Source organism: Pagrus major, chromosome 12 (genome assembly GCF_040436345.1).
Source record: "Pagrus major chromosome 12, Pma_NU_1.0".
Classification (NCBI taxonomy): Eukaryota; Metazoa; Chordata; class Actinopteri; order Spariformes; family Sparidae; genus Pagrus; species Pagrus major.
This window is the reverse complement of record NC_133226.1, coordinates 26,788,184-26,845,919: the sequence shown is the minus strand read 5'-3', so window position 1 is coordinate 26,845,919 and position 57,736 is coordinate 26,788,184. Positions and strand designations below refer to the sequence as shown.

The 57,736-nt window shown below is 43.9% G+C and overlaps 1 protein-coding gene across 1 annotated transcript; it reads right to left on the bottom strand.

Moving 5' to 3' along the window:
* Positions 1 to 2,066: 2,066 nt before the first annotated feature.
* Positions 2,067 to 57,057, bottom strand: adamts6 (ADAM metallopeptidase with thrombospondin type 1 motif, 6). Its single transcript, XM_073478240.1, has 24 exons — positions 56,958 to 57,057; positions 56,184 to 56,566; positions 52,925 to 53,099; positions 52,062 to 52,285; positions 51,800 to 51,883; positions 48,954 to 49,099; positions 45,685 to 45,728; positions 42,936 to 43,041; positions 39,990 to 40,136; positions 34,962 to 35,103; positions 29,686 to 29,793; positions 26,459 to 26,604; positions 25,157 to 25,220; positions 21,213 to 21,315; positions 19,977 to 20,110; positions 16,269 to 16,392; positions 15,444 to 15,524; positions 13,469 to 13,632; positions 12,044 to 12,182; positions 9,175 to 9,304; positions 7,363 to 7,567; positions 7,104 to 7,280; positions 3,415 to 3,571; positions 2,067 to 2,176 (listed from the first exon to the last, which is right to left on the bottom strand). Exons 1-24 carry the CDS (start codon positions 57,055 to 57,057, stop codon positions 2,067 to 2,069), a joined length of 3,393 nt encoding a protein of 1,130 aa, XP_073334341.1.
* Between the last annotated feature and the right edge of the window lie 679 nt (positions 57,058 to 57,736).

The window sequence follows — 57,736 nt, the reverse complement described above, 5'->3', positions numbered from 1 at the left end:
ATACGAGGTCTGGCAACGATGTGTGTGTGCTTAAAGGAATAGTTAGACAGTTTGGGAAATACGTCTATTTACCGAAGATTGATACCACTCTCATGCCTCATGACGTTAGCTTAGCTTAGCATAAAGACTGGAAACAAGAGGGAAACTCCTAACCTGGCAGCAACTCCGAATCTTACTTATTAACAGTTTATGTTGGTTGTGTGTGATTTAAAAATGAAATGGTGATAACGTGGTGATGACACACATTTGAAAATATGTCAAGTTAATTTAAATTTGCAACATAATTAGGCACCGTCAACTGCTTTGGAGCGACTAAACGAGGTTACGCAAAGAGTATTGTCGCGGTAGAAGTTAGAGGTGGTAGAAGCAGTGGCCGGAAACAAAACCTTTTACTTTCGTACTGCTAATAAACCTCAAGAAGAAGAAGAAGAAGAGAAATAAACAGTCGGCCCGGACATTTCGGAGGGAAACCACCTCGAGGGAGCGAAATAAACGTTTTTGCAAAATCGAGGATTTTTTTTATTCTGTCGTTTCCATGAACCTTTTTCAGTGCGACACTTCAAAATGCACATAAAGATACATTCAAGGAAAAAACGGCTGCTGAAAGTCACAACATTACGAGCACCTGCGTGCTAAAAAGTTATTAAATGACGCAAAGACAAAAAGTCACCAAACTGCAGTCAGTGACTACAAATCTTCAGACTGAACGATCAGAGACAAAAGAAATAAGATGACGTGTTTCATGTTTATCAGTGAGGTTGAGTTGTCTTCCAGTCTTTTCTGGTCTCTAACATCTCCTGGCTAAAGCTTCATAACTACAGCACAGACATGAAAGTGGTATCGATCAAATAAACACATCTCCCCAAAAAACGTCAAACTAATCCTTTAACTCTTGATCAACACAGAAATTACAACCATCGTCTGATTAGATAATCATCCGGCTTAAAGAAATAGTGACTGCAGTGTGATTCTGATGAACAAGCTGCTTCATAGAAAATGCTCCTTCAAAACGAATCCTTCAAAAGTGAACTGAAAGCTCCTCACTGGATGTTTCGTGAAAAAGGCCAGTTTGGTGACAGTGTTTTTTAAAAGTGGCCCAGGCACCGTCTGACGATATCTTCATACTACGTTTGGACTAATAACTGACGCCGGGTCGTCTTTGATTTGTTAGGAACTAAGGCACCCGTCTGGGGGGAAAAAGGAAAAAGTGATTTAAAAGATCCTCCTCTAACCACGTGGTATTTTCTGGTCCTGGATTAACATCATATATAATATACAAATCCTTACAGTATATAAGGGTTTAACGTATGTTACAGTATGTAATATTCTCATTCCAGCACAGAGACATTGAATATGAATTCAATCACATTACATTCCCTTCCATGACAGTAGGCTACTATCTGACACAAACATGATCAGAGGACAATATCTCAGCTCTGTTTGGAATCGTACAATAAATATACAGTACACTGATGGGGTTTCTCTGTCGTATTTGAGCGGTAAATTGGCAAAGTATTTACACGGAAAAGTGCACCGAAGCCAAAAAAAGTCTGCCTGCCAATAGCACCATCACAGTCGTCCCACAGACGGGAGGAGTCCCGACACCGTCACCGAGCGAGGAGTCCTCCCCTCCGTCCGTCTCCGTCTCCGGGGTCCATCCTCTGCGAGCGATGTGTGTCCAGCACTTTGGATTCATAAAACAACAAACACGAAGGAAGACTAACAATGATATTAATAATTATTATTATAATAAAAATAACATCACCAACAAATAATCTTCCGAGTTCCACTTCACAGAAGTGAAAAATTAAAAAAAAACAAAAAAAAGAAAGTTTGTGTCAGCGTTTCGGGCTGAGCAGTGGTTTGGGTTCCACCACGATGGAGGGTCGGAGGATCAACGGGGGGAAATCTGCTTCTCACCAGCGCTGATCCAGAGGTTTGTTTGTCAGTCCGCCCTGTTTTTCTTCTTCTCTCCCTTTCAGTGCCGTGTCAGCCTCCCTCCATCTTTTTCTTTCTGGCCTTTTCTCTTTGTCTCGCTGCGTCTCGCTCTTCTTCTTCTCCCGGGGTCAGTGGCCCTGGCAGGTCTTGCAGCACATCTGTCTGAAGTACGCACGGCTGCAGAACTTGAACTTCAGTACCAGCGGGCAGTAGGCCACTTTGTTTACATCTTTGCATTCTGGTGAGAGAAAGAAGAGCGAAGAAGGTCAGTTTATTTAAAGCAGCTGCAAAGAACGATCACTTTGTGTTGATTCTGGCGGCCCCTGCGGACAAAAGCAGTACGAGCAGCACCGCCGACTGACGCAAAGATCTTCTGCTACATGTTTCACGTTTGTAAATTTAAAAAATGCTAACAACATTGTTTTTTATCAGTTATTGGTTGCAAGAGGCAGGTAATTATCAGTTATTGGTACTGCTTGAAAAAAAATCCATATCGTGCACCCCTAGTTTTAATTTTCTGACTTATTACCGGATGACTATGTCTTGTGTGCACAAGAGAAGATGAAGACTTGTGCGGTACGAGGTATTCTTCGTGTATTTGTTACAAAATCAGCCGCTTCTCGCTGTGACTGCAGTGTGACAGTGATACATGAGAGGCTCAGACTGGGGCTAACCTGCTACATGAGGCTGGTGCATCTCCCTCAACAGAATCAAACTCTGCAACTATACTTGGACGCAGAGGCTGAGACAGATCCTGGCCTCGTTCACTAACTGGGCTATCTGCCATCCCTACTGCACACACACACACACACACACACACACACACACACATACACACACACACACACACACACACACACACACACACACACAAACTGCTTGCTGGATGCCGGACAGGCAGCGCTCTAAATGCCTTATCACGATCAGAGTGTCTTCCCTTATTAGGCTTTGGCCCCTGCCTCCGCAGAGCCAAATGAAACGAGACGTTGCCTCACTGCTGTCCGTAAAGGAACAATTAGCCTACAGCTAATCCCATTAGCCGGCCTGTAAACGCTGCTCACGTTTTCCATTCAGGCTAATCGAAAGGGCCTTTCTCGATGCATCTGAATAGCCATCCATCATGTGTAAGTGTATATGGAGGGCTGAGCTGTTTCGCTCTGACCAGGAGCCAACCTCACTGGAAAGATTAATGTAGCTGGCAAAGTGTGGAGGAGTGTGTCATCCAAGCGTGTTTAGGTCAAAGTAGAACAGTGAGGATGAAGATGGAGACAGTTTATAACCTTTTCAACTGGAGCTCGGCGTGAAAGCAGCGCACATACAGTACGACACGCTCACACAAAACCATCTGTCTTTGCATTTGGGAGGAAGCTGCGGTTCGTCCGTCTGGTGACCGGCGTGACGAGAACTGTCGAGCAGACGACTCGTCGAGCCAGCGCTCTTAAAAACGTGATGGCAGACTCAGATGTGTCATCTTACCGTCGCCGTTGGAGATGGGGGTGGCGTCGCACTTGCTCTCGCACTGCTGCATGGTGGTGGGTCGGAGGGACTCTGCGCACTCGTTAGACGGCTGCCCGGTGTAGGACAGACACTGCACCGTCCTCATCTGCTGGCCCAGGCCGCACTGGGCCGAACACTGCAACACAAAAACACCAGAGTCAAACTGTGCAGGAGCGAGTTTAGACAACTGGACTGGGTAAATAAGGGCCGTGTTTCCCTGTGTGACCCTGACAGACACACACTCAGCCGTTCAGAGTAATCCCTGCACACACACACACACACACACACACACACACACACACACACACACACACACACACACACACACACACACACACACACACACACACACACGCAGCACGACTTGATCCAATCAACCAATCATCAGGGCACGGAGGCAGCGGGCAGACAGTCACCTTCTCCTCTGTCTGATTCAGCCGGCTGCCTCTCAGTGACTCTGTTTCCTAACTCGGAGGAACCGGGTCAACTGTTGCTCACGAGGTTTTTCTCGTGCAGATAGAGACGGAAACAGAAAAGTGTCTCTTGTTAGTCTGAGCCGAGCTACGAGCTGAAAGAGACGCAGGTGAATCGTTTCAGATGCATTTCTAAGGCTTCATCCACGGAGAGAGAGCACAGAGACACTTTTAACTGATGATTGGATCGACATCATTTATGATTTCTTAAGGTTTGAAAGACTTTTTCCACAAGACGTCAGAAGTTACTTTAAACCTGCCATAACTGATCTGATTGGACACTTGTATTAAAACCTACCCAAATATAATTTGCTCATAATATTTTTCCATTTTCCAACAAGCAGCAACACGTTTAATGATGTGAAACTAGTCGGAAGTTAAAACGTCAGCAGAAGTTAAGTAGAAACCAGTTGGACATTTCCTGGAAATGTAATAAATAAATAACCAGCTGTTTATTAACTGTTATTCAATAATATTTTCAAGACATTATGAGGTAATTATTGTGGTTATTTGGGGGTTATTTCTAATATATTGCTTCATAATTAATTAATTAGTGTTACTGAAACTTTGATGAATGTGACTCTTCTTTTAGCTCTAGTTTTGGGCTCCACCAACTCCCCGAGGAAATATCCGGCTCTTCAGCTGCTCTTCAGCTGCTAAACGCTCCACTATGTTCACTTTCTCAGGCAGGTTCTGTGTTTCTTTATCTTTGATTTCTCAGCTGATGGATGGATTTATGTTCCTGATGGTCGCTGAAGTTAATCATGTCCGTGTGAATCACAGCAAATTGATCATTTACATTTTCAAGAAGCTCAAACTTAATGAGAAATGACTCGATCGATGGACTCGCCTCAACCACAGAACAAAAGGAGGAAACATTTGTTAATGTGCACCTGCATTTCTTCTTCTATGGATGTGCCAGCTGTTATAATAAACTCGGTTCTGTGGGCGACCATAAAAACTTCTTCGCAGAATTTAAAGAAAGAAAGAAAGAAAGAAAGAAAGAGCACAAAAACAATCGGAGTCACTGCCAACACACTTTTGGCAAAACACGCTCCTCAGAGTGGTGAAACAACACACCTGTCAGCCACCACCGTGAGTGTGTGTCCGACGTACGAGTGTGTGATGTGAACCCAGCCTTCAACAAATGGCCGCCTCGCCCCCCCGCTGACGACAGAGCTACCAGGCTTTCTGTCACCTTCACTGATCCTCTGTGGCCGCCTCAGATCAGTGCGCCTGCATGTCATCCCTTCCCAATTAGAGAGTCTTTATTAGGACCCGCTGCTGGCCATGACAGATGGCGTACGTCAATGGTGCGACTTAAGTGGGATTTGAACCGGTGACCTTTTGGCCTGGGAGAGCAGGAGCTCGGTAGCTGGCAACAATCTCGCCTTTCTGACGCATCGAAGGGCCGGCCGGCCGGCGAGGGACCGGAGCAGCGAGGGCGAAGCTTGTAATTACAGCCAAGAAAAAAAAAACAGAGGGAGAGGGCTGCACACACATAAACTCACACACACACACTCACACACACACACACACACTCTCACACACACACACACACACTCACACACACTCAGACATCTGCAGCGCATGAGAAAGTGCTGTGTAAGAGCAGACTCCAGCTGTTGCTCAACGAGGTATTAACCTCGGCTCGGCGTGACGAGGAGTCGCTCTTTGATGGCCCACGCTGAGGTTATCAGTCGGGTCTGCTTTGTTTACGGCTGTTATTGGCACTGATTGAATTGTAAAGGTGTGTTACTGATGTTTGTGTGTGTGTGTGTGTGTGTGTGTGAACGCACATGTGGCCGTTACGAGGAGAAGCCGAGGGAGAGCCGTGACCTAGACTGCCTGACTCTTGACCTTTGACCTCTGACCCAGAGCTAAAACCATGACATCAGCTCCACCGGAGCGACGAGTGACCCGGAGACACCGTCTTCTAAACACCAGAGCGCACTGTTTGAAATTCCACTTTACACTGAATTATTAACAAACCCAACAAAATAACAAGCCATACTTTTTGTAGATACAGCTCCTCTCTGACGCACGTTTTTTGGCGTCCGCTCACCAACATGAGTCAGCTGTGTTGTAAAGTGTTCAACAGCTCTGCTGAGCGCACTAAGTCATGTCAGGGTGAGCCCAAGAATGCTACTCCTCGGCCTTCGTCTGAATCGTGTTCCTGGAAGTGATCGAGAGGCCTGGACCGAGGCAGAGATAAACTTCAAACATTCAGGGGGATATTACTGCCACTGATCACACACTCCAGGCCCCCGCACACACACACACACACGCACACACACGCACACGCACACACGCACACACCACAGTCCTGTGTGTCATCCAGGTGTAAATTATATTAACCATTCACCAACACATGGAATCTATCTGTGCATCTTTTGTCTTTTAAACATTCAAGATGTCCTTTTAAAGGATTAACCAGCAGACTGTTGTTCAGGAAGCTTAAAGGAAGAGTTCGCAAAATATATTGAAAATCCAGTCATCATCTCCTCCCTCCGTGCTGATATAAAGTCAGATGAAGTTTCGTCGTCCACAGAACATTTCTGGAGCTTCATAGTAAAAGAGAGTTGCAGCATTCTGCTAAACAACTGAAGCAGCTGGAGACTTGATTTAAAATATAAATTAAAACAGCGTAGTCCAAGTCTCTGAATCCCTGAGACCCCAAATGGATTTGCAAGTATGTTATTTACACCCTTTTTGAAACCGAAATCTTCACTGTAGCTGCTAAGCTAAAAGCGTTAGCACGCACCAGTCCCTCGTGACATTATTTACACATTTGCAGCGAGGGACAGGGTGCACATTAACGCTTTTAGCTTAGCTGCTACAGTGAAGATCTTAAAAAGGGGACTAAAAATCATATTTCTAAATCAATTTGGGATGGTGTGGCTTCCAGAGACTTGGGTAATGCTAGATGAGCTGTATGGAGCCATTTTATGTTTTTTCAGACGTGTTTTTTTCCATTTTAAATCGAGTCTCCAGCTGCTTCAGTTGTTTAGCAGAATGCTGCAACTCTGTTTTACTGTGAAGCTCCAGAAATGTTTTGTTGGACGACGAGACTTCACCTGACTTTCCATATACTGACTGAATTATCATTTTTGGCTGAACTGTTCCTTTAAGTTGAAAGAAAAAGGTTCTTCGATGTGATGTAGGAGTAGGAGTATGAAGGAGGTGCTGTCCTACCTGTCCCCATTCACCGGGGATCCAGCGAGGAGGCGGACAGCGTCCTAAACTGCAGCGGATTCGGACCGGAGGTTTGTTGTGGCTCGGGCAGTGGGCGGGCGGGAAGGTCTTGGTCAGGTCGCTGCTCTTACACAAGGCGATGCGGTGTTTGAAGCCGGGGCCACATTTAGGTGTGCACTGAAGAGACAGGAAGAGGTGTTCAGGGGAACATCTCCACAGCAGCACAATGAGCTGAAGCAAGTTCAGGATCTCGTCTCACCTCTGACCAATCCAGGGTGACCCACTTGGGCGGGCAGGACTGGTTGTTGCAGGACTCTCGTTCGATTGGGCGGTGAGTCAGACAGTGGGTGTCCTCCAGCGTCTCCTCCTCAGCGGGGCCGATCTTCCTGATGCACAGGACCGTCCTCGTCCTCATCCCGCCGTCACAAGTCTTCCCACACTCAGACCAGTCGCCAATGAACCACCTGGAGGAGGGAAAACAAAAAGCCAACAGTGAGCGATGACCTCCAACTCTCCTGTTCTCTCTGTGTACCAGAGTGTTTTACTCCCTGTGGTTTCTTCATTACAAACAGGCTTTGGAAATTAGCTGGAGTGTAAAATCACATTATGGCTCCGTACATCTGAGTGACTTCATCAAGGTTGGATTAACAAAAAGGGCAGAGCGGGAAAAACCCCAGGACATCGAAGCCAGCCGAAATATGTCCATAGTAGCCAAAGTTGGCACTGATTCATTTCATACTTTAAATGTCCTGCGCCGTGCCGTGCCGTGCCGTGCCGTGCCGTGCCGTGCCGTGCCGTGCCGTGCCGTGCCGTGCCGTGCCGTGCCGTGCCGTGCCGTGCCGTGCCACTGAGCTTCTGACCTCCATAAAATTAGATTGACCTTATTCAACTCTTTGTCTACAGACTTCAGGACTGAATATCATAAAACTGCCGAGACAACAGCCCTCCAAACACGTCCAGCCTGAGAGATATTACATCATCTGAAGGAATGTATACAGAATTAACAACGTGTTCAAACATCTGTGTTAGCTTTCATTACCCGAGCTCATAAAACCCGGCCGATTCTAAAACAATCGTGTTTACACGGCCGGCGTTACTCGGCCTTTTCCTGAGGCTGCTGAAGGGGTGTTTGCCTGCGTAACAGACACAAATGTCATGTGTGCACTGTAACTCAATACACACACACACACACACACACACACACACACACACTGCAACAGCCTTCAAGTACTAATCAAAACAAATGAGATACCACAAGTCTGCGTCCACTGGATACAGATGTGAAAATAAATAACCCCGGACTGAAGTCTGACTGTATGAAAACAAATGACCCCTCACGCAGCACATCTATGATACTGTCATTGTTTTTGGCTGAAAAGACGCCGACACTCGCTCTCGCACACGAGTAATCGTCAGATCGTCTGAATCTAATTAATGCATTTAATCCCACTTTTTTCCAGACGTGATTGAAGCGAGTCTGGCCAAACGCTTCCAGCTACGGTGTGTGTGGCTCGCAGACATTTGGCCACCGAACACAAGTTCATATTGCACCTGTGTACGTGTATATTACCCCTCGAGGATCGGCCAAGAAGCCAAAACAATCAAAACACAGGTGGTCATTTTCAAGGGGCTCTAATTTTTGGCACGAGGCAAACACTGAAAATAGTTAACATATGAAGTTATAAATCACCGCCTTTTTTTATTTTATTATTTTCTTCCAAACACAAGCTCACAAACCAGTTCGGCTCGTTGCAGGAGGATTAATATCGTGAGTCAGGCTCTTTAACTTAAAGCTGCTTTACTCAATATTTATATACGATCAGGTGTCTGTGTGTGATGTGAAAGGTGACACAGTCGTTCCTCAGCTTGACCATGAATGTATTATGTAGACCTGGATACTGCGGAGCTGCTCGGCCTTGTCTCGATTTTTCCCCGTGGCCACCTGCGAAAAGTTCCCCAACAGCCAAGAAAGTATTTTCCCCAAAGAAAACTTTTGTCACGTCAATTATGACTCTGAAAACTAATCCATCAGTTGATTACAAGACAAATAATCGATAAAACCATGACGTACTCTGGAGGACAGGGCTCAGTGTTGCAGTCTCTCTGGTTCTCGGGATGTTTGCTGTCCGGGTCACAGTAGCTGTTCTGGACCACCGAGTTGTCATCCAGCCTCTTACACACCACTTCCTGCTTCTGGGAACCTGCAGAGAGGGGGAAGAGAGAGAGTGATCAATAAGGGGCAGCACGGATCTCTCTCGCCCAGCTGATTAAAGCCCCCCCCCCCACACCCACCCCAAGAAACATGGAAGCCGGCGGGCGTCGTGTTGAGCGCTCGCTGTGTTTGAGCGGCGGTGGTATCGCTTTCAGCCTGTAGTAAATCCAGACATGTAAATTCCTGATTCTTTGCAGGATATCTTGGCAAATCACTTTTACAGAGCAGAGAGCTCTTTACTTTGGCTTCTAATGGAGAGAGCGAGGGCTACCGTATCAGTGTCACACCTCCCACTGGGTGTGTGTGTGTGTGTGTGTGTGTGTGTGTGTGTGTGTGTGTGTGTGTGTGCCATACCAACTCAGAAAGGGGCTGTTTGGGCCCTCGTGGGACGTATCCCACAGCAGACTTGTCTGGCAGTTGTAATGAGATATGGATGTGTGTGTTTGTGTGTGTGTGTGTGTGTGTGTGTGTGTGTGTGCGTGTGCGTGTGTGTGTGAAATATAGAAAATCTGCCCATCTGTGCTCGAAATGTGAAATACAGTTTGGAGGAGCAGTGCGAGGCATGGGGTAAAAGAGTTTGGGTTGTAAGGCTGTCAGAAGGTGTTTTTCATGGGTTTTATTGCTGCAGTGAAATATTCAACAACACTCCGTGATGAGCTGAGCTCTGATGGGACGATGATTAAATAACATTTCACTGATTTAAAGCTCAGCGGAGTCACAGGCACAAATTAGATCATTTGGATCAACAATGCAACGGCATGTTTACAACACTGGAAGGCCGTGTGTGTGCTGTGTGTGTGTGTGTGTGTTGTGTGTGTGTGCTGTGTGTGTGCTGTGTGTGTGTGTGTGTGTGTGTGTGTGTGTGTGTGCTGTGTGTGTGTGCTGTATGTGTGTGCTGTGTGTGTGTGTGTGTGTGTGCGTGCGTGTGTGTGCTTCCCCATCTAAGGAATAGATTCAAACTGCTGCTCAGGACTTGGAAATCCTTCCTTTAGAGAAACCCACATGCTTATTCAGTCATGCTTTTACAAAATATTACAAACCCGTCCAGGCCACACTTGACAACTGGGAAGAAACACTATTTATTGTTACATGAAACCCATTGCTTTTGGGCTAAAAGGTTTGGTTTAGTCATTCTTGAGGCCTTGGTCAACATTTCAGTGCGGTTTCAGATTCTGAATGTTTGACTGTGTAGGACGGGAAGAAGAAGAGCGGCCCACGAATCTGTGCGCAAGCTCTGGTAAACCAGAAGCTATGCAGAGCAGCTCATTCACAGAAATTACACCATATTCATTACGCCGGCTAAAATATGGAAAATATACATATTGAATTTATTAGAGGGCTCAATCTCCAGCTATAAAGTAATGATTTTGGATCGCAAATTATGATACTGGGTTTCCACACACTGCTCCTCAGCGTTCGTGTAATTACTGGTTGGGGGGAAGATTTACAGAATGACACACGCACACACAAGATATGAAGCATTAAATATTTGAGACTGTTAGAAATATTCAGAAGGAATTTAAACACCCGCAGTGTGTTTTGGTACTCAACACCAAAATGCTTGGGGGTGCTTTTTCTTTTTCTAAAAGGCGACCGGAGCTCAGCAGAAGGTCGACACGGAGAAGACGGCTCTTCTCTCGTAGAAAAATAAAGTTTAATAAGTTGTACAGACGCTTTAGAAAGTCATCGTTCTGAGGCAAAACAAAGAGAGAAGAAGATGAGAGCTGAACCCACGCTCCGCTTGAAATAATCCATGAAGTTTTTCTGCATTTAACAACTGACAGGAAGAAATGTAATGAGGAGTAAATAAATGTATGAAGGTTTTTTTTGTAAATCCATCAGGGTTGTTTAGACACCAGCATCAGAAATGCCTCCAATACTTCCTGAAATGCTGGACTCAGTGTCAGCGAGTTTATGCACCGATCTGATACCACGTAATGAATTTATTACAAACAGGACGCTGCTACTTCCCAGCAGCATCTCATGGCTGCAGCGAGTAAGTCTCAAGGTATCACATGGTCATAAACTGACAGTTTTCATGTCGTTTACATTTGCTTATGAATTCTTTGCAGAGTTTAATGTCTGTCAGATCATAATAATTAGTAAAATTGCAAGAAAGCATTCATTCAACCCAAAAATACCCTTGTTTTCATTCTTTTAAGGGTCATTGTAACTGATAATTATAGTTGTGTAAAACATGAATTGTGTTATTTTATGAAAATCTCATCCATTGCATCTGTTAATGCAACTTGTGTGACTTGTGTGACTGAGCACATCCATAATATAACATCCACACAGGGTGTTAAGAAATAATAACTATATATATTTTAACGCACTGATATCGGATCGGTGCTCAGTATCGGCTGATACATAAAGTTCAGGTGTCGGTACTGGGATATTATCAGTACATCTCTAGTTTCCATCCACCTACACTTGGCTGAAGTGGAAGAGATGTTTTTTTCTGTAAAAACCAAAATGCACTGGAAACAGGCTCGGCAGATAACAATGACACACACGAAGCACTTTGTGGAAATTCTGTTCGACTTGATGCTAAATTTGGTTCCCAGCTGGAGAAAGCACGACTGAATAAACATTAAAAATGAAAGTGGACACCCCTCAGGTTCTTGTCAACACCTTCCACATTGGCAAGGCTACAGCTATGTTTCTGTGACTATTAACAGAGTCCAGAGGAAACATACTGCAGCGGAGGCTTCCAGTGCTGACTCACCTCCAGAGCAGGTAGCCGAGCATTCGGACCAGGGCAGGTGGTGCCAGGAAAAGCCCACCTCGTTGTCACCACTCCCGGTGCGCTGGATGGGCACGTTGAACTTGTAGCGTATTCCCATGTTCTGTTCCTGAAGGAGAACCTGCAGACGGAGCAGCAAACAGAGAGAAACAGTAGGAAGAAGAAGAAGAAGAAGAAGAAGAAGAAGGAGAAGAAGAAGGAGAAGGAGAAGGAGGAGGAGGAGGAGGAGAAGAAGGTATATTTAGTAATATATTTGTGTTCAGTATGAAAACAAACAAAGGAAAATGACAATAATAACTTCATCTGAGCACAGAGTCAAATTAGCATTTATATGGAGTTGTGTTTCTCACTCATTGTAGCTCCGTTTTGGTCTCCTCCATCTCTTCTTTATCCACTATACACTCAGTTATGCTCGGGTAGCTGATGAGAGCGCTGAGACTGAACAAACACAGGGAGGCTGCAGGTCTTAAAACCAAAACAACGAGCTGAAAGATGCTAAAAAGCTCCATAGAGCTACAGAATGAGGTCCCGATTCACCCCTCCCTGGTGATTTGAGCCATTGTTAAAGGAAACGTTCACCCAAAAATGCTAAATTTAGCCGACATCTAGTTTCATGGTCAGCAAAACATTTCTGGAGCTTCACAGTAAATCAGAGTTGCAGCATTCTGCTAAACAACAAGCAGCTGGAGACTTGAGTTAAAACGGAAAAACAACCAAAAATAAATAAAATGGTTTCCTGAGATCCCAAATTGTTTTGAAAGACGTTATTTACACACTTTTTTAGGCCGAAATCTTCACTGTAGCTGCTAATGTCGAAAACAACGTTAAAACAAGTCTCCAGCTACTTCACTGCAACATGGAGGGAGGAGATAGATTAAACTATTGATCACAGCAGCTCTAAACGCTGTCTGGACAGGCTGGATCAGTAAAGGATCTGGTGGGTTTTTATATCATCCTGCTCGACGCAGAGGGAGATTGAGGCAGTCAGGCTTTGCAAGCCGCAAAGAAATGGCCAGCGGTGGAGTGGCCGGTTGCTCGTCTGTGTGGTCTGGTATTTTCAGCATTCATTTTCAGGCAGAAACCACCGAGTGTTACAACAAGAAAATGCTCTGTTGCCTCACATGAACACACAAACATGCAGCGAAAAAAAGGTCATTCACTACTTTACATGAACAAGATACAACAACCCGGATGCCGACACTGTTGGCACGCATTTAACCCCAAACCGCTGGCTGAGGGTCGTCTGAGGTCAGCACCCAGATGTTGAGTTCAAGACCGACGCGACATTAAAATGCACACAACTGCTCGGATGGACATGAAACAAAAGATGAGCTCCAAACATCATACGTGTAACTCATGGCACAATTCAAACGGGATCAAAACATTATAATATTGTCTTATTATTACCATGACAATCAGGTTTTCAGTGGTGGCTCCCAGCGCCTCTAAAGACTCGGGCTCATCGGAGGGTCTCTTGTAGTGGAAGGCCGTCCCCGCGATGTCAAACTTCCTGGGCCAGTCGATGGTCCACGCTCCGTTGATGTAATAATCGTCCCCTTCAGATTTCAAAGCTGAGAAATCACAGAAAACAAGAAATACTTTTTAGAAAGCTGAAATCAAAAGCAGACAGGAACAGTAGCAGGTGGAGGCAGTCACTGGGTGTGATGTCACCGTCGCTGTTCATCGTCATCGTCGTCACTTCCTGTCTCTCTACAGGTCGAGCAGAAACACTCACACACACCGTGAGCGAAGACATTCACGTGCAGCGACATGTACATACGTCTAATTTGGGAAAGAGAAAGAAAACACGCTTCAGGTGAAAGCCTGGACGAAGCTCATGAATACCACTCTGTCTGGTTGTCAAAGCAGAAGTTGGTCTCCAAGCACAACAGATCTGAAAATATCCACCTCAAAATGAGGAGAAACGATCCAACCGCTCGCTATTCTGTCTGTTTGGCTCGTGCTCTGCAGATTCCCCTCTGCAGCGTTTACGCAGATTAGATGAACAATGGTTTACTCCTCTTTAACATATCACAATCCCCCTCTCAATAAATTCAATTTTCAGCACATCTGGCACTCATTGTGAGCATTGTGATCTTGTTATTCTGAGCGGGGCAGTTTACACAAATCCTCACCGACATCCCAGACTCTATTTTTATGTCGTCTCGCTTAGTTTTTACTTTAATATAACATCTTTAAAACTTTGCTGACCTAAATAGCAAAAAACTCAGACAATGCAGCAGAAGAGAAAATATTATCTTTATCACCGGGGTCACAGATGAAACTCATAACAATGTTACAAATTGCTTGGAAGGGAAAATCTCGTCACACACAATAGCCAAAATTGCACTCTTTAAACTTTGATATATAGACATCATATCCCTCTAATCCTGGCGGACCAGGCAGCTGTCACCACAGCCCTATAAATCTGATGCGGCTCTCTGGTTCAAAGTGTAACTTAATCCCTCCATCAACACCATCCGCTATAAATTCAACACGCTGTCACATGTCTCTCTCCTGTTAATGAAAAGACACAGAACGGGCTTAATTGAATCCGGTTGTTTGATTGTTTTGGGTCAGGCGCTGCCAGTGTTGCAAATAGTTTTTGTTTAGTCTGGAACGGAGCGGATGAGTCTGGTGCCAAGATGGCCATCACATGTGTTAAGATTCAGGGTTGTGTGTTATTTTCTTTTTTTACAGACTCGGTTTTACAGCTTCGCATTAGACAACAGGAGATTAAAACGATGCCATCTTCTATAATTTGCTCTCAACAAAGACACGAGGAAATCCCAGGAAATGTGGTCGACACAGAGCTGAACAGATAATGTGAAACAGCTTGAGGTCGCAAATACGCCAATTCATCGCACTGCAGGGAACGACGGGGTCTGCAGGGTCCGCAGCCACACTAGTGCCTCCTCAGTGGTGCTATGAGCTAAATGCTACAGACATAATGCTAAAATGCAGCAGGGTCGGGATGTTTGACGAGGCCATCGTCATCCACTACTGAGCCCCTTTACCATCACAGCATCATGATTTAAAGGGCGCCCCACCAGAGAGTGCACAAAGGAGTTTGTCCCCTCAGAGTTGCCGTAGGGCCGGAGTTGTGCCGTGAGTAAGAAAATTAAATGTTTGTTGCTGCTCAGCACCTGATGTTACGTCTCCAAGACGCTCGGTTTCCATGTCTTTTCAGTGAGCTGCTGTGTTTCTCTCAATCGTGCCGCTGTTATTTTATCAAAAACTAAAATGTCGACCTCACGTAAAAGTCAGGGAGCTTCATCCTCTGGGGACCACGAACATGAACGAGCCACACTGCCAGCACGACTAAGTGTACATTAGTCTCATGATACATGTGACTGGTGATCATTTCGAGGTCGTCACTTACCGATGTAATTTTTCGACATGGCGAGTTCTTTGATCTCGATGTGGACCGAACCTTTTGGGATCTGAACCACCTCCATGTAGCCTGGAAGACAAGAACAGGGGTCGTTAAATCGGTTTCTTCTCCCACTCAGACTCCCCCCAACCCTCCTAATCTCATTTCTGCAAGACGTTTTTTACAAGACAGACCAGACAGGACGTTACATATCATGTTCGGTAGGAGGACATATAGAATAAATTCCAATTCACCAAAAAAGGACAAAGCAGGAGGACAAAACAATCCCCTCCTTTCTTAAACAGTCACACACACATACACACAGTATTTTTAGATGGTTTACTAGCCATACCATAGAAGGAGAAATATGTTTTCTCTCTCCCCCGGCTCTCTATAGACGACCTCGGGCGAAAGCCGACACCGTGTCCCTATCTCTACTCCTCATGTCTTCACTGCATGATGTAATTAATGGGAGAAATATTGTGTTTTGATCCATACTCTGACAACATCAGTCTAAATAGCCAGAAACATATGTTCTGTCGGGGGGTGACAAAGGCAACAAAGGCACACTTCCATGAAAGATTATGTTTCCTGGCTTCAGGACGTGTTGACTTCCAGACAAAAGGAACGATTTCTTCACAATCGTCTCCGGTGACTTTCACTTTGTCACATGTGGTCATCAGACCAAAACACACTTTCTCTCTCTCTTCTCCTTTTCACACCGAGTGGATCAAAAGAAGCCTGCGAGCTGCTTTATTACAGAAACCTGAGCTGACACAACATCTCAGTCTCTCATCCTTAAAGCTGCGTCGCCTGCAGTGTGATGTGTTTTACCTCCTCTGGGCAGAGACTCGTTGAAGAGTCCCTCCGTCGCCTCGCAGGTGCTGCCGTCGCCTCCGCACACACGGCATCGGTCTTCTTTAGCGTCAGAGCTCAGGATGTTGTCGCAGCCCACGTGCTTTGAAGCCGACAGGGAATGAGAGTTAGCATTGAACGTATTCAGGATTTAACATCATTTTACTGTGAAAATTATTACTTCATTACAAATCTACAAATGTCAGATTTCAGAGCACAGGCGTCATGATCTTTAAAGGTGCAATATGTAAGAATATAAGTTGAAAACATTTAAATTATCAACCGAATGTGAAGAAATGTGAGGTCTGGTGTATTATGTTGCAGAGACATCTACTGAAGCTAACATGCTAACCAGTTAGCCCCGGCGTGTCCCGATCCACAGCTCCTGTAGCAGCAGTGTTAACACCAACACTCCCCCCTGTGCTCCGGACTGCTGGCTGCACAGCTAATAAGCTAACGATAGCCACAGTTAGCAGCAGCTAGTGGTTATTCTGGTGATACGCTGCCCCCTGTTTGTTTTGAGTAAGGTGGCCAATTCTTACATATTGCACCTTTAAAGGATTAATTTTGGAAAAAGTTTATTCACTTTCTTGCTGAAAGTTCAAGGAGAAGATTGTTTTGACCATCATGTCTGTCTGGGAAATACAAACGCCGCCAGTTAGCCAGCTAGTTAGCTGATTAGCTAACCCAGCTCTGGTAAAATCCTCCTGCTAGCACCTTTTAAAGCTCACATACACCATCCTGCTGTCAGAAATACTCATCGCAGAACCAAATGTGTTTTCATCCACCGCTGAAAATAGTTCCCAAAAAAAAATGCACTGTTGTTTCAGCTGTGGATTAATCTTTTTTAGTGTACCTTTATACTTGCAACCTTAAACATACTCAATAAAACACCAGACTGATCCTTTAACACTTTGAACAGCTACATTGGGATCCAGCATATTACAGCTGTAGTTGCTGAAAAACTTGGCAGGTTTTTTCATATCAAACACATGAGAAATCATAAAACATGATGTTGATACTAACCACTGGAACATATAATAATGTGCTGGCTCCAAATTAACTTTATTAAGCAGGCTGCCTGAAGCCCATTAAATCTTTATCTGAGCTCAATCTGCAGCGATTGCATCATCGTAGCTTAATTGGTAAAACCTCAGAACGACCGTAGTCAGCAGATTTTGACTGAAGCTAAAGATCTGTGTTGTTCCCTTGGCCAAGGAGGTCGCTGATGTTTCCACCTGCGTCAGTTTGTTGGTTGTTTGTTGGTTTGTCAGTCGGGTTACACAGAAGCTACTTAACGGATGGGTCATGGCCCAGAACTGACCCTGTTAACTTCTGGTGTGGATCCAGATGGAGGGACGGATCCAGGAATCGTTTTCTTACTTTCTTTAACATTGTGAGATTTTTCCACATTTTTGTTAATTTAGCAGGAAACAGCAGACGGATCTTGATGAAGTCCAACATGTAAAATCTAAAAGTGACAATTTGATGCAGATCCAAATAAAAATCCAGATCTGGCAGATGTAAATATGTTTGGCGGAGGTATGCGCTCTTCTGAGTAACACCTTAAAGGGTGCCACGACTAATTTGTCCACATTAAAGTGAGTTCACAGGTCTCGGGGGAGTTTTGCTGCATGTATAAAAAAAATTAGTATAAAGCCTTTTGTGTCTGCAGAGGAAGCTGCATGTAATCTGATAGAAAGTTGCATTGTGGGTAATGTAAGCATCAGGTTGTGAAAAGGAAGAAGTCAGTTCAAAACCTGCTGCCTACATTACCCACAATGCAATGTTTTGCTCTGTTTTATATCCCTGCAGACTGAATATCTTTGGGTTTTGCCGTTCAGACTGAGAGCGGCAGACAGAACCTGTCGTGTGTTAGATATTAGCTCGGCAGTAACGCAGTCTCCAGACTGTGTGCTAGCAGCTTTATCAACTCTGCGTTAATGCAGTCTGACAATACATCTGGGAGGATTACTGTTATCACCGACACTTCCACTCCTCTGGATCTCCCCGTTCTTTCTCCTCTCCCTCTCTGTCTCTCCACCACCTGCAGACAGCAGAGCAGCTCTGAGTGTTTCTGAACGCCGTCCAAGCAGACGGCGTTCTAGAGATTTATCACAATGTGGCAGCGAAAACCCAGCGAGCCAGCCTCTGAAATAAAAACGACACGCTGGATTCGGACTGGAAATAAACCTGCAATGCTCCTCTGGTAGGGAATATTCCACCTCTTAGGATTCTCTTCCCATTAAAACACACACCATGTTGTGTTTTTATATTAGAATCAGAGTAATGTTGTTGGCACGGACGCAGCGCGGTGCACGCCAAACAGGAATCAAATTGTACGGTCAGGTGGAAGTCAAAGCAAATACTTAAAGCGAGCAACCAAGAAGTTATTTCAGCTGCATCTCGGAAAATACACACAAAAAGACCCTCATCTCCACACACACACACACACACACACACACAAACTGGACAAAAAAATGATTTATGCTCATGAAAACAAAGACAGCAGCGACTGCCAAGTCCTTTCAATAAAATGTTATTTTCCCTTGTTATTAAGTCAGCCTCTTCAAATATATATAAAATCATTATTCAATCACAACAATGATTTTTTGTGTTTTATTTATCACAAAACAATCCCAGTCGAGGCTGCAGAGGACTGATAAGGGTAAAAAAAAAGAGCAATGCCAGTCACTCGATCACAATCAGCGACTCAAAGGCCTGATTGTTCTTCACTGGAGGATTGTGCAGTCTTGTGCTTCTGGCAGTCGTGTTTACACAATCAGTATCTACCAAACTGTGCAGACGGAGATAAAGACAGAGAACAGGAGGCTGCTGAAACGCTCGTGCTAGTCTCTCTTGTGCTGCTCGGTCAGTTAATGTAAAACAGGAGGGAATTAGTCGTGAGTTGACAAAATGTGAGTCACAAACGAGCTCAAGAGCCCGCTGAGGATCACGTCAGAGTGTGGTTGGTCATTATATCATCTCAGGGCAGGAGATGCAGAGTTTTTATTGCATTCTACAAGCTAATCGATCATAATACTGGATAATATTGTATCAACAGCACGATCTAATACCACCGTGCTGTGATAATAATTAAAGGAGACAAATTATGTTAATTTTCAGGTTCGTAATCTTATTTTTGTGTCACTACTATAAAAAGTTTACATGATTTAATGCTGCTTGGAAATTATTCTGAGGTATAAAATCAAAATTATGACTTTTGTATCTCAATTTCCACTTTTACGGAGACTTTAACCTCTTCTTATGACTTTCATCTCATAATAATGACGGACCATGTGAATATTTATTCATCTAAGCTGAGTTTTCATCTCATCCTTCTCTTTAACAGGCTGTAATCTGCTTCCTTATTTATTACCGTGAACCTCGTGCAAAGCCTGGCGCAGGACACTTCTGGAGCGGGTGCCAGCAGACGGTGTGCCTGCAGCAGGTAGGCTGGTTGTTTATTGAAAGCTGCTGCTGTGCACTGTAACTGTTGTCATCGTTCTTTCCCCACTGTGAATATCTTTGCCTCTGACTCTGACTGCGTGCAAAGCCTGGACGCGTCACGTTTTAAATGAATATAGGTTAATAGTCTGGTTCAGGTGCTGCTGCTGTAACTCTTAGTCACTTGTTGCTCAGTAAAAGAGAACGGGAAAGTTCGATCCTGTGGATTTAGACTCTTACCTTACACTCTCCATTGATGCAAATGTCCAGAGAGTCAGCCTGACACCGGGTGCCGTCTATGACCGCAGGAGAGCGCTCTGTGTAGAAGTTGTAGCCCTCTGCCAGGCAGTTCAGCGCACACGGCTTAACACCACCTGGTTTACACAGAACATACAGAGACGGAGCACACCGTTATCTGGAGTTCAGCCTGCACGCAGACAACAGGCAACATGACCCGAATGCTCACTCACACAACACATGGAGACCAGCAAACACCGGTGTTGTCCCCGGACTTGCGGCCAGCTCTGGGATCTCCACTACACTTGTTGACAATAACACTCATGTGGAGGACGGTCAGCGGCGCTCAGATCTAAAACCCAGAGCCTGACGTCACTGTAACACTGACACCAACTGAGACAGCTCACCCTGCCAACAACAATTACACTGACGCAGGTTATCTGCTGTTTTTATATTACGGCCCCCGGCCCGAGGAACGCTGGAAGTCAGGAGGTGATGGATTCGACAAAACAGACCAGGGTGATAAAAGACATCCAACTCCAGCTCTTCCATCTCTCAAAGAAAATAAAAGTCGTGTTTACATGCTTCGAACTTTTATCACTTTTTCTCGTGTTTTCAGTTAAGTGGATATTTTCCATGATCTGCAGACATCAAGGAGAGAAGTTAGGGGGAGACTGACAGCAGGCCTGCACTCCTACACTCCTGCCAATAACTGTGATTGAATACAATAGCACTTGCAGCAAATCTGGCTCAGTCGGATAAGTGTTGATCCAGAAGAGACCAAAAGAATGAGTCCTTTTCCTCGGGGAGATTCCTGACATGAAATGTGTCAAGAGGTCTGTCCAAAATGTAAAATCTGCCAGGTCGGACGAGCAGCAGATCCAGAAGACCAGCGAGAGCCGTTGAGCACAGTAGAGCAGCGCAGCATTCTGGGCGCACATCGTACAACTCAGACATTTTGACGTCTTTTCAACAAACTTGGCAACGACAGAGATTCTTGACTCTTTCGCTGACGAAACACAGAAACCACACGATACCGACGGTGTTGTACTATTGGCTGACAAACCGTGTCAGACGCTGGAAGCAACTGTCAGAATTCTGACACAGAGATGAACAGAACAATCATTTCGGACCCGACAGCATTTTTAAAATGAATGATTCATAATGTTTACTGCTTTGGAATATTTCCCTCTTAATAACACAATATATAAGGATGTTTTCTCCCGGTCCTGAACTCACCACCAGTGTAAGGCTTCCAGTTGTAGTACTTCCCACGGAAAGGCATGCTGTCGAAATCGGCGCACTGCTTCTCCCGGAAATCACGAGATCCGACAGGGCAGGCCTGCAACAACAGAGGAGACATTTCTAAATCTGTGATGCTTAAAGGGCCAAACCAGTACCAGTGTCTGAGCTCTTTAATTACAAGCAAGCATATTCAACCATTTCATTCATTTATATAAAAATATGAACATCTAAGAGTCTTGAAACTTGAGACTGGACTGTGGATAATATATGTGCTGGATGGTTTGTCTCTCTTGACTTTACTCCTTTCTATTTCTTTCATCCTTGTCTTTTAAACTTTAAAATATTACCCGTCTTCCATACATTACTGGTATTATTCAACGTCTGAAGTCAGCAATGCAGCTCAGCATCTCGTTTCTTGTTGTTATTAAATAAAGTTATATTCTAATAAAAGTTCAGTATTCAAAGCAAAACTTTCTTGAGTTGTGTCACAGTGAATTATTGTTACGGCTTAAAGCAATACAGACTTTTCTGATTAAACTGCATTACCAATAACTTCTTATACATCTTTGACAACAAACAAATGCAGACTCAAAAACATATTTCAGAGTCTGCCAAGTGATTTTCATGCCATGTGGAAATGAATGCAAACCAATGCATAACATAAACATCCATAAATACACAAGTCTGTGGCCCACGTTCAAAACAACAACCATGATTTTAAGGAGGAACGTTCCCCTAAGATCTTGAACCAATGCACGCATGTTGTTACAATTCGAGTACCTGTTTACTGTTTACTATTATTATTTATTATCTATTATAATAAATAACTTTTTTCTCAGACGTCCTCATTGAGAACAGTTTGTTTTGTGTTCGGAGGCTTCGCTTTGTTTTCATGTGTGGACGCTGCTCCAGTGAGAGGAGGTAAAAAGTGGAAAGAAACACTTTATTGGTGTGAAAAGGTCCTTAGAAACCCCAAAACACTTTCCCCCGGGACAAATAAAAGCTCTCAGGTCAAAGCTGTATTTCACATGCTGAAAGTGTTCCACGCTGCAGCAGCCCGAGCCACTTTCATTACCACTCAAGTGTTTTACCAATATGGCAGCTTTAAACTCGCACATCAAACAGGCAGATTGAGTCAGAAGAGACAGAATAATATTATTACAAGTGTGTGTTGAGATGACAACACAGGGCCGAGTGCGGTCTGCACGCGCCAACACGAGTCAGAAGACTTCAAAGATCACATTAAAAGAGATTATTTTCTTTATCAGTTAACCGGTTGATTGTGTTTTGTGTAATTGATGAATCATTTCACCTTTTAATTGTCAGAAAATATCTAATAATCACAAAAAAACTCACCTCAGAGCTCAAAGTGCCGTCGTACAAACACCAAAACCCCAAAAAGAAAAGCAGCGAGTGCTCACAGGGAGTGTTTGTTGTCGTTTCCAGCTGATTGACTATTTAATTAATTGACTAACCAGCATTACACAACTCTGAATGCTTATGTGACAACATCAGCCTGCTGCAGCCTCCAGAATTAAAGGGGAACTCCACTGATTTTACACGTCAAAGTCAATTTGCTCGTAATGCGGCGCACTACTGTACGAAACAGTTGTATAACGTCTGGAGCTTTGTCAAGTCTGAGAAACTTCTCCTGACATCACGTCAGTGGGTGACGTTCAGGATTTGAGACAACTCATTTTGAAGCAGCACACTAGTCCACACTAAACAATATGTTGGAAGTTGTTAGTTTGATATTAAACTGTGTCATTTTTGTTTTCATTGCACAACGGAGACAAACACCTTAACTCCTCCGGCGTAACGACCAAACTAACCAAAACACTATTTTAGAAAACGACTTTTTCACTTCCTGTGGGCCGTCAGAGCATTATGATGAGGTGACGTGAAGTTGTAACAATATAACAAGCACATAATGAGGCTACACTTGCTAACTGTTATAAGTTAACAGCTAGTTGTTAATTAGAAAGTTATCTGACCACCATGTATTTGACTTGAACAGCCTTATAATATAAAGTCATCTCCCACAGGACAGACGTAGTAGCAACAGGAAGGAAAGGGAGGCAGCATGAACACAAAATATCTGATCCGACCGCTGATCAACGTTAAAATAGCCGAGATATAAACATCAATTTATGAGTGTGTGAGCATTTGTCATTGTATCTACATCTGGTGCTCACACACACTCTCTCTCTCACACACACACACACACACACACACTTGGACAAGGTGTGGTCAGTGTGATGAAATAGCGGTTTGGGATGTTGTTTGTTTTCCAAAGAAAACACTCGGTGCTCGCACTCAGCTGTTATTTTTAAGACTTGCGGTCGAGCGTCCACCAGGGCCCGAACTATTTCAATTTTCACCTTGTGAAAAAAAAGCCCACCTAGAAATAGTTGAACAGAGATTTCAGCTCGCAGCCATGTAAAATATTTGTTTAAAGCTTCGCTCCAGACCTCAAGAAAAGAAGAAGAGAAAAAAGAAATGAAGTGCTTTTCATGGAATACACTCTGTCACAAACAATATATGAACTATTACGGTGACAAAGAGACGAATGAACCTGAAGTTACAGAGGGAATATCGAATCACTGCCTGTGCATTTTTATCATGGTCTGTCAGAAAGCTTAGAGGCAGAGTGAGGCTGCGAGCTAACATGCTCCTTTTAAAGCCTCTCCTAAGATGACATGTTCTGCAGGAACGTGGAGCAAAACTGATCCAAAGGCAGAATGCCTCGACGCAGTCGGCTCGGGGGATCTGACGACGTTAGGTCGTGAATGATCCTGGCGACGTCCACAATCTACTTTTCTGAATGTGGTATTTAATGTCCTCTCACTTCTGTTTCCAAACGTCACACAACCTCAGTGACTCGCACTTCTGTGCCACACGAACAAACCAGGAAAGTGATGAAGCCAATAAGATGGATGGATGATTACTTCATGTGCACCTTCCTCGGGTGACGTATTGTAAATAATGCAACGTGTAAAAATGCAAAAATAACTCTATTATAATGACTATTTCAAGTCTGGCTACTGTCGTCTACAAGATATTTTAAAATTGAGAAAAACAATTAAATAGATTGGGATGTTTTTTTGGCCAGACTGCAGGAGTGACAAAAGTCCACACGTTCTTTACTCCAGTAAAAGTAATCGAGTACAGGCTCTGAAATGTACTCAGAGTATCAGAGTAAAAAGTCTCCCTCTGAAGGACATTTGTGGTCAAAGCGAACTGAAGCTCACGTCATATTAATATAATTCAAAGACTATTAAAGTTAAAGGTAGAATCAGTAGGATTTGTCCCAGCTGTTCCTGAACGCACCACAAAGATAGTTGATAGTTGAGTCTCATTCCCAGGACGTCAAACAGCCACATGTTGGGTTGGTAAAGCGTCCCGAGCAGCAACAAAGTGAGAAAATAAGAAAATCTCTGCAGATACGAGACACTAACACGCCTTTTCTCCCCATTCCAGCCTCCCTCTCTGTCTGTTTACGTCTTCTACGTCTTTGTTTCGTCTCGCTCCGTCTGAACGTCTGTGTCTACTTCTACATTGAAATCGGTCTTGTGATGTTGAGAAGGCGGCGTGCGATGGCCTGTTTTGAAAATGTGAGGAGGAGAAAGCTCAGATTTTTTTGTTCAGATGTAGAGAGGGAAAGTCACAGAGATACTCAAGTAAAGTTCAGATACCGGAAACATGTACTGAAGTACAGTAACAAATTACTTCGCCCTCACCTGCGTCAACAGACCAGTTGTCTCAGTCCCTTTACAAAGCAACAGAGCATCCATCCAGAGGACAGTTCAGGCTCTTTAGCGCTGCATTGTGCAGTAAAATAAATATCATATTGAGAGCACTTACTAGCACTTACTGCTCTAAATATCTAGCAGACAGTAAAACAAGGAGGCAAAGAGATGAAAAAAAGAGAAACTCACGTCAGTGTTACAGGATCTGTAACGTTTCCTCTCCCCCAGACAGTACTTCCCTCCTCCAGACGGGCTGAGAGACACAGGAGAGTTGAATGAGCGGCGGGGATTGAAAAGTGATCTTCAAAACATCACACCAATAAATTACAATCACAATAAAAAAAAAAAAGCTTCAAAGAATTCATTGCAGGAAGGGTTTGGTGGATGCAGGTCATGAAACAGGCCTCATAAAGTCTCTGCCAGAAGACAAAGTGTGTTTGTGTGTCTGCGTTTGCTGCTTTGCTGAGCTCGTGTGTGTGTGCCAGCGTTTCATTCACGAAATCCAAGCTGCTCTCTGAGATCTTAAGTGTGACATTCAGATCTGAGACCGAAGACATGTAACCTCCACTCGTCTGCTCTCCACTGCACCTACCAGGGTTTGTTTTCTCTTCTCATATCTCTTTCCATCTTCTCACCTTCGTTAGCCTCCCTCTCCTCCACGACTATTTCCACTTCATTTGAAAAAAAAAAAGACTAATGAATGTGTTCGAGGCTTGTCTGCCTGTGTTTTCTCTGCCTCCCTCCTCTCTGCACTGATGCCTGAGCAGCAGCGATCACCTTACACAGGTGTTCCACATTATGCCGGTGCTTTCTCCTCTCCCCTCTTTCTCCCCCCCTCCATTTTTTCCCTTCCCTCTGGTTCACCCTGGCTCTTTCTCATGTCTTCCCATGACGTGTTTGACGTCATATCTAGCTTCCAAAACAAAGGAATGCAACGCTGGAAGAGAGATTAAGATCCCAAACGTCTACTCGCCAGACGAAGATGCTCTGGACAATGATTTGTCTAGTGAGGACACATGAGAGGCCTTAAAACAGAACTACACAGCACTATAATGTACAGCAGAGAGTGAGCTCTGTGCTAACTGATTGCACATGCTACATCAGTCCATCTCAAACAGCATGAGGCATCCGCCTGTCCAGGACAACCTGCAAGATCCTTCTTCTGCTGAAAGAAGAAACAACACATCCTCTCCTCGGTGGGGACATTTTAAGACAGACATTTGTGCCTTTTCTGTGTCACTTTATGGTGAAAGTTTCCTTATTATCGTAAAGAAAAATGACTTTAAAGCTCCCATGAAACGGCTAACAGAATGCTAGTTGCTTCGGCATAGTTACGTGTTTCCCGTAAAAACAGGAAGCAACCAACAGCGTGGAGATGATAACAGCAGACTCCCTCTGCATCCACACAGCGCACACTCACACAAACACACACCTGTAGGCAGGACCTGGATGTGTGTGTTCAGCTTGCTGTGGCTTACTTTGCCTACTTACGCTGGGCTGTCACAGTGCCTCATGGAGGAGGATACACCGCCCCCACAGGTCCTGCTGCACTCCCCCCACATGGACCAGGGCCCCCAGCCTCCGTCCACACTCTGAGGCCAGGTACCGAACGCCACGCACTCCCCCTGGTAGCACCACTGGCCGAGGGAGGAGCAGAGACACAGACAGAGGGACACTTTGGTTATTATGCAGCAGAACTCAGTCATTTCTTCACAACGAACGTACGTGTGGATTTGCACCTGTGTGACGTCCGTCTGCCTCCGTTAGCACAGTATCAGGTCAATATATTAAACTATATTAGTCTATTAGCAGACAAGCTAAACCCTAAAATACATTCAATTAACAATCATTTTAATAACAACAACATGAAACACATTAAACACAGAATACTTAACAGCTTTCCAACAGTTATTAACTCAACAGGAATGTGTGTGAATCTGTGTACAGTGAAACGTAAGACTACACACAACCTGAGTGATGACGTTTTCCTTCAATTACATCCTCTCTTCCTCTGTGCTGCTTTAAACACACACACACACACACACACACACACACACACACTAACTTGTGATTACACTATTACTCACCCTATAATTTCATTTCCGCATTAGTCCTGTTATTTCTCCTCTCTCACCTGCCTGGTTTCCTCCACGCTGAGCTCAAGTGACTCAAGTTTAAAGGAACAGTTCAACATTTGGGGGGATGTGCGCTCGTTAGCTTGCTTTTCCGATAATGAAACGAGGTAATTTTTTACGTCTGCCTCGTGAAGAAAAAGCACAATCTTCCTCTGACAAATGAAATGCAACTGTTTCCCTGTTTCTTGTCTTTATGCTAAGCTAGGCTAACTATGTCATTACTGCAGCTCTGTATCTCTAAACAACAGAAATGCTTTCATCACGGTGTCTTAAGTTGCTCGATGCTCGATGCTAATATGTTTTTAAATACTTGATTTACAGATAATGTAGAGAGCAAAAGACCGAGTGTGGATGGAAATGAAACGTTGCACTAGTCCTTTAATATGTGCATTTTCTCAGTTAGTTAAACCATCATTGTATCAAAGCTTTGTTAACAGAACAACGTCTTCAACTGTTTTTTGTATTTGTGTTGGATGTGTCCGGTGTACTGTGAGCAGTGTTTTAGAGACAGGTGAGAGATAAACGCCGCTGTGCGTGTGTGAGAGTTTCAGGAGTGTTTTAAGCCTCGTGCTAAGCTCTTCCAGAGGGAAGAAGGGATCAGAGACGGCCCTTTGTCTCTCCAACTGTGTCAGTAGGTTAAGAACCCAGAGAGGCTGGGCCGGTCAAGGTAAGGTGAGGGCTACGTGGGGCCACTGTCCTCGTTCCCTGACTTACTCATTCACGTCCTGAGACGCTGTCTAAACAGGATTAACAGGCTGGAGAGGAGGGAGGCAGAAGGGAAAGTGACGGAGCAGAGACTCAGAGGAGGGAAGTCTGCTTTCCTTAGAGTATTTCAGAAAAAAAACCCAAACCTCCTCTCTGCTGGTCAGTTTCTGTCTCTCTCCCACCTCCCTCTGCCCTCTCCCCCAGACTCTCTCCCTCTCTCCCTGCTCCTGTTGGAAGGGCCTCTCTCCATTACACGCTGGGTGAGAAATGGCTGACATTCATATTCCTTTGAAGCTGTCCCCGGCAGGGGCAGACGGGGTATGCCACTGGCTCTCCTAAAGCTGCTCCGAAAGCTGTTCCAAAGCCCCCCAGGCTCAACCTGGGGCCCCCTGTGTTGTCCAGGACCCTGTCCGTGGGCCCCGGTCCTCAAAGGCTCCACTGAGCTAATGGTAATCACGGGTGACAGCTCGTGACACTCTCCTATTCTTCCCTTTTAGACCTCGGACCATCCGGTGACAATGGCTGCCGTAATCCGTGTTAAAACTGTCTCCCCTAACCTGGCTGGCATCAACAGCGGGCTGATGACCTAAAGCCTGGCCTGCTTACATGTGTGAGTGTGTGTGTGAGTGCGTGCGTGTGTGTGTGGCAGCACCCACTGCATGAGTGAACACTCGGAGAACGGTTACCCTTCCCAGAGTGGGATAGATGCGAGCTGAGGCAGTGAGGTACCACCGGCTGAGGCTGGGAGGGCAGCGAAGTGCTCGTTTCACATCATCAGCTGCTGAGCTAACGATGTGGAGATCCTTCTCACTCCCCTCCACTAATGTTAGGACTGATCAATATATATATATATAACATCACTATCATGATATGAGACGTCATATAAACTTATTTAATATTGTATCAGTCATCCCGACAATACTGTCGCATAATGTGCTAATATTGGATTTTGCTGCATTTATAAAATGCTTTTAAGGAGATTTCAAGATACAGAGATATACATCGTGTACAGAGGTACAGCCTCAAAACTGCTGTGATATTTTTAGGCTGTATCTCGACCGCACACGTCACCGAACATCTCCACAGTAGCTTTAAACAAGACGGAAGCAGATGACAAAGTGTTGCTCAGCATACTGAATGAAAAAACGCCCCGATGCAACAGGAGCACTGTTTTCCGCAATTTATTCCTTCGAGTCTGAAATATCACTTAAAAGCAAAACACGCAGCAGCGAGCTCGGAGGTCAGACCTAGCCAAGCTAATGTTAGCATTAGCAACCGGCCTCGTAAAGTCCCACTGGAAAACGGCTCGCGGTGGACCGGGGGCTAATGAAGGCTTGTATTCATATTTTTAAATGCTTCTCACGACAAATATTGGTATGTGTGATTAATTTAGATTAATCACAAAGAATGTAATTAATTAGATTATTTGATTAAATTGCTTGACAGCTCTTACAAACATTTCTAATAGCTAGAATCAGCTTACTTTTGATCGACGACCTTGATATCGATATTGCGACAATATTCATCATCAACTCTCCAATTTATAAAACATATGTAGCACGTAGCATTGACAATAAATATACCTCTTAACCTTCTCACCTTCACAAAATATTACACAATGAGATAATTTATCAATAATCATCAATAATGTGAATGTAATGACGAAGTGGGTCGTTTCAGGACAAGTAGCACAGACAACACTTATTGCATATCATCATATAACGATAATCCGTAACCACCATATATAGTCTCATACTGTTGGTTAGCTTATGACAGCTAGCAGAGATGTGATTGGTTGGATGTGGTTGGATTCACTTTTCCCTGGTGTGTGTGATCTGGTTAAACCTTCACGTGTGTGAGAATCAGTCGATGACTTACCCCTTTCTCGATGCTGCCGGTCTGGCACAGAGTCCCCTCTGCAGCAGGGATACTGTTAGTTACACAGCGGTTGCTTTTGCTAAGGCACCAGAGCTCTCTACACACTTCCTAGGAAAGAAGGCAAAAGCAAGTTGGTCAGAATAAATCAATGCAGCAGACTGGAGGGGGGGTGGAGTGCTAAATAAGGGTGAGAATGATTTATCAGAAGCCTTTGGTGGTTTTCCTCCAAGTGTTTTTCTTCTGCTCTCTGACAGCTGTGAGAGAAACACAAACAGCACGGAAATTCATGTATAAATCAACAGGATTCCAGATCAGATCATCGGATGAGAGGAGCTGATGAGACCGCAACAGGCATCTCGCTTCAAGAGCCCATATGCTTCGGATCATAGAGCATCTTGAGCAATACGCCGAGGGTCATCGGGTGCTGTTAATGTTCTCTTATGAGAAATGAAGAGTCAGCTGGATCAACACCGTGACTAACGTTTGCTCACGTTCACCTCGGGACCACACGGGACCGTGACATCAGTTCAAGAAATCCAATTTCTGCTTCTTAGGGGAAATCAAGAGTGAGCAACAGGCCTCCCAAGTCTCAGATAAAGACGACTTGTAGGCCGAACAAATATCTTTAGTATTACTGAGCGGTCTGAATAAACATCGGATCTTCTTCTCCTCAGTCCAGAACGTGAGGAGAATCCATTTAGATTTATAAAGACAGGAGTGTGTGTGAGAGAAGCTTCCCCCAGAATAAGTAAAACTGTGAAGTGAACACACGTTACGAGGAAAAGCTCTGCTCAACCTCGCAGCATTATTTTAAGGTTATGTCGCGATACCTTCCTCAAACCCACTTCATAGACGCTAAATCACATATCACAACTTCCTGTAAAACCTCACAATATCAATGTTTCCCTTTCAACTGGAAAGTGGGAATTTCTGAGTTTCCAGTCGGCAGTTTCAACTGAAACGCTCTGATCTATAAATCCAAGATGGCTGCCTGGTGGATCAACAGCTGGTAAATAAACTGTTTATCAGCACTTCTGTCTGATTGTGTCTCATTACATCAGTCTTACAGACACGTCTGTCCAACTTCCATCTGTGGACATGTTGCTTCAGTGTCTCTATGTTGTTATCAACTGGTTTTGCTAACGGTGGCTAACCTGGTTTAGTTATTCCCAGCTCCGACCTCCGACTCTTGAGATAAGTGGGACGCACTATATTTTTGAAGGCTCGTCTCACATAGGAGGCGAGTACAGAAACGTATCCAATAATGTGATTTGGGGTGACAAACTAACGAACTGTCAGCGAGGGTCGGGCGACATAGCCTTAAAATGTTGTGATATTTTTTAGGCTGTATCACGATACGAGATGTATATTTAATCGATATTTGAAATCTCCTCAAACGCACTTCATAACTGAGCCACAAAGTCGAGTTTCTCCACTTTACTCCCTCAGTCCAGAACATAAGGAGAATCCATTTGGATTGGAGGGAGTGTGTGTGTGTGTGTGTGTGTGTGTGTGTGTGTGTGTGTGTGTGTGTGTGTGTGTGTGTGTGTGTGAGAAGGAGATAGTGGGGTAGACAGCACTAAGTTGCCCCCAAATAAATAAAACCATAAAGTGAACACATGTTACAAGGACAGCTCTGCACAACCTCGCATTAGATTTCCCATTAAGCTGAACTGGGTCATCTCGCGTCTCCACTTCAAAGGCTTTTACAGGACAATTGTGTACGGCGGAGGAGCAGGCCAATGAAAAAGAGTTACGATCCCGCGCGTAGATTCTGACCCCCGAGGTCAGTAAATATGCCACGGTGCTGCAGCTCCCTGAGCCTATCCAGATTAAATAAAGCGGCAAACTGCCACTCTCCGGTTGCAGCGACTCCCCTCAGCCAGCTGGTTTCAATAAGCCGCCCCGCTGCTCCATTCACTATCTCGGCCCCGCTAAAAGGTCAGCGGCCGGGGCCTTAACGAACGTGGATGCGGGCCTGATGGATTTACGCTAAGAGAGAACAAGCGGGCGATAAAAAAAGGGCAGAGGCACACAGAGAGGGCCTCGCTAATACAGCCATCAAAGCTTGTTTGTTTTCCATACCTCCAGCTTCCGCCGCCTCATAAACACTCACACGGCTTCGTCTTCAGAAGTGGGAAGTCGTCACCGAAACCAAATTATTGCCATAAATTAGCCCGACTTTCCCTCTCAACATCCGAGTGACTTTTCCCACCTCTGACACAGTCTCACGCTGCGTTTTAAAGTCTGCGATACCCCGCGGATTTAAAAGTGTCGTCGGCCGTATTCAGTGAAATACTGCGTGGCTCACAACCTCTTTATGTAATGGACCCTAAATACAAAGCAGAACATACTTTGGTTTGATTTGTGAGCAGTTTAATTGAAGGGTGATGCATCATTTCCAGATTCGACTGACTTCAAGTGGCCTAATCCAAAACCCGCCAACACTCCTGAGTCTCTGTTTTTAACCCTTTCTCCTGCTGCGCTCCTCAGTGCTAGTGTTTCCCGTTAATCTCCAGATTTTATATTGATACAAATCAAATGGGTGTTTCTCAGTTTTTCTGTGAGGGACATGTGTGGTCAGACCTGGCAACCCAACCCAGCATATTTGCAGAGACTCCAGAAAATCTTCCTTTGTCTCACAGGCTAATGTTGGCAGATGCTAATCAGAGTCTTTAAAACCCCAAGATCATCATTAAAGTATCAGTTATGTTTTTATATTTAGTCTTATGAACACGACAACAGATTTTCATTAACGACAAAATAATGAATTCATTAGTAAAAGTAGTAAAAATCATGCTAGCAGCTCTGAGACCACCCTTAGCTGGATGCTAATGTCAGCATGCTAACATGCTTACACTGACAATGTTAACACGTTAATATTTAACAAGTATAATGTTTACCATGTTCACCATTTAGCGTGTTAGCATGCTAACAAATGCTAATTAGCACTACAGTTGAGTCTGTTAGGAAAGTCAGTTTTACATGTGTTTGGTCATAAAACCAACGTATTGATGACAGAGCTAACTTAGGCTAGAGGGATGGTGTGTCTGTATGTCTGTAGAAAAATCTTATAATAATATAATTTCCTTATCTTACAGTCTGTTTGACCAGTGACATATTAAAGCTACAATATGAGCGTTTGACATGATTTATTGTGATATAAGAGAATTAAATTGAAAGTGTTTCGGGCTGGACTTCCTCTCCCATCACGTCTTTTTTCTGTATTCTTCAGCAACAGAAAAAAAAAAAAGGATTCGTCCAAATGTGGAAAAGTTCAATAAGTTATGGCTTCAGAAACCAGACTCTTCATTCATTCGACCTTTTATCCATTTCTGTGGTCACGTCTGTCCTGTAAAGCAGTCGCACAGGGCATCGCTTTCACAGATGGCTGCATGAAATAGATCTGATTGTCAGATGAGAAACTCCAATCTAGCTCCGTTGGATCAGCGCTGGAATCCACTGCGCTCATAAATGTGCGTCTTTCATGCTGATCTGAAACCACAATTATGAGCTTAGGAGCCAAAATAACAGGGCTTGATTTGGGGCCTGTTATAATCTGCTGTCAGATATTTCTTTCAATGAAATGAAATAACTCTATGATCTCAGCTAATCTCCGTCCTCTCTTTTTACCAAACATTTACGTAATGCTAAACAATATCACGTTATTGTTCGTTAAATCTTGGAGGATTTTTTCGACTGCACGGTTGTTCCCTCGTCTTTCACTGCCTGTGTCACTTTATGTGCTGAGGTTTTCTCATTACTCCGGCTCGGGGGGGGGGGGGGGGGGGGGGGATCATTATCATTACAGACTTTAAAAAAAAAAAAAAAAACAGATGAGGGGAGTGTTGACTTCAATCCTTCATCTCTTTGTCCGGGAAGTTTAGAGATTAAAAAGATGAATACGGCGACGTGAGGACAGACACCTCTGAAGGAGCTCTAGCTGTCAGACGATAATAAAACAGTTATCTTCCTCCTCGCATGTTTACGCCGCTTTAATCTCAACAAGGAAATATAAACTTCAAGAAAACTGTTATTATCCCAACGAGGAGTGAAGACGCTGTAACTGTCATCAACACCCGTCATTAAACATGTAGGAAACAGAACTTCCACAGAAAAGAAAATGCTGCTAGTTCAACTTACTTACACTTCTCAGTCATATGAATTACTGTTGGTAGCAACTGAATATTTTGAGGAAAAGATCAGAAGTCAGGAGTTTAAAAGAGCAGTGTGTAGTTTGAGAAGAAATTCATACTCAGAATTTTAATATTTACAATATTAATGAGGTAATAATACAAACTTTGTTCCATAAATGAATAAACAAGCTGCTCTCAGAGGAAAAAGAGTTTCATTATCAGTCACTGAAGATCTTTCTGAGGTCTTTAAAGTCCCGGCAACAAACTGTCAATATCAGTTATGAGGTACTTGTACTTCACTTGAGTATTTCCATTTCCTGCTACTTTGTACTTCCACTGCACTACATGTTGGAGGAAAACATTTCTACTTTTTACTCTATTTATCTGATAACTTTGATTTTCGGTTACCAACTTTACACCTGACCAGGGACTAAAGATTAAAAACTAGGTTCTTGGCTCATTCTGGCAGATTTACAGTAATGTTGATTAGTATGTACTGTCCCTAAGAAATAAACTGGATACATAAAATAAATAAAAATTAGAGCCAAAGTAAAACATTATTAAGTTTCATCAAATGAAAAGTCTTCTGATAATCTGAGAAATTGGATTTAATAATTGGCCACACCAATAAAACAGTTGACCCATATATACTGTACATACATGTAAATATATGTATAATATACTTTGACGTATACTTTTAATACTTTAATACTTTTGTGTGGGTGACTTTCACTTTATCCAAAGTAATATTTTCACACAATATCTGTGAAGTTGACTCTTTTTACAACCCTGTGTGTTCGATAAAGAAATTAGGTGAACCAACAGGAAATGTCAAATCAATTATTATTATAGTTGCAGATTAATTTGCTGTCAATCAACCGATCCTTTAACGATTAATCTCTGTGCTGTGTGTGAGCGCTATCTGTTTGAATAATTTATTCATTTATGCGATACTACGGACGTCCCGAGTATCTACTCTCCTTTCTAAGTCCAGTCATGTGTGGATGTTTCAGCGAAGCTACCCCAAGATGTCTGTGACTACACCGCCCCATGTTTCCATCTGAAAATGTGATTAAAGTTAAAACATATAACAGGCATCAGTTTGAGGACGAGTGAGAGGAAGAGATGCTGGTTTCTTACCCCATACTTGCACTGGCGTGAGGAGGCTCCGTACTGGAAGCGACACTGCTCGTCTGCGTCGTACACCTGCCCCGGGGCCACTGTTGGGTACAGGAAGTCTCGTTTCAGAGGTTCATTGTCCAGACACGTCCCCCGACCTGAGCTGTCAAAAAAACAAACCTACAATAGGATTGTTTCTTACACAAAGAAACCTTTCTACACTCGGCTGATGGCAGAGTCAGAAAATGCCAAGATTGGATGATTAAAGCCCCCCCGCCTCCTCCACCTCCTCTTCTCTTTAAGAGCTTCTGTTGTTTCACACGTTTAATTTAACCACCAAGCGACGGCTGTAGGAAGCTTGTCAAAGATCTCAAATGACATGTAGTTAATGTTGATATCACACATCAACACCTCCTCATCAAAGGGAGGGTTGAAGCACAAAGAGGAGACATTTCACCAGAGGCAACGAGGGCCGATCTGCCCGTCTTCAGAGAGCAGCCCTCTCTGATTATATGGCTGCTCTGTATGTCACCGCTCACACCGAGTCCACAGAGGAGCCAATAAAATAACAGAGCAGGGAAGGAAGAGAGAAGTCTGCAGTGAGCTATGGGTCATATGTCCAGGGCTAGGATTATGTTTAGTCTGTTTTGTCAGATAGAAATATGTGCGCTCACAATGAACTCACAGGAAAACACACACACACACGCAGCTTTGTTGTATTGTAGTAGCTAAAAAATAAAAATACTTCAGCCGAGGAGCTCACAGTTTCTTTTGTTGGTGCGTCCGACGCTCACGGAATAAAATTTAGTATTATTCTTTTGACCTTTTGCCAACGAGCGAGATGCTCCAATCATACTCAAGACAAGCGCCAGTAAACAAACAGAGATGTATTTCATCTTGGTCTCTACCTCCCCTGTTTCTCCCTGAGTCGGAGGTTTCTCTCAAGGCAAAATATTACTGCAACTATTTACTATAAAACTGATTTCTCTTCAGCTGATGCAGCTGCGACGTGCCGTCCATCACTCGAAAAGAGAAGTGGGCCTGGTGACGGCAATACTAGAAGTAGACTGTCCAGGAGACGGGTGAGAACGAAGACTGAAGACTGAATCCAAGAGAGCATTAATACTCATATTTTGGTGTCCAGGTTTTAAGATATTGTCTCTGAGATTATCTGCTTATACCTCAACACAATGACGGTGTGAGGACATTCATTTGTGGTGCTCACAGTGTTAAATGTTCAGAGATACTTGTAAGATAATGTCCTTGAAACTCTACTTGAACTCCAGGGAGTATTTCTGCAGTTCACTGCTAACAACAACACTTCCTGTCAGACCGATGGCGGTTGACTTGCACTGCAGAGATATGTGAAATCAGCGAACTTGTTTATTTCTGTTGTCGTTTTCAACCGGAACTGTGACGTTTGAGGATAAACTGTTAAACACGATGGTCCAACCCATCGGATGTTCCTGCTGAGTTTGTTTTATTGACTGCGTTCCTTTGCTAGTGTCGTTAATATCTAAAAGCTCGCTGGAATACTGCGACTTTTGAGGAAAACCCTCAAAGCTGGTCTAAAGTCAAAGGGGCGGTATTTTTCTTGCTATTTAAAGGCTGCATTGTTCAGATAGTAAGATGTGCCTACACAGGCGGGTTCACGACACACTTTCAGTCACGTTAAACACCTCCATGCACACATTAAAGTCACTGCAGCAAATATTGCAGCACACTTAAGAAGCAAAACTGACAAAAGCTGTAGTTATAAACTCAACATGACAGAGGAAACTCTCCAGAGGAAGGAGAATTCAACTTTATCTACTGAAATAAATATTTTTTGGACAGCTCTGATGGAGCTCAGGATTTATCAGGAGGACAGCTGCTTTACTCCAAACACTTTTACTGTGCACATCTGAACTTTGTTCGACCTTTACGATGTTTAGATGAACACAGAACATTTATCAACATTAGATTCTGACCGATCCTGTCGGCGTGTCAGGAGATATAAATAATCAATGGAGTAAAGCTGCTGCACCTCACGCGTACGCGCTTTCTCTTTTAAAACAACATTGTGTAACCTTTTTACCTTAGCAGTGTCTTGTAATGGGTGAATGATGTCTCTGTCACGTTTCTGCACTATGTAACTTCAGTGAGAGGGTAGCGTCACAGCGTTACATACATGTTTACTTCAACACACAAGTTTTAAACACATTATATTGTGATGACGCAATGAGTTTTTGTTTGTAGTTAGCAGCTACATTACGTCTGACAAACTGTAACAGACCCGGGATTTGGATGAACAACAGTGGTGTTGCAGGCAGAAACTGTGGGGGGCAACAATTAGCTCAGGATGCCAATTTCTACAGAATGTTGCTTTAATGAAAAGACACAATTGTCTTGTCTGTTTTCTGATTTATGGATTCATAAATACTTCAGCCTGTTCCTCGTTCTCTCGGTGATTTAAAGTCAATTTTTTCGTGTTGAAAAACTTGTTCTTCCAGAAAAATGTAACAACAACATAAATTTTAATTGTTACATGATGGAGAGCTGCACAGTCCAAACATAACAACAGTATTCAACAAAACAAGACATGAAATACACGCTGTGTGTTTTCATCTCAGGGTAGCAAATAAAAAAACGGATTTTTAAGGGGAACTTAAATGTTCTGCTCCTTTCTTCCTCTCTTCCCTCTTTCTCTTGTCTTTCTTCCCCTCTTCATCTCCTGCTCTCAGTTACTGAAAGGAATAATCCTGCTTCTTGGCTCTTGCTCCTCGGAGGACCCTCTCATCATGGAGAGCGAGAGACAAACTAGTCTCTGAGGGCCCCAGACTCCCTGTGCACTGAGGGCAAGCCTCACTATTTATTGGTTTGGAGCGAGACAAAATAGTCAAAGTTTAAACATAGAGGCTATTATTTGACATGTTCGCAAAAGGCTTCCTGTCCGGTGGATTCAGCCAAATTTCATTATGCTGAGCGGAAATATCTTCTAATAAGCGAGAACATCAGCGATCCCTGAACTCTGACACCAGAAATTCATGTAGATATCAACCATGCTGATCGGATCCGAACAGTGTTGAGACGGCAGCAAGATTAAATCCGACTAACCTCACGATTATCATAAGTCACACAAGCCTAACGTCACATTTAATAGCCGTCTCAGAGTTTAACAAACCCAAACTGGCTGCCATAAAACATTATAACATGCAGACTTGGGAGAATAAACTATGACTGAACTGTGAGTGCATTCATAAACCATTCCTAAAAAAAAAAAAAAACCCCAAACAAAGCACCACATATTGCTTTAGCACGACGGTGAATCTAGGCCAACACCACAGCCAAAGTTGTTTACTTGGCTTGGGGAAGCATGTGTGATCTCCAAAACTCTGATTGAGGGAGAGAAAGGGAGGATAATTGGAGTTTACAGACAGAACCCTTTTGTAAGAAAACATAAAAGCTGAAGGCAATAAAACCAAAATGAAAAGAGAAAAAACTCATGCAACAGACCGACGCAAATATAGTCTGAGCAATATTCGATTCTGCGTAGAAAACAAGCAGAGAAACGTCGTCTCTTCTGTGTGAGCTTCGGTCACTCTCAGACACTCGAGCCAGAAACGGACAGGAACCCGACGGAGGCGGCAGAGAAGCGGCTCTTTGTGCCCCAGTTGGAAGCTGGCATATAATACTGTCATCTCTGTCACAAGCGCTGTTCACCAGCCCTCTTCTAACAGCTTTCAGCCGGAAACATCATCTGACAACCGCGGACCGCTATTATCGGCTTTCTTGGAGGGCCTCGCGAACCAAACATGAATACACAAACAGACACACACAAAGACACAGCGCACACTTGCAACCGATACTCTAACACGAGCGCGTATATTCGGATTTAAGCAGCACTCAGGTCTTAATGACGGGCGATGAAGCTGAACTGTAGAGAGAAAGAGCCTCCACAGGGACGGTGGATTAAGGAAAACTGTCCTTGGGTCTCAAATTGAGATGTTTGCAATCCCCTCTAAGCTTAAAGGGACAGTTCACCCCAAAATCACAAATACAGATTATTCCTCCCACCTGTGGTGCTTTCTTATCCGTCTACATTGTTTTGGTGTGAGTTGCAGAGTTTTGGAGATATCAGCTGTTAGAGAGGTCTGCCTTCTGTCAGTGTTAGCTTCTCCAACAAGCTAACATCACCATTAGCTTCTCCAGCAGGCTAACATCAGTATTAGCTTCTCCCACAGACAACCATCAGTATTAGCTTCTCCAACAGGCTAACATCAGTGTTAGCTTCTCATCGATTTTAGCTTCCCTACAAGAAAACAACAGATAGAGCTCCACCCGTTGGCTCAATCTGCTCGATATACTGGATGTTCTCATTATTGTGACTCCAAAAGTGAAGAATTTAACTGTTTTCACTTGAGGTGAGCTGTACAATTCAAAGTAAAGCTGCTCATTTAGAGCAGATTCAGCTCAGTGTACCCATGAACTGCAGGGATCAGGGTAGTAGCTCTTAGTTTGTACAGTCCTGTCATGATCACTCTCACAAATCAGAGCTCACAGCTTCAGTTTCTTCAGTTTTGTGCCATGCCAGGCTGGCAGGACTCAGCCAGCAATCCCTCATTCTGCCTCACGTCACCGCTTTACTCTTCAGTTTATTTGTGCTCCTCAAGTTTTTGTCTTCTCTGACTGATCCACATAACAGCGGAGCAGTGGTTGAAGGCAGCTGGCCGACACATCACCACCGAGCACCACATGAGCTCTAACATCACCCGCCTTGTGGTGCAGGGATGCAAGGGTGGAAGGCACCCAGTTATCATACACAGCCACAAGGAGGTCTGGCAGGAGGCTCGGTGATGAAATGGATGTGAATAAGTGGGGAAGGAGTTGCATATAAGACAGCCTAGCGGGTCACCACAACGGCCAGCCGGTGGCAGCGGGTAGTAAAGCGAGGCGGCTGCAAGCGAGCAGGAAAACAGGCATGCACCTTTTTCTCTACTGCACACACACGCAGCCAAATCCAAACACACTCAGACCGCCCCGCAGCGAACACAACCATCATCCACTTACTCGAGAAAGCTGGTGATGTAGTCTTTGCTGCAGGCAGACCAGGAGAAAGGGTTGGTGTTGGCTGTTATGTGAGCCGCCATCAGTTTGGCTGTCTCGTGGCCTTTGGTACCGCAGGAATTCCCGATCCCATCGTGGTTCATCCCAAAACTGAAACACACACACACAAAAAAAAAGAAAATATAATTAAAGCAGCTGAGTATGAAGATCATGAGTAACCACTGGTCTCAAAGTGACCTTTTCTTCTGTTAACTCTCTTAACTTCTGTGGGAGAAGCAAACTCTGGACTCTGTGTTTATAACATTGATGCTTGGTGCTGACACGCAGTCAGAGTGGACGGACAGTGTTTCCCTGACGTCGACCTTTTGATGTGAAGACTGTATTTTTATCACCATCACTTTGTGGCTGGTTACAGTTTCCCATACGCAAATTCAAACGATATCCTACGTGTTTATTTGTATATAAGTAACTGGATACATGTTCTGTAATAGCCAACAGGCTAGCATTGATGTAAGCTTTTCCAACAGGCTATTATCAATATTAGCTTCTCCAGCAGGCTAGCATCAGTGTTAGCTTCTCCATCAGGATAACATCTATGTTAGCTTCTCCAACAAACTAACATCAGTATTAGCCTTTAACAGGCTAATAACAGTATTAGCTTTGCCACAGACTAACATCAGTGTTGGCTTCTCCAACAAGCTAACATCTATGTTAGCTTCTTCAGCAGGCTAACATCAGTATTAGCCTTCAACAACAGCATTAGCTTGTCCAACTTCAGCCTCAAACATGCAAATAAGTGAATTTTTTATTATTTAATGTCTCATTTGCATGTTTGAAAATAACATTTCAGAAAATGTTTTAAATGAATCACCTGATGAAGTTTCATGGTGATATCTGTGAGTGTAAACTTTGACCCTGTTCACCTGTGGTGTCTAAAGACACAGCTCAGGTGGGTCGACAGTGGACGGTCCAGGTCGCCGGCTGGAGGATGTTTCCCTCCGTGGCTGTTAAAGATTGAGCTCTGTGGCTCTGAAACAGCTGTGTGGAGGAGAGCCGGGGTCGAGGGTCAAACCCTGTCTGGAGCTCGGCAGGAATGAAAAAAGTTGTAATCACCACTCTGATGCCTGCCTGTCAATCACCGCCTGCAGGTCTGAGCAGGCCGTGAGGCAGAGTCACGAGGACGGGGGAGACCCACACAGCTCCCGACCTCTGCTGCTAAAGCTCCTCAAGAATTTATTTCAGGCTGAAGATAAATCATTTTTAACAATTCATTTCTTTAAAAAAAAACCTTATCTGTCTGGATATCATTTGAGAGAAAAGCTCATGTTACAGCAGGATGTCAAAGCCCACTTCTCCCCACAGTCCAGGAGCACAAATCAGCTCTAATGTATATAACAAACCCGACCACATCGCACAGCCTGAACCTGTTTTTCTAAGGCTGGCGTTTATGACATTTTACCCTCCTCTGGAAATAAATCAGGCCGGTTGAAACCTCGCTGCAGTGTGTGTTTTTTTTATACATCCTCTAGAAGCAGAGACTATTTTTACAACTGCCCCACAACAGAAGCAGACACGAGACATAATAAAGGAAATCGCCATCTTGCTGAACTCTCTCGAGAGGGATACGTAGACTAATACATCATCATTATTTTGCTTTATATTCAGGAAGAAAGAGCCAGAGGTATGTGGACGCTGACATTTGCATGAGGAAATATGTGGAGATACAGCTCGAGACGTCTGCAAGGGGGAAAAGGGGGCTGCATGCAGGTCTGGAGGACTCGAGCAGTAAGAAATGTTTGTTTAAGAGCGATTATTAGAGCGCGCGGTCGGGAAATGATAAAAGGGTTTGAGAAGTAGAAGGAGGAAACTCGTTTGTTCGAAGGAGTTCGACAAAACCAAAAAAAGCTCAACTTTGACTTTAACACAAATAATTTTATGATGTCACTTGAACTTAAGCCTTTTATGGCTTTATTCCCCCACAAGCTTTTTTTAAATACAAGATTAAAGAAGAGCTGCAGGAGGAGTTTGTTGAAGTCCAACATGTGTAAATCACCCCCAAAAAAGAGAACTACATTCAAAATGGATGACTTCCTGTTGGGTTTAGGTCACAGCACCAAGAGACTTTTGTTTGTCGGTCTGGATGTGACGTACACACGAGTACCAAATTTCATACACGTAGGTGAAAATAGTCCCAGAGGGGTGAATTTTAGGGGGCGCTAGCGAGTCATTCAGCCACGCCCACGACCGAAAACCATTAAAATATGTAAATTAAAAATAAAGAATAAACTAAAAATATTTGTTATGAAGCGACTGACAGATTCCACAGGGCAGATAAGTTCATTTAAAGATGCACTATGTAGTTTAGGGAAATTTGTGGCGGACCCTGCCACCTTTCTAGCTTCAAACAGTGTTCTGGGAGCTTATTTTTCCTCTGAGAACAGCTTGTTTATTCCCTGATGGAAACAGTTTGTATTATTACCTCATTAATAAATATAAATTAATAAATTATAAATATTAAAATTCTCAGTTTGAATCTCTTCTCCAAAACTACATAATGCTCCTTTAATTAAATCCCTTGTATGTGCGTTTTAAGTTCCTGTTTTTCTTTTTCTTATTTTTTCTTCACTTCTTCAGCTTCAGCGTGCAGAATTTTAAACAATTTTCACAATTTAATAACTTAATTTTAACACAAATTACTGTAAACAGATAAAACTATTGTTTACTGTGTGTTTTGTCTCTCGTATAGAAAATCAATTACACTCAACGTAGAGAGGCGGAGAGAGTCTGAGATTCACACGATATCAATATTTAAGTTGTTAATATCAGTGTTATCGTCGACACCGTTACATCCCGAGTATTTCTGTCCTGTAACGCGTCGTTAAGGATCTCTAACGATGACTCTGTGTTCCTTCTCTGATGTCATCGACTGTCTGGATCTTAAAAACTCACTTGTGGCCGATCTCGTGCGCGATGGTGAAAGCAGAACCGAGTCCGATGTCTTCATTGATGCTGCAGCTCCTCTCCGGCTCGCACATTCCAGCCACCGAGGCCAAGCCTGGACACACACACGCACACACACACACACACACACACACAGACACACACACACACACACACACACACACACACACACACACACACACACACACACACACACACACACACACAGGGTCAGGATGCAGCCTTTCTTTAGGAGTCGTGGTCATAAAAAAATTGTGTTTCCACACATCTGATCTTTAGCATCACCAGCTAGACGTCTTCATTTTTCATTCCTTACAAACGTCAGACTGCTGGAAAACGTCTAGACGAGAGTTTAGATTTATACATTTCAATTCATGTAACAAGGGAGCGCCTCAAACACGAGCCAAGAACGGGAATATAAGAACCACCCCCCTCCTCCTCCTCGCCGGCAGCGTACCCCGGCAGAAAGACCTGTCAGAAGATGTAGATGTTTTCCTCATTTCAGAACCGGAGAACACGGGGAGAGAGAAACGCCGAGGAGAAGGTGTTTAAAGGTAGAAAACGATCCAGGTGTCGCAGCTTCTTTCTTTTCTCCTGAAGCCTGACAGGTCAGATCGGGAGACAGGAGGCAATTCTTCACAGATTACATCTACAGGTGACTGCAGAGCGGATCGGATGACAGCGCAAAGCAGGTGTGTGTGTGTGTGTGTGTGTGTGTGTGTGTGTTGGGGGATGTGGGAAGTTTTGTTTCATTCGCTGAGGTATTAAAGGAACAGTTCACCGAAAAAATGAAAATTCAGTCATCATCTCCTCACCTCCTCCATGCTGATGGAGAGTCAGGTGAAGTTGCTGTTATGACTGAATAAACAAACTGACCTTAAAGGACAACACAATTTATACTGTTTTACTTTGTGTATATGTGGCGGACCCTGCCACCTTTCTAGCTTCAAACAGTGTTATTCTCCTCTGAGAGCAGCTTGTTTATTCACTGATGGAAACAGTTTGTATTATTACCTCATTAATATTGTAAATATTAAAATTTCTTCTACAAAACTACACAGTGCTCCTTTAAGTTAAGGTAATAAAACTACGTGGTTAGATTTAGGAAATAAAAACACTCGGTTAGGTTTTAAAAACAGATCATGGTCTGGATTAAATTGATTAATCAGCGTTCACTTGTGGTTTCACACCTGACAGGAGCAGCGATGATCCCCAAAAATTAAAAATCATCTCTGTTTGAAGTGACGAGGCACACAACACTCTGTGTGACGAGTTTTTAGGGAGTCCAAGTTGAAAAGACGTCGGACTGAATATCGACCAGTTATCAGAGAAATCAACGCTGAAATCCCGGCTCATGCTTGATTTGATACAGCGAGATGTAAGTGAGAAAATGTGTTTTTCTTTGTAATTTGAGTGCACTGACCCTTTAAATTACTCTGAAGAAATTCTCAAAGAAAGCTTCGGATGATGCTTTGATATCGACAGACGTGACGCGCCGCAGGAACTGTATCGTTCGTGTTTTCGGTGGTCAGCGCCGCTCCAGAGTTTCTTGCTCAGTCTGCGTGAACTCTGCCGCTCGCTGCTTAAAGCGGCGTGGCTTTTGTATCCTCTTCACTAAGAGGCTAAACAAGAATAGACTCGCAAATCAGGAGGCCAGTGAAGCCATTACTGCAGGGAAGAGAGGGAGCCTGGAGGTGAAGAAAGAAGGAGCAGAGGGAGGGAAAGGAAGGAGGGAGGCTACTCTACGATTACTCTAAGAATGTGTGTGAGAGAGTGAGTGAAGTGAGAGCAAACACACACACAAGTTGTTTTCTTAGCACCGGGGTGGATTGTGTATTATCTCCAGCCCCGTGATTACTCGGCGACCCTAAAGGCCAGCGATCTGACCCCGAGGAGCATGATCCCCCTGAAGAGGAGGAGGGAGGAGGAGGAGGAGGAGGAGGAGGAGGAGAGGTGAGGGGGTGGGGGTTGAGACAACGAGGAAGCCGAGCAGATGCCGGGGCAATTAAAGCGACCGGGGAATGTGACGAATGCGGTCAATCTGTCAAACCACCCCTGAAGTCACAATATTACCTCCAAGATATACTGTGGTGCCTGCGGGGCCTCGACAAAGATAAGATGAGGAGAGGAGGGCTGGGTGGAGGAGAGAGGAGGAGGAGGAGGAGGAGGAGGAAGAAGAAGCTTGCTGTCCTTTTTCCACCTCAAATACCACCACAACCAGCTTATCTCCCACTCTATCTCCCTCCAAACACTCCCCGTAATTGTCCTTTTCCCCCCTTCCTCCTCCTCCTCTTCTTCTCCTCTTCCTCCTCCTCCTCTCCTCGACACACACACCTTCTCCTCTCTCCCTCAGCCTCGGTGGAAGTGTAAACACCTTCGACAAACTGAGGGTTGGAGGCGGAGGAGAGCGAGCGCTTTTTATAAACCGGAGCCGACCGCGGCGAGTCCAGGTTTGGTGGAGGAGGAGGGTGGGGGGGGGAGTCGCTGAGGAGCTATAATAACACAAGTGAAAACATCCTTCTCATTATGTCTCACAGGAGGAGACCGAGGCGAGCGCCGCCGCCGCTAAATAAGGTTTGTCTGAGGACACGTCGAAGGTCGGGCGAAAATGAAAACCTCTCCAGAGGGAAGAAGAGGAGACGAATGAAATCCTCAACCAGAGAATCAGATGAAATTATTAATTTGGCAAGAAGACACATGTTAACATTCATCACTCTCCCTCTGCTGCAGCACTCACCTAAGGTACCACAGGGTTTGTTCTTGTAGGTGCAGATGTCGTACCTGCAAGACAAGAAGAGGGACAAATACAATTAACTTCACTCTTTTTATCGTCAGTTTTTTCTTTCTCTTCGCTCCGTTTCATTACATTTTGAAGTTAAATGCTGTGATATATCAGATACTTTAAGACTTTATCTTGAGTACTAATCGGTAATATTTGAACTCGATATCTTCACTTTGACTCAAGTGTGACTTTCAGGTAAAACACACCTGGTCCACTCGTCCATCTATAAGCATGAGGCTTGTGCAAAATGCCGCTTGGCTGACACACATGAAGCCTCGACTCTTCACTCACATACAGGTAATCCAATAGAGCGTGGAGGAGGAGGCTTCAAGAAGACATCATACATTTCAAATGAATGATCCAATCGTTCCTAAAGCTTTTAATCTATTAAAACCAAGGGCACAGCAAATTTAATTTCACCCTCCTCCCCGTCTCTCCCTCACTCTCCCCATAAACTCCTCGTCCTCCCTCCCTCCCAGTGGAGAAGCTCCAAACCAGTGAGGTTTGATCCTGACCTCGTTGAGGACGTCTGTTTGTTTTGATTTATTTCCCTAATTTCCCCTCGCGGTCTTTTTTTTTTTTAACGTGACAAACAAGGCAGCAGCTCAAAATGCTGTCCGGCGCAGAGACTGACAGAGAAGCAACAGTGCTGCTGCTGAGGCGATGATGATGATGATGATGATGATGATGATGATGATGACGGTCGTAACAACACTCCTCAGAACCTCTGACACTTTGATCACGTAGTAATTATATTCATTTGGTTGTTGCAGTTGAATTAGCTCGATGTGTGTCGTGACAACAGTGAAGTAAACTTAACAATTAAGCGCACAAAATACTCGTGACATTAAATTTCTCTGCCGTCAATCTGTGGCTGCAACTGACCGATATAATAAAAAATAATAAAAAAACAGCAGATTTTTCTTAAAAAGGAAGGTTCTGGGGCTGCAACTAATGATTATGTCCATAGTCAATTATTTAATCGATTAGTTTACTTGTTGTTTGGTATTTATAAAATGTGAAAAAATGCCGATCAGTGTTTCCAAAAGCCCGAGATGACGTCCTCAAATGTCACAGACGAGGGAAGAAACCAGAAAATATTCACGTTTAACAAGCTGAAATCAGAGAATCTTAAAAATGACTCAAAAGAATCAACTGATTATCAAAAGAGTTGTCGATTCATCTAATCGTTGATTTATCGATGAATCCTTGCATCGTCTTCACATTTCTAGTTTTGTTCACACCAAATCTCAGAGATGTTCAGTTTTTATGACATCATTAAGTTATTTAAACGTTTAATTGATTATTAAAATAGTTGCCGCTTCACTTTCTGTCGCTTTACTTTCTATTAATGGATAAATCTTTGTCAGCTCTACTTCCATCGCTGATCTACAAGTTAAATACAATCAGCTGACAGCTGCACGCATCGACCGACCAACTTTTTTAGGTGCATTCTTCCAGCATCACGAGGAATGTCTGACTGCTCCTCCAGACACGGCGGTTAATGAGGGCTTCCTGTCCACCATCAGCTATTTATACTATCTCCAATGTTAGCATCTCTGAGCTCAGCGGGCGCCTCCTCCCCACAGCTTATTATCTCATTATCTCTCGCCCTCTTTTTTACTCAGTATTCACCGAATCTATATTTACTCCGCATTAACCAATACTTCACCATATGCCCAACGGCGGTGTGGATGTGCGCCATCTACGGGCTATAATAGCTTCGACACAACTGACATCTGTGCCGCAGGGAACTGCTGTTTTTTTATACCTCAATCTAAACAACTTCACCGTTGGTGCACTTAAAGGAAATGTTCACCCGCAAAAATTAAAATCCAGTCATCATCTCCTCCCTCCATGCTGATATAAAGTCAGGTGAAGTCTCGTCGTCCACAAAACATTTCAGGAGCTTCACAGTGAAACAGAGTCGCAGCGCTCTGCTAAACAACTGAAGCAGCTGGGGACGGAAAAACTACCAAAACAACATAAAATGGCTCCATTCAGCTCGTCAGCTGTAATCACAGTCTCCAGAAGCCCCGAGATCGCAAATCGATTAGACCAGATTTTATTTAAACCCTCAACGCGCGGTCGGTCTCGTCAGGCGGGCTGCACGCTGATGCTTTTAGTTTAGCAGCTTCAGTGAAGATTTCATCTTGAAGGGTGTAAATAACGTTTGTGTCTTATCTTATCTTATCTGACGTTTCATGAGGTGTTTCATATCTAAAATGATATACATGACTATGAAAAAGAGTCTGGGTTCCTCTTTCCAGTCACGCCCTGAGGATGACCCAGTGTGGGTCGAAACCGGTCGACGTTTTTTTCTCCTTTGTGATTTTTTCGCTCTGAGATGCCCTGACGAATAAATCCCTGGCTCAGTGCATGCCTGCGTGCTTCCTTTTTCTAGGTTGGTCAGTTTATCTTCACATTCACCTGGAGCTTACTAATCCACAGCTGAGAGCACCTGGTATCGTCTCCTCCTGCTTATATACTGTCTGAGATAAACCCCATGACCACTGCATCGAGACTGTACGAAGCAGCCTTCGGTGCTGCCGGTGCTCGAAGCTGAAACCAACAATAAAAACAGGAGCCAAAGGAGCTGGAGAACATCAGCTGACAGACAACAAGCAAGAGCACACTAATGATAGAAAGGCTGTTCTGAACAGAGCCCAGAGAGTCAAAAAGCTTGGCTTCAGCCCATGTCAATCACCGAACACCATCCTCTCTCTTGACAAAACCAGAGGGGGGAATATAGACCTGAGTTGCTAGGTTATGTGGCCAAAACAGTCCTGGCAACAATGAAGCCTGTTCCAGGTAATGACAGAGGTTTGCTGTTTTATGGTAACACCCATGACATAAATTGCAGTGTGACAGGTACAGCACATTTTATTTTAAGAACCGAGGTCTTTATTCCCATCAGCTTTAACAGTTACAGGTAAAAAAGTTTGTGCACAAGAGCTGGACATGTGGAGGTCTGAGTACTGAAAGCTGCTGGCCTCCTCTATTAGCAAACACACACACACAACTTCAGTGTGAAGCTGGACCAGTGAATGCACAGCTTGTATGTGCCAAGAGCACTGAAAATAACCTGCAACCTATTTGCTCAAAATGAGAAAATTAGCAGTACTTACAATGAAAGTAACAACCAAATGAAACAACTCGTACTCTTTGAAGTATCCACGCTGGCAATATGTTTTCCATACCTGCAGACGTGAGATTACACTTACCGGGTGATTAGGACAGCGTTGTCATGGTGAGCCATCCCATTTTCGGGAATGCTGTTGCCGTCGCCGTGATGAGACAGGATGGACTTCTGCCACTTACAGAAACTGTCCAGAGACTTGTCAGCATGATGGTTGATCTCCAGGTTCGGCTGCCAAAGACAAAACACATGCAGCAAACACTGAAACATGATACAGTACCACAAAGCAAAACCATATGATGCAGCACAAAACTGCTAGTTTCAGTACAATGAAGTACTGAATAATATCATCGTATCATAACATGTCGTATTGTAATTGTGTTGTATTGTCTCACATCACATCAATCATCAATGCATCTGTGTCGTATCCTTTCATATTGCATCATATCACATCATATCATTATAACATGTTGTACTGTATTCGTATCGTATCGCATCGCATCGTATCTCATTGTATTGTATCATATCATAGTGTTCTGTATTGTATTCGTGTTGTATCCTTTCATATTGTATCATAAAGTGTCCTAATTTATTTGTGTTTTTATCGTATCATATCGTTTGGCATCATATCGTAACCTATTATAATGTGTTGTAACATATTTGTGTCGTATCCTTTCATATCACATTGTATCGTCTCGTATCCTATCGTATCGTAACGTGTCATATTGTATTTATGTCGTATCATACCATCTGGCACACGATACAGGAAAGAGACTGCATGTTCTGCCAGACTTAAAGGTCGCGCTTCACCTCAACGTGCCCTACAGAGGCTGCTAGAAATGCAGAAGACCCTCTCTAGAGCTGGTGTTTGGTGACTCCTGCTGACATCATGATGGTTTGATTACAGCCACGTACGTTTGTATCAAGATTTACGCCTCTCAACAACTGATGGTCTCAACTGTCTACTGTCCAATGGAGGCAGAACTCCAAATAAATGTGACACTGAACATAACGCCACATGTTGACAGCGCTAACCAAGGAGCCACCAAGTAGAGCGATTATCTGGATGACTTATTAGAAGGAGTGCTGAACTGGGATCAGAGAGGGTTTAGAGGACAAGTTGTTGGAACAGCAGAAAGTTTCTGTATTTGATTTAAGCCGTCGTAAAGGTAAAATCATTTACAGCAGGAAGAATTAGAGGAATCAAAAAAGGAGTAGAAGAAGGAGTTGCATTATTTGAGGAAAGCAGGAGATGTGGAAAGAGGACGAGCGGGAGGAGACGGAGTGAAGCGAAGTCTGCAAAATGCATCTACGTCTATGAATGTAATGGGCTCAACGACCGTAAACCGATGATTGATCACTCTGATTAATTACTGAACAACTCAACAGGCCATCAGTGACTCACTTCCACCATAAAATGTTGTTTGTGCTGTAACTCAATTTTCTGCTCATTTTATCCAAATCAAGAGCTGAGAAACTTCCTTCCTGCTGGATCAAAGTGCGGCTCCGCTTTACATGAAAACTTGTTTTTTGGACGTGACGCTACATAAAGAGCCGCGATGAAAAAAAACAGATGTTAGCCGGCGCTCTGTTTCTGCCATCACACATACATGCACATGTAGAGCGCATGTAAAAAATCCTCAATGGAGGCTCCCTGAGGGAAGATACCTGAGAGCATGTTTTTTAATCTGAAGCGGTGTATAGTCTCTCCTCTGCCTCCCCTCCGACCACGGCAATCATGTAAAATACTGCAGCTCACTCACGGGAAGTAAATCAGTTATACACTGACTGCAGGTGAGGACTCGCGGTAGTAATATGGGTGATAATACTGCATTGAGCTGCTATGATTTATCGATCCATTCTCATTCTTATTCCCTAATTATTTTGATAATAGATTTGTCAGTTTAAGCAAATTTTTCCAGAAAAAAAGATGATTTTCATAATCCAGGTCTCCAGAAGCCCTGAGATCCCAAAATTGATGTGCAAAGACGTTATTTACACATTTTCTAAAGCTGAAATCTTCACTGTGGCTGCAGACACCTTGTCTGATGTGGGAGCAGGAGCTGGACCTCGCATGGGTGGTGTAAATAACATCTTTCCAAATCAATTTGGGATCTCGGGGCTTCCAGAGGACTTGGATTACACCAGATGAGCTGTTTGGAGCCATTTTATTTTATTTTTTTTAAATGTTTTTCCGTTTTTAATCAAGTCTCCAGCTGCTTCAGTTGTTTAGCAGGATGCTGAATCTCTGTTTTACTGTGAAGCTCCACAAATGTTCTGTGGACTACGAGACTTCACCTGACTTTATATCATCAGGAGGAGATGATGACTGAGCCTGACTTTATATCAACATGGAGGGAGGAGGTGAATTATTATTTTTGGGTGAACTGTTTCTTTAAGAAGCTGGAATCGGATTATTGTGACTTTTTTCCCTGAAAACACAAAATTAAATGATTTTCTGCTGATTATCCAAACAGCTGTCAACTTGTTTAGGAGCCAACATGCCAACACTTGAAGACTTCAGCTCTGAAAAGGTTGTAAATAACATCTTTTCAATTCACTTTGGGATCTCGAGGCTTCCGGAGACTTGGATTTGCATTTTGCGCTTTATTTGGCTGTTTTTTTTTGTTTTGTTTTGTTTTTCCCAGCTACTGCAGATGTTTAGGAGAATGATTCAACAATGTTTTGCTGTGAAGCTCCAGAAATGTTTGCGGACGACATGCGGGTGAGGAGATAATTACTGATTAATGTTGGGGTGAACTGTTCCTTTAAATGTGAACATTTCCTGGCTTCAGTAAACTGAATATCTTTGGGCTGTGGACAAAACAAGACATTTGTGGGCGTCGTGTTTGGCTTTGGGAAACACTGATCAACATTTTCATGAATTAAAACTAAATTAATGATAAAAGTTAAATAAAACATTTTTCTTACCTGATCTTCGGTCAGAACAATCAGCCGGGTCACAATAATGTTCACAACATTTCCTAGACTGGCATCACGGTAAAGTTTGGCAACCTGACCTCCAGAAAAGAAGAAAAGACACAAAGTCAGACAAATTGTGTCCGAGAGCCACAACATCTGATCTTCAACCATTAAGTGAAGATAATGAGCCAAACAAAGGAGAGACCGCAACAACAACAACAACAACAACAACAACAACAACAACATGAGCAAAAAGTAGGATCAAACTTACAATATTCATTACAGACAAGATGTAGTGCTCAATGTCTTTGCGTCCGTGGTAACCGACCATCATTTTATCAGCGACCACAAGCGTCTCGACGAAGCGCTCGCTGCTGACAGAGCGCCGCTGCCGGTGGGTGCTGTTCGACTGCTCGCTGTCGTTTAGGGGTGCGGGAGACGAGTGGACAGGTGGAGGTGTGCTGAACTGGCAAGGTGCACTGCTTTTATTGAGGTCTGTCAAAGAGAAACTGAAGTGAATAACGACATCAAGTGTGCTTTGAAAATAAGATGCGTTATCTGTGGGAGAGGGAGCCGGTCTGTGTGTCGTAGGTGCACACGGGGGAATCTGCCCCTTTGAACCTTGCAGCTAAGAGCCTCCTCTTTATGACCCAGATGCTCTGGGAAAAAGCTATAAGATGGTACATGTTCGGGCACGCCAGCTTCCTGACGATGACAGCCCTTTGCTGTTTCTTATAAGACCTTGGCCCAAATACCTAAATATCCACCTGGTTCCTTTTTCCAGTCCGTCATATCTCAGCAGACACAGTATCTGGTGGAGCTGTTTGAAATTCTGAAAATCTGAACATGATTGTTGCTTCTATAAATAGGATTTGTGCTTCTATAAAAGTCAGAGCCAAGTCACTCTTTATGCACTGAGGGGCCTTTTATGAAAAGCTGAGAGTGAGACTTTTTTCTTACAGGTTGAAAGGTGTCCAGGCCAGGAGCAACTATAGCACACAAGAGGCCCGGTCATGTCTACCAGAACCTGGGCCTAGAACCAAACCAGCACTTCCTCTAACCTGCTATGTATAGTTATTCCTTTACGTCAGTTCCACCCACACAGAGTCCAAACCCAGATGGAGGTTCACCAACCTGAAATGCCACAGCTGAACTCCTGGCTATGCTCTTGTGGTGAGGGAATGGCAGACATTTTATAAATAACATGTTGCTGTGCTTCGTCCAGGTTCCATTCGCTGGAGGTGGTGGAGGAAATGTTCTTTAATGGCTCGATCAAATACTGTTCTTCCTCTGTTGTTATGACGCCGTGCTTGTTGGGGGAGAAAACCAAAGAAAGAGACAAGTTACAAACACAAAACATGTGTCTGAAATCTGCACAAAGCACAGGTAAACGCACACATTTTGTTTTCAATGCACTTTCATTCAATTAAAGGTGACTCCTCCTGTTTCACACCGGGCAGTTCAGTGTGTAGGGCTGGGCGGTATATCGATATCATACCATCACTGTGACATAAGTGTTGTTTTTTCCTGGTTTTAAGTAAAGTTATGTCATTTTCTGAACTCGCCCGCCTGTTCTACTCGTTCTGATACCCAGTCATTATATCCACATCATCCCCTGATGATTATTGATCAGACAAAGCACCAATAATCATCCCTACAAGATCGAGGTACTTAGTCAGAAATATTGTGATATTTGATTTTGACTTTAACATTTAAGAAGTCCTATAGAGGAGATATATATCGTGTAACGCGATGTAGCCTATAAATATCGCAATCCCAGTTTTAGACAGGCGAAGTAACGGCACAATTAGACGCATGTTTGCCTCAAACTAACACAAAAAGACAAAAAGATGTGTCCACGAAGGTAAATAAAGGAGGGACTGGAGGAAATTAACAGAAACAACTGGAGATCAGTCCTCTTACAAATGTCTGCGCAGTAAGGACATTATGGGAAATGTAGAACCCAGTGTTTTTGGACAGGAGGGACTGAGAAGTGTTTTTTTAATTTATTGTGTCTCTAACAAGCCTCTCAACTTGTAAAAGTTACACTAAATAGGCGGAGTACTCCTTTAAATAACTAATATATTCCCTCGTGTGACCTCTGATGTCGTGTTTTAGCTCCATCAAGACCAACATCACAGATTGTTCTCGGTCCTTCAGCAGCCTCGGTGGCGCATCAACAGGGAGAAACCCTTCAAAATGAGTTTTGTAGAAAACGCTGGCTCGGCTCTGTAAAAACCTACAATGAAAGCAATTAACCCCACATCACGCCAGCACGCAGAAACATGTTCGATTTGGGGTTTTAATAGTGTGTGATGTCAACATCTCAAAACTGTCCAGACAGCTGATTACATTAAAGCACAGACACAGTTTTGTCCATTTTTGGTGCTGTTAGAAAAAAGGGCAAACACTAATTCAATTTATGATTCTCCGTGTAGGTCCTGCCAACACATTTGGCTACAGGTTTCTCTCCACATGATTTCATTTGCCAATAAGAAGCGGGGCCTTTTTTTCCCCTTCTTCAGAGTTATTCTGAACCGAGAAGGGATATTAAAACGTCTTCCAATTTCTTGATTAGCAAAGAGAAGCTGGACAGTCGCACAGTCTGTGGATAAGAGCCCGAGGACTAAAAGCTTAGACAGGATAATTAGATGCCTTGTTAGCGCCGCTTAGTTTTGTTTTTTGAACACTTGGGGTAATATCTCTGACTTTACACGCATTATTTTACAGATCAGATAAAAAAGAAATGTGATCTCAGCGATGGGAAGCTTTTAAAGTCTGAGGATAAAGTGTGATATTTAACGCACAAGCGGAAAGAAAAAAGCCTCTGATGCTTCTCGCTAACAGATCCCTGAGATGATTTCTCTACATGAGCATCACCTCGCTCCAAGCTGCAGACTCGCCTTGCCAAGTGGACGCGAGCCAAGATTCTGTTAAGCAAACTACAATTGGTCTAATCCTCGGAAAGACTGGCTGACATCAGAGCAGCACAAGCTAGGTATGTATTAGTTATCTGACATTAGCGTCGGGGTTTGTTTGAGGTTAGCAGTGTGAACTCCAATACACCCCCTGCCTCTGTCACTTAGCCCTACTCCTTCATTTTGCACTAAAGGTAGGGTGTCCCGATTCCTGTCGGGGCTTCACGGCCTGCCAGGGATCAATCCCATTTCCAATTCTTACCCCTTCTCCTCATTTTCAAGGAGTTACAAGGGATAGTGGTCTATGAAATGAGACCCTCACCATCGCTCACAACTTTAAACGACCAAGTCATCAAATAAACAAGAACACTGCTGCATTAGCTGGACACTAGCGGTGCTTTATAGGCAAATATTAGCATTATGTGCTCCTCACTGCCAGTCTGCACTGATATTAGAGGAGCAGCAGGTCACGTCCCTTTCGGTTTCCCTCAGTGGACCTTATTTGATAAAACCTTTGTCTGTTAGTGAACAAAGAGAGACAAATAATGTATTGATCCTGTTTGAATTGTGTCATGAACCACACGCATGATGTTTGTCAGTTTGTCATCAAACTAATGAAACATCAGACGTCATTATGAAGACGACACAGCCAACAGCCTTGTTAGTGACGTCGTCTCCTAACTTAAACATTGCAGAGCTGCTCCTGTATATCAGCAGCTCACAGAACTGAACCAGAACCAACTCTCCTGTCACAGAACTGCAGTTGTCAATATGAGCAGATTTATTGTGATGTTCATCTTTTTTACGACCTTTTCTGAGCCCAGTCGGCTCCATGTTGGTGTTGGTGCTCACTGAGCGCTTTAACACAAAACTAGATGATATTTTACTTTAATTACAACAAACTGAGACTTAAAATTATCTTTTAAATTCACAAACATCACATGTGTGATTCATGACAATTCAAACAGGATCAAACATTCATTGAGGTCCACCGGAAGAGGCGTGACTTCAGCTCTGTAAGGAGTGGTGTAGCGATGACGTACTTTTGTAGCTAACCCGGAAGTTAGCATCGCCCCGGTTCCCTCTGTGGGATTTTGGATTATTGCAGAAAATAATCTCTGTGACAAACACAACTATTATTCTTACAGGTTATAATCTTCAGCCTGTGGGAACCACACACCTTATTTCACACATTTAACTGAAAACCAATTCAAAGAACTGGAACCGGAAGTTCAAAAGCCTAGCCTGCAAAAAGTCGTCATCCTGCAGCACTCAGAAATGTTCCATCATGTCTGTTTACGCAAACACCACTGACGACTACTCATGATGTATGAGGGTCTTTCTCATGTTTCATAGCGGGACATCTCACCCACTGGCCCTTATAACTCTGCTCTGAGGAGCAAGTCAGCTCTGGAGGCAAACAGAGGTCAGGGAAACGGGACAATGTGCCAGTAAAAGTCTCCCCTCGTACTCACCAGGCCTTTGCAGTTGCTGAGTGCCACTCTGGTCGTGCTGTGCTGATTTTGCAAGAATCCCACATAGTGACAGTTATCTACCATGTTATGACGCCACTCCAGCCCGTCTTTGCCCCAATACTCCACTGTAAAATGTTTTGACACCAGGTGGGGGTTGAGCGTCAGGTTTAAGTGAAAGTGCTTTCCGTAGGCTGACAGTCTGTAGAACAGCCGGGACTCTGGGGGGTCCGACGCGGGCAGCTGTCCCATGATGGGATCCACCGCTCCGCGTCTCCGCCGGCCCGGCCGGTGGTGCTTCACAGTGTAGCTCAGGAACTCTCCGTTCTCATCCACCCGCACCGGGACAGTCAGCTGGTAGTGCTGCAGGTAGGACAGGAACTCCTCTTTAACGGGAGAAAGAAGAGAAGAGATAATGAACATACTGCTGCTGACAGTACAAGTGTTAAAGGAACAGTTCGCCCAAAAATGGAAACCCAGTCATCATCTCCTCCCTCCACGCTGACGGAGAGTCAGGTGAAGGTTCGTAGTCCACCAAACATTTCTGGAGCTTCACAGCAAAACAGTGCTGCAGTAAAACAACATAAACTGGCTCCATGCAGCTTGGATGAGGCTGGATGAGCTGGGGAGACAACGCTGCAACTCTGTTCTGCTGTGAAGCTCCAGAAATGTTTTGTGGACTACGACACTTCACCTGACTTTCCATCAGCATGGCGGTGAATAGAAATATTTTCAGGTGAACTGTTCCTTTAAGATCCTCCTGGCCGCCTGTCATACCTTGAGAGTTGTGTGAAAGTCTGTTGATGCTTTGAAACTCAGAAGCAGCCATCACCACCAGGCTCAGTGTCCAAGTCAGCGTCTTCCACAAAATTTCCATAATTCAGGGACAGCTGTGACATGGGGTGAGGGGCAGAGGGTGCTACAAACGGGTTAAAAGCACGCGATCGGTCCGAAGCCACACCATAACAAGTCCATGGTTTGTCTCCTTCGCTCAAATGTTCTCGTCGTGCTCGAGGGCTCATCCAGGTCTCAGATTTCTCCTGAAGGCGAGCACTTCCACGTCTCACTGGCCTCTGAATTCATGTCAGCAGCTCGTAGCAAACACCGTAATCCATCAGACACAGCCGCTCTCAGGTGTAACTCCAGACAGGAAGCTTTATATTGGAAACTTGTCTTGACCGATCCATCTGCATTCCTGCGAAGGGAATCAATCAGAAGTTAAATGACCCGGCAGCTCTGGGATGCATCGCTCAATCAGAACCGTTCAATTCATCGATCGAAGGAAAACAAACCTGTTCGGTGTTTATTTGACATGTGACACATTCAATGTCTCCAGATTCAATATTAATAAATATTGCTAATATTTGAATCTTTGGCTGCTGGTTTGGACAAAAAAAAGGTATTTAAAGTCGCCAACTTTAGGCTCTGATTTGCATTTTTCCACGATGTTCTGCAGAATTTTCTGAACCTATCGATCAGAGTCAATGATCCACACAAAATTAATACTTTTCGATTGATCGTTTTAGTCTTTATCAGCCAAAACTATGAAACATTCG

What these genes read in the sequence shown, in the direction of transcription:
- adamts6 (XM_073478240.1), bottom strand. Translation starts at nt 57,057, where the DNA reads ATGGAAATTTTGTGGAAGACGCTGACTTGGACACTGAGCCTGGTGGTG. An exon ending in CTGGAAGCCTTACACTGGTG is followed by an intron (nt 20,111 to 21,212) that starts GTGAGTTCAGGA and finishes TGTGTAAACCAG; the next exon opens with GTGGTGTTAAGCCGTGTGCG. An exon ending in TCCCCGGTGAATGGGGACAG is followed by an intron (nt 3,572 to 7,103) that starts GTAGGACAGCAC and finishes TTTGTGTTGCAG; the next exon opens with TGTTCGGCCCAGTGCGGCCT.